The 68617-nt window shown below is 60.2% G+C and overlaps 2 protein-coding genes across 2 annotated transcripts in view; both read left to right on the top strand.

Moving 5' to 3' along the window:
• The first annotated feature begins 8131 nt into the window (after positions 1-8131).
• MAP2K2 (mitogen-activated protein kinase kinase 2) lies at positions 8132-32508 on the top strand. Its single transcript, XM_058537549.1, has 11 exons — positions 8132-8425; positions 13258-13468; positions 19118-19264; positions 24083-24160; positions 24816-24867; positions 24949-25073; positions 25687-25900; positions 27785-27849; positions 29214-29275; positions 30432-30477; positions 32345-32508. The coding sequence occupies exons 1-11, from the start codon at positions 8334-8336 to the stop codon at positions 32453-32455; spliced, it is 1203 nt and encodes a 400-aa protein (XP_058393532.1). The 5' UTR covers positions 8132-8333; the 3' UTR covers positions 32456-32508.
• Positions 32509-53535: 21027 nt separating this feature from the next.
• Positions 53536-68617, top strand: part of ZBTB7A (zinc finger and BTB domain containing 7A) — a 17217-nt gene continuing 2135 nt past the window's right edge. The window contains 5 exon segments of the mRNA XM_058537545.1: positions 53536-58809; positions 61470-62192; positions 62194-62753; positions 66146-66407; positions 66409-68617. The exon segment at positions 66409-68617 is cut by the window's right edge and continues 2135 nt beyond it. Coding sequence (XP_058393528.1) covers positions 58795-58809; positions 61470-62192; positions 62194-62753; positions 66146-66407; positions 66409-66630 — 1782 coding nt within the window. The 5' untranslated portion in view covers positions 53536-58794 and the 3' untranslated portion in view covers positions 66631-68617.

The following is a 68617-nucleotide window of genomic DNA, read 5'->3' as shown; positions in this document are numbered from 1 at the left end:
TCACCTGGGGGTACAGACCTTGGGAGAGAAGTCTGTGCACACCCATCAGATCTTGCCAAGCCCGGGAGATTTTTAATTGCCCCCGTAAAAAAAAAAAAAGTCGTAGATTTTTCTAGAAACCTTGAAATTGGGACTTTGATCGGAGTGTTACGACATGGCATCAAAACCCCACTTTGAGTTCTTCCCTTCTGGAGGCATTTCCCTGGCACAGTCAGAGATCGGTGGCAAAAGACACCCCTCATCCGTGGAGACAGAAAGCAGACTCGTGGTTGCCAGGGGCTGGGGGAGGAAGGGAATTGAGACTGAGCACTAATGGGGACGGGGCTTCTTTTTGGAACAATGGAAATGTTCTGGAATTAGATTGTGGGGATGGTTGAACAGCACAGTGAATATACTAGAAACCACAGAACTGTACACTTTAAAAGGGGAGAGTCTACCTTCCATAGGCCATGTCTCAAAAAAAAAAATAAATTTAAAAAGAAGACGCCCATCTGTTTATAACTAAATAATAGCACTATGAAATAAATAAATGATGAGAAGGCAAAAAAATAAATCTCATTTATTATCCTCCCCTCCTCTAGTCAAATTCCTTTTGTTTTCCCACGTTCCTTCCTGGTTCTGGTTCATGCATATAGATCCCTTTTGCAGAGCTATAAAATAGATATCACCTTAAGCATTCATCGGTCAGGACATGGCACAAAATTCTTTAAAAAAACTCTAGCGGTTGGAGGTGGGAGAAATGGGTGAAGAGTGCCAGAAGGCACAAACTTCCAGTTATAAAATAATAAGTCCTGGGGATGTAACGTGCAGCATGGTGACTATAGTTAATAACACTATAGTGCATATTTGAAAGTTGCTAAGAGAGTAGATCTTAAAAGTTCTCATCACAAGAAAAATAAATGTTTGTAACTGTGTGTGGTGATGGATGTTAACTAGACTTATTGTGGTCATTTTGCGATATACACATAAATTGAATTATTATGTTGTACACTTGAAACTAATATAATGCTGTAAGTCAATTATGCATCAATAAAAAATAATTTGTTAAAAAAAAAACTCTAGGACTGGCACCCCAGATGGAACTCTGTGCTCTCACACATTCTCTCCCCTGGCTGGTGCATTCTCCCCCACCCCATCCCTTTCTCTCTCTGACTAGCTAAGTACCTGGACCAATGATGATGTAGGGAAGGAGTGCAAGACGTTTTTGTTGAATCCAATAATTAGTGAATATCCATATCCCCTAGGATATGTCTCTCTTCCCGGCAGAGAGCAGACACAATAAATGTTAGTTGAATGAATGCATGCTCTGGAGGCAAAGGAATATCTCAACTCTTCAATGTTCAAAGGTAGTGGTGTGCTGGGCAATGTTAACAACCGGCTCTATGGGAGGGGCATTTATATGTCTCTATATCTCTGATATATCATAATACTGTACATATAATATATATGCATTGTATACTGTGTATATATATTTATTGTTAATGTTACTGACATAAAGGATGTATAGCATGCAATTCACAAATAATAATAAAATATTCAATACTCCATTGTAAATTCCATATAACCAATCGATTCTCAAAGAACGTTTTTGTTGATTTTGGCCAAACTCTTGTATCCGTAGCCAACTTGTGGTTGCAAGTAACAGAACAAGGCTAGCTCTGACATGAATGTCGGCAATGTTTTCATTTACATTAATAAGCAACGTGTAAGTAAAGGCATATGTTGGAATTTCACTTATTCATCAATAATGTGAATGTCTTCTTTGATGAATCAGATAATAGCTTTTGAATACTGGAAACATATTTCCTCTTTTTTGTGTGTGTGCTAGTCACAACCTGACAACTACAGACATGACACATTTTAAAGTTTAATTTACGCTATTCACTTTTCTCCATTACTTTTTTAAGCCTAAACCGGGGGTTGGCACCCTACGGCCCTCTGTTTGTTTTTGTAAATAAAGTTTTATTCGCACATGGCCACGCCCATTTAGCTAGTATTGTCTGTGGCTGCTTTCTCACTACAACCAGAGTTGAGTTGATGCAAGAGAACCTGGAAGGCCCACAAAGCAGAAAATATTTACCATCTGATCTTTTTTTTTTTTTTTTTGAGGAACATCAGCGCTGAGCTAACATCCATGCCTATCCTCCTCTTTTTTGCTGAGGAAGACTGGCCCTGAGCTAACATCCGTACCCATCTTCCTCCACTTTATGTGGGACGCGGCCTCAGCATGGTCTGACAATTGGTGCGTTGGTGTGCACCTGGGATCTGAACCCAGGCCACCAGCAGTGGAATGCGCACACTTAACCACTACACCACGGGGCCGGCCCCTACCATCTGATCTTTTACCAAATAAGTTTTCTGACCTTTGTTCTAGATTATCAAAACACAATAAATCAAGCCCTTACTTGCAGCATTTGCCAATTTCCAGAGTGTAAATACTCCCATCATGGCCCATTTTAAGCTGCCAATATGATGTTAATGGTGCAAAGTTGAAAAGATACACAGTAGTTCATCCTCATATACTGGTTCTGTGAAGAGATACAATAACAAAAATAGATGAAAATTTAAAAAAAAAGATGTATAACAGCAAAATGTACTATAATTAGGAAGTGATGTTTTGAGCATTTATTGTCTTTTTTAAAATTTGAGGTAAAATCCACGTACCGTAAAATTAACCATTTCAAAGTGAACAATTCAGTTGCGTTTAGGAAATTCACAATGTTTTGTGACCAGCAGCTCTGTCTCACTTCAAAACATTGTCATCATCCAAAAAGGAAACCCAGTATCCATTACCCGGTTGTTCCCCATCCCCCTCCCTCAGCCCCTGGCCCCACCGTCTACTTTCTGTCTCTGTGGCTGTGACTCCTCTAGGGACCTCCTGTGAGGGGATCACACAGTGTCTGTCCTTCTGTGTCTGGCTCATGTCACTGAGCATCATGTCCTCAAGGTCCATCCACGTTGTAGCAGGTGTCAGGATTTCCTTCCTTTTTAAGGCTGTGTAATATTCCATTGTCTGGATGGACCACATTGTGTTTACCCATTCATCCTTTGATGGACACTTGGGTTGCTTCCACCTTTGGCTACTGTGAATAATGCTGCTGTGAACACGCGTGTGTAAGTATCTGTTTGAATCCCTTCTTTCAATTCTCTTGGGTATATACCCAGAAGTGGAATTACTGGACCGTATGGTTCATATTTAATTTTTTGAGGAACCACCATATTGTCTTTTTTTTTTTTCACTTTTTATTTTGAAATAATTTTAGGCTCACAGAAAATTTGTAAAAAGTACTGAGAGTTTCCCTGAACCCTTTACCCAAATTCTCCCAAAGATAACATCCTATATAACCATAGAACAATATTGAAACCTGGGAATTCACATTGGTACAATAGACATTATTCTGATTTCAGCTGTTTCTACATGCACTCATTTTTTTGGGTATGTGCATAGCTCCATGAAAATTTGTCAAATGTTTAGACTCGTGTAACCACCACCATAATCAGAATACAGGACATCTCCATCACCACAAAAAAAAGCCCTCAGAGTCACAATCTTCCCCAAATCCTGACTCCTGGCAATCTCTGATCTGCTGACCATCACTATGATTTTGTCATTAAAAGAATGTCATATGAATGGAACCATGTTCCATGGAACTTTTTGAAACTTTTTCTTTCAGTCAACATAACACCTTTGAGATTTACCCAAGTTGGTGCATGTATCCATGTTTCATTCTTTTTTATTACTGAGTAGTATTCCACTGTGTGGAATTAATCCATGATTTTTTAAAATTCATTCAAGCCACAATTCATTTATCAATTCCTCCACTGAAGGACATTTGGGTTCTTTCCAGGTTTGGGTCTATTACAGATAAAGCTTTATGAACATTCGTGTTCAGGTTTTTGGGTGAACCTAAGAGCTCATTTCTCTTGGGTAAAGACCCAGGAGTGTGATGGCTGGGTCATATGGTAAGTGTACCTTTAACTTTCTAAGAAACTGCCAATTATTTTCCAGCTGGTATTCCTACCAGCAATGTACGAGAGTCCCAGTTGCTCTGCATCCTCGTCAACACTTGGTATTGTCAACTTTTTTAATTTTAGCCACTCTAATAGGTGTGTGGTAGTATCTCATTGTGGTTTTAATTTGCGTTTCCCCAATGGCTAATGATGCTGAGCCATTTTCATTTTATAAAAATAGTGTCACATGGGGCTGGCCCAGTGGCGTAGTGGTTAGGTTCACACACTCTGCTTCTGTGGCCCAGGGTTCGCAGGTTCAAATCCCTGGCCTACTCACCGCTCACCAAGCCGTGCTGTGGCAGTGTCCCACATACAAAATAGAGGAAGATGGGCAGAGATGTTAGCTCAGGGCCAATCTTCCTCAGCAAAAAAAAAAAAAAAAGGAAAATAAACTTAAAAAATATGGTGTCACAGACAGTCTTCTGTAATTTTACGTTTTTAAGACTTTTTTACGTGGTTGTCATTTGTGTGCCCAATATTTCTTTGTGGGACAATGCTAGAACATATTTTTCCATTCCTCCGTCAATGGATATTTACGTAGTTTCCAGATTTTTGCCATCGAGAACATAGCGTCGGTGTCTCCTGGTTATATGAGAGCAAGAGTTTCCTAGGTTGTATGCCTAGGAGCAGAATTCCTAGGTTGTAGGGTATTCAAGATAGTACTAATGCTTTCCAAAGGGGTCAGGTCAGCAATCCTTTTGGTTAATCCACTGCACAGGTGAGAGCGATCAAGTTCAGGGTGCGTTTCCAGATAGGAACAGTGAACACATGTGACATTAATACTAGATCATGCCTAATCAAGATAAATGTCACTTTGCATTGAATCTATCAACAAAGCTGTTAGAAATTTATTTCTCAGCGGGAGGGAAGTGATTTAGGAGACACCCAAGTCTCTGGAAGCAGGAAACTGATGTACGAAGAAAGTGGGGATTGCAACCAACGATAAGCAGGGAGATATGTTAACACGGAGAGGCTGCAGAGCAGACTGCGCTGGCCAGACAAGATAAAGGAGTGGAGGATGTGAGTCTGTACTGTAAGCTGGATAATAAAAGCTCATGTACTATCACAAGTTCTGAGAATCGGGTGATTAGTAGGAAATTTACGTCTCTGAGGACAGGAACGCCCGTTTCATTCATTCAAGTAGCATTAATGTATGAAGCATCAACTGTATCCGAGTGGCTGATCTGGGAGAGGAGACGAATTCAACCTCTTCCATGCCTTCAAAACGTTCGTAACTAGCAGGGAAGGCAAAACGAAAGAGCAGTGATGTGCATCAGAACGCGGTGAGAGCTGTAAACCAGAAATAAACAGGGTGCCCTGGGAATTGCAAGTAGGTAGCTGGCAGAAGCTGGGAGAAGCAGACTTGCTGGAAAACGTGGCATGTGAGCTGAGCCCCCAAATAGGAACCAAGAAGAACTGAAAACGCTGATCATCAGAAAAGATATGATCTCTTCACCCTCCTCAAGAAGGTAATCCCCAAAATATACACCATGGTATGTCATATGGCGTGGAAAAAGAACAAGTTAGTGTTATACGCAACCCCACGGGAGAATTGCAAAAACATTGTGCTGAGCAAAAGAAGTCAGACACAAAAAGAGTATGTACCGTACCATTCCATTTCTATGAGGCCCTAGAACATGCAAAATGAATCAGTGGGGATAGAAATCAGAATCTAGAGTGTCTCTGGGGCAGTGGTGTGCTGTGGCCAGCTCGTCTTGGCTCATAGGAGCCTCTTGTTACCATTCTTTCCAGCTTCGTGGTAGCTGGAAATCAGCCATGGTGGAAATATTTACACCGCAGAAATGGGCAAATGTTACAAATTATATATCAGCCTCTCTGTGCCCCCTCCCCCAGTTCCTTACTTCAAAAGCCCGCTGTTAAACATTTACCAGGACACCACTGCTGATTAGGGCGAGGGAGATTAACTGAATAGGGCACTGAGAAACTTTCCGGAGTGACAGAAATGTCCTACGCCTTGTTTCCGGGAATGGTTACATGGGTATATACAATTGTAAAAGTCGAATGTTCTCGAACATTCGAGAACTGTGCATTTATTATATGTAAGTTATAGCTCAATAAAAAAGACTCTATGGATATACACAGCCTAAAATGAAATAAAATGATGAAGAGATCACTTGGCAGAACAGAAAGAAAGAGGAAACGCCCAGAGCTGAGAAAGGTCACGGCATTATCTGAGGCCAGATGAACATTCCCCTGAATTTTGGGTGAGTGGGTGGGAGCAGCCAGAGACAAAACTGAAAACGCTCAGACTGTGGAAGTGGTGGTGCAGACGTGTCTGGGAACAGGTTTAATCAGGGGAGAGCTATGGTTACATCTTTGCATTTTTAGAACATGGTCACATTTTGCAATTATGTATATGTGTATTATGTATCTGTTTTTTAAACATTGTATCTCTGGTGTCCAGCACTGTAGCTTTCACATAAAGGGCGTTGCAAATCAATTGTTAAAAGAACGTCTGAAGGGCACCCGGAGAGGAAGTCGGCAGGACTGAGCCGGGGAGACCAGGGCACCTGGGCTGGATGGACCCTGGAAGAGACTGTTCACTGCGCCTGTGTCTTCCCATGTGGTTCCCAAAGGGGCACCCCACCATGAAATGTACACCCGTGCTCAGAGACGTGACAAAAAGAAAAGCAATGCGGGGAGTTTTTCATGAAGTCAACTTTTTCTCGTTTAAATGACTGTCGTTTATTCTGTGTCACGTACTTCCTTCTTTTCTTTTCTTTTTTTTTATTGGTGTTAAAATGACCTTTCTCATAAAATGGTGTCGCCGCTGTGGAAAACACTTTGGTGGTTCCTCAAAAAATTAAACATAGAATTACCATACGATCCAATGATTCCACTTTTGAGTAGATATCCAAAAGAATTGAAAGCAGGAATTTGGATAGATATTTGCACACTCATGTTCACAGCCAGATTATTCATAACAGTCAGAAGGTGGAAACAACCCAAATGTCCATCAATGAACAAATGGAGAAACACAATGTGGTCCATCCATACAATGGAATTTTTTTTCTCCCCAAAGCCCCAGTAGATAGTTGTATGTCATAGTTGTACATCCTTCTAGTTGCTGTATGTGGGACGCAGCCTCAGCATGGCCGGACAAGCAGTGCGTCGGTGCGCGCCCGGGATCCGAACCTGGCCTGCCAACATCAGAGCACACGCACTTAACCGTTAAGCCCCGGGGCCGGCCTGATACAATGGAATATTATTCAGCCTTAAAAAGGAAGGAGATTCTGACACCTGCTCCAACATGGATGGACCTTGAGGACATGACACGCAGTGACATGAGCCAGACCCAGAAGGACAGACACTGTGTGATCCCCTCACAGGAGGCCCCTAGAGGAGTCACAGCCACAGAGACAGAAAGTGGATGGTGGGGCCAGGGGCTGGGGGAGGGGAGGGGAGTCAGTGTTTCCTGGGGACAGAGTCTCAGCTTGGGAACATGGAAAGTTCTGGAGACGGATGGTGGGGATGGTTGCACAACAATGTGAGTGTGCTTCATTGCTACTGAGCTGTGCACTTAAAAATAGTCAAAATGGTAAGTTTTATGTTACGTATATTTACCACCACAACAAAAAAGTTTTACAACGACCTCTCTTTTTAAAAGAATGGGGATACTTGATATTATGAGGTGCTAGTGGGAAGGGGGGGGTTCCAGAATTGGCAAAAAGACTTAAAGTGACTCTGGGTCCACCTCTCACAATTTTGGGGGATTTCACTGGCTCATGTAGTCCCCGTCTGGCACCCACACGGCTGTGAGGGTCTGACCTCTCCCCTGCCCACCTGCCCACGCTCATCAACCCCACCGCCGCCTCCCTCCCGCCCTGCCTTTCCCGGTCCCCAGCGCATGCGCACTCGCACGGTGGGAGGCGAGAGCGCGCTGCTCCAGGCACCGCCTGGAGTCGGTCTCCGCCCCTTCCACCTTAGGGGAGGCGGCCTCGGCTGGTGCGCACGCGCCGCGGGGAGGGGCGGGGCCCGGCGCGGCGGCTGGCGGTGGTTCTCGCGAGAGGCCGGCTCGCGATCTCGTCGCTCCCCTCCCCTCCCTCGGCCTTCGGGGCTCTGGCTGCAGCGTCAGCCTGGCTCGGGCCTCGGCGGCGGCGGCGGCGGCAGCGGCGGCTCCTCGGCTTCAGCCCCGGCGCCCCCCGGCGCCCCTCGGCCCCGGTCGGCAGGCCGCCCGCCCTCGCCGCCCCGGCGCCGGCTAGGCCGCGGCCGCAGCCCCGGGCTCGCGTCGGCGCCGCCCGCTCCCGGCCCGCCCCCTATGGGCCCCGGCTGAGGCGCCGCCGCCGGCCCGCGGAGCCCCGATGCTGGCCCGGAGGAAGCCGGTGCTGCCGGCGCTCAACATCAGCCCCGCCATCGCCGAGGGCCCGTCCCCCACCAGCGAGGGCGCCTCCGAGTGAGTGGCCGGCCGGGGGCGCACGGGGGGAGGGGGCGGCGCGGGGGGTCTCGGGGGAGCAGGGGGAGGGGGCCCTGAGTGGCGAGGACAGAGGAGGGGGTCCTGAGTGGTGAGGACAGAGGAGGGGGTCCTGAGTGGTGAGGATGGGGGAGGGGGTCCTTGAGTGATGGAGGACGGAGGGAGGGGGTCCCCGAGAGGAAAAAACGGAGAGAGGGGGCCCTGGGTAATGAGGGAGGGGGAAGGGGGCCCTGAGTGATGGAGGAGGGGGTCCCCGAGAGGAAAGGATGGGGAGGGGGGGTCCCTGAGTGTTGAAGGACGAGGGGGGAGGGGGTTCCCGAGAGGAAAGGACGGGGAGGGGGGGCGTCCCTGAGAGGAAAGGACGGGGTGGTGGGGGGTCCCTGAATAGTGAGGTCAGGAGAGGGGGCCCTGATTAAAGAAGTCAGGGGGAGGGATCCCTGAGAGGAAGGGATGGGATGGAGGGTCCCCCCGAGAAGATGGGGAGAGCAGCCCTGGGTAGTGAGGGTGGGGGAGGGGGCCCTGAGCAGCGAGGATGGGGGAAGGGGGCCCTGAGTGGTGGAGGACGGGAGGAGGGGGTCCCCGAGAGGAAAAGACGGAGAGAGGGGGCCCTGGGTAATGAGGGATGGAGGGGGAGGTCCCCGAGAGGAAAGGATGGAGAGAGGGGCCTCTGGGTAATGAGGGGGGGGGGGTCCTGAGTGATGGAGGACGGGAGGAGGGGGTCCCCGAGAGGAAAAGACAGAGGGGGGGGCCCCTGGGTGATGAGGGAGGGGGGAGGGCATCCCCGAGAGGAAAGGATGGGGAGGGGGGCCGTGGGTAATGAGGGAGGGGAAAGGGGGGCCCTGGGTGATGAGGGAGGGGAGGGGGTCCCCAAGAGGAAAGGATGGGGAGGGGGGCCCTGGGTGATGAGGGATGGGGGAGGGGGGCCCTGAGTGTTGAAGGACGAGGGAGGAGGGGGTTCCCGAGAGGAAAGGCCGGGGGGGGGGGGGGCTGCGTCCCTGAGAGGAAAGGATGGGGTGGTGGGGGTTCCTGAATAGTGAGGTCAGGAGAGGGGGCCCTGATTAAAGAAGTCAGGGGGAGGGATCCCTGAGAGGAAGGGATGGGATGGAGGGTCCCCCCCAGAAGATGGAGAGAGGGGCCCTGGGTAGTGAGGGTGGGGGAGGGGGTCCTGAGTAGTGAGGATGGGGGAGGGGGCTCTGAGTATCGAGGTGGGGGGTCCTCAGTGATGGAGGATGGAGGAGGGTTCTTGAGAGGAGAGGATGAGATGAGGGGGCCCTGAGTAGCAAGGATGGAGGAAGGGGTCCTTGAGTGGTGACATCGGGTTGAGGGCAGGTTCTTGTGGGGAGAGGATGGGCTGAGGGGACTCTGAGTAGAGAATCAGGGCAAGGAGAGGTCCCTGAGGGGAAAGGATGGGGCGTGGGACCCTAAATAGTGAAATTGCAGTGAGGGGGGTGCCTGAGTTGTGAATTGGGGTGAAGGAGGTCCCTGCAGGGAAAGGATGGGCGTGGGGCCCCTGAGTACTGCGATCCGAGTTGGGGGGTCCCTGAGTCGTGAATCAGGGGTGATGGGGGGATTCCTGAGAGGAGAGGATGGGTCAGGGAGTCCCAGGCAGTGAGATAGGAGTAAGCGGGGAGTCCCTGAGTAGTGTGGTCAGAGTGCGGGATCCTGAGGGGAGGAGGAGGTGAGGAGGGTTCCTGAGTGGTGAGGACAGGTTGAGGGGTCTTGAGGGGGTCCCTATGGGGAGAGGACAGGGTGCGGGCGGTCCCTGAGTAATGAATCAGAGTAAGGGGCGACGGGAGGGTCCCTGGGAGTGAGGATGGGGTGAGGAGGTTCACAGAAGACCAGCAACAGGGAAGGGACGCCTGAGCGATGAGGATGGGGGACGGGTCCCTGAAGGGGTGTGGGGAGGAGGGGAGAGTCTCCGAGGGAATTGGGGGGAAAGGAGCCTGAGAGACTAAGGGCAGGATGAGAAGACCCTGCTGGTGGGGGAGAGGGAGCCCCTGGAAGTAGCAGAGAGGGGTGAGGAGGCTGGGGCAGCAGGGAGTGAGGGGGATGTGGAGGGGTGGGGTGTGGGGAGAAGTGGGAGGGGTGGGGGAAAGGAGCGGGGGCCCTGCTGGGACCCCTGAAGGCGCATAAGCAGAGCTTCTGAATCGAATGGACTGGCAGAGCCTCCGGGCTGGAGAAGTGCAGGCCGTGGAGGGAGACTGGAGGGCTTGGGGGCAGGGGACAGAGCAGGGAGCAGGGGGTGGCGGGGCTATGGGATGGCGGGATGGTAGTGTGTATGGTCACACCGGGGTGACCGCGTGGCCGCAAAAGTCCCCATGACCTCCCCACTCCCGCTCTCCATGCCGGTGGAGCGGAGTGGTCCAGAGGCCCGTGGCGGGGGGGTCCACTGGCTGTGCTTGTGGTGTGACGGGCAAAGGGCACATCTGGTCCCCTCGGGGACTTGGCCTCCTGCGTCCCGGGTGAAGGACGGTCTTCACGCACGTGTGTGTGTGAGCCGGCATCTTTCTCCATCTCCGACCGCACAGCTCAACGCGGGGACAGGCTCCTAATTTTCAGAAACCCGCTCCTTCTTCTTCCTCCGGGAGACCTCTTCCTTCCTCTGCCCTTCTCTTTCTTTGATGTGGTTTCTGATTTCCATCCCTTCAAGAATTCCCCCAGCAGAGGAGGCCAGCCATTGGAATTCCAGGGTTTTTTTTATAACCACAGTCGAGTTGCCATTAAATTTAAAATGGATTAATCAGCTGACTCCAGATTGCATTTTAGATGTCACAGGGCAGGGCTGGAGACCTTCCAGAGTCTGGCCTCCAACACGGCCCCTTCAGCCCTAGGGGGAAGGAGCCGGCTCACGTCCCTTCATGCCTTTGCCTCCCCTGCTGCGTCCGTCCGAGTCCTCATTTCTTCTTCATCAGCTCTTGGTCTCCCAGGCATTCAGTGAGCTCCTGCTAGGCCCCGGGTCCTGGCTCAGGGCACGCTGCGATGAGAACAGGCCCTGAACACAGGCTCTGCAATCAGGAAGGACACAGGTTCGCTCCAGTCTCTGCCACTGCCTTGCGTCGTGACCCTCGGGCAAGTTCCTCAACCTCTCTGAGCCTGTTCCCTCCTGCGTGGGCAGGAGGTGGGGCTGCAAGAGACCCACCCCCGGGAGGATCATGAGACCTCAACGAGATGGTGTTTGCAGAGCTCTGGTACCTGCTCAGGAAGTGGCACCTAGCCCCCTACCAGCTCAGGTGACATCACCCAGTGGCAGGTCATCTCGCCTCCCAGCCTCTCTGCCCTTTGCTGGCACCTCTTTAAGTTGCAGGCGAGTCGTGGCCAAACTCGGAAGTTGGAAGGTCCCTGAGAATTCCATTTTCCCTTCGTCCCTGCTTGAATCCCCCGTGAGGTCTCCCCCAGGCGGACAGTCAACCTCGGCCTAACCCCCCCAGGAATTGGTGGCTGAGGACCACCCGAGGGGGCCCGTTCTCCTGTATCCTTAGCTGCGCACACTGTCTGGTCCGCTAGCCCCGACCACAGCCGGCAGTGGCTTGTCCAGATTCAGGGGAGCTGTAGCTATAAGATGCATTCCCGATTTCAAAGACATAAAATACAAAAAAGTGAAAATAAATATTCATTCATTTGTTTATATCGATTACCCATTGAAAATTATATTTTTGATGGGTTAAAACAAATATATTAAAATTAATTTCACCTGATGCATATTTTTTTAGCATGGCTAGGAAATGTTAAATTGCACACGTGGCTTCCCTTCTATTTCTTTCGGACGACACTAGGTGGGTTCTTGTGTGCATTGAGCTGAAGTCTCCCCGCCTGTCACGGGGAGCTGCCTTTTCCTCCAGGATCTGCTTCAAAGTCAAGGCATCCGTGGGGCCAGCCTGATGGCATAGTGGTTAAGTTCATGCGCTCTGCTTCGGTGGCCCTGGGTTTGCAGGTTCAGATCCTGGGCGCAGACCTATGCCCCGCTTATCAAGTCATGCCTTGGCAGGCATCCCACGTATAAAGTAGAGGAAGATGGGCTCGGATATTAGCTCAGGGCTAATCTTCCTCACCAAAAAAAAACGTCAAAGCATTAGTGAAAATAGCTTATTGTCAAAATGTCCTTTGAAGATCCCTTGAGTCACCCACTAAAGTGCAATAGACGTGGTTGGTTTTTTTAATAGCCAGGTCCAGGAATCGGTGTGTGTGTGTATAAATGCCTAGTGTTTTCAGTAATGCTCAGGGTATGATAAGAGTGTGCAGGTTGGGCGGAATGCCCTGGAATTGTCTGCGCTACTGAAATTATGCCCCTCTCCTTGCCCCCCTCAAATGCCTGTGCGGAATTCGTGTAAATTAAAGGCGTGGACGCCGAGACTTCTGTCTGCCCATTGGTTCTGGTTCTCTGCTCTGAGGCCACTCACGACGAGTTTGCTCCTCTGTCCTCGTGAAAGACAGGCGTCCTGGCCTGGGCCTTCATGCGCCCGGCCCCCGGTCTTGTCTCCCCAGTTCCCTCGTCTCCTTCCACACGGTCTAGAGCCCTTGCTTCAGGAAGGCTCCTGGGTCTGATCCCAGAGCTGGTCCTCCAGGTCCTGGGGTCTGTCCTGAACTTTGTGAGCTGGGGGAGAGCCCGTGCCTGTGTGTCTGCGGGAGGTCTTGCCTTCCTGCTGGGTCGCAGGCCCCTGGAGCACGAGAGTCACGTCTGGTTCATCTCCGCGTCCTCCCAGCCGCCAACCCGGGGCCTAGCGCGCAGCGGCCGCACAGCAACCTCGGCTCAGGCTGCGTCGTCTCTCAGTAGCTCATATGCTCCTCACTGACCCTTGCCCTTGGGGTCTCTGCAGGGCGAACTTGGTGGACCTCCAGAAGAAGCTCGAGGAGCTAGAACTCGACGAGCAGCAGAAGAAGCGGCTGGAAGCCTTCCTCACCCAGAAGGCCAAGGTCGGGGAGCTCAAGGACGATGACTTCGAGAGGATCTCGGAGCTGGGAGCCGGGAACGGCGGGGTGGTCACCAAGGTCCAGCACAGACCTTCGGGCCTCATCATGGCCAGAAAGGTGAGAGGCAGCCGGCAGCGGGGTGGGCATTCTGTCCCCTGCTCCACGGTCCGTGTAGGGCGGTGATTTCTCCCTGGTAGATGGGACGGAGGTTTGGACAGTGTGGGCCTCTGCTTCCTCACTGGCTCCTGGGCTCAGAGGCCCTCCCCACAGTGTGGGTCCTGGTCCCGAGGAAGAGCCCGGGGTCTAGGTAGAATACGGCGATGCTGGCTTGCCTCACGAGGCTCTTCCCTTCCATCACGGACTTCTGCCCTTGGGGAGGGCTTAAATTCAGATTCCCAGGAATGTCCCAGCCTGTTTATGGACTGGCTTGAGAAACGTAGTGAGTGGAGTTTTGGGGAAGAAAGGAGGAGAATCAGGTCCCCTTAGAGCTGGCATCACCCTGACTTCACGACCAGGAGAAAGCACTGCAGACCCAGACGGGGCTCTGTTGCAATGGTCACATGAGGGGGTCCCTTGGCAATGGGGTAACCCAACTACTTGTATTAGTCAGAGTTCTCCAGAGAGACAGAACCACTAGGGCACACGTGTGTGTGTAGAGAAAGAGAGGTATTTAGGGAATCGGCTCATGCACTCCTGGGGGTCTGGCAAATCCAAAATCTGCAGGGCAGGCTGGCAGGCTGGAGATCCAAGAAAGCGTTGATGTTCCAGCTCGAGTCCAAGGGCAATCTAGGGGTAGAATTCCCTCCTCATTGGTGGGGACCTCTGTCTTTTCTTTTAAGGCCTTCAACTGATTAGATGCGGCCCACCCACTAATGGAGGGTCCTCTGCTTTTCTCAAAGTCTGATGATTTCCATGTTAAATCACACCTAAAAAATACCTTCACAGTGACATCTAGACTGGTGTTGGACCAACCACTGGGGACCATGGCCCAGCCAAGTGGGCACATGAAATCAACCATCACCCCACCCTTTGGTACAAACTCTGGCGCTGAGGAGTCCAGGCCTCCCTCGTCTGGGCCCCTGCGCCACAGCGCAGCCTCCCACTAAATGTGTGGGAGCACTCCCGGGGAGACGTGGGGAGTTGGAAGGAGAGGATGTGACCACTGGGGATAGTGGCTCTTAAATGCGTGAGTGGGGGACTTCGTGTTGACGTGGGGGTTAGCGCGTAGGAGCGAGTTCTTTCAGCCGCCTCTTTCTGGAAGCCCGTCATCCTGTAGTGCCCAAATCGTGTTCTTGGAGACCTGCCCACCCCAGGCCCGGGCGGGTCTGTGCGGCCCAGCGTCTCCTGAGGGTCCTGCCTTTCCCGGGAACGAGGTGCTTGCTTTCCACTAGGTGCAGCCCCGCGGCTCTTTCTCCCGCCTCTGGAGCCGCCCTCCCTCCTGAAGCCTTACCCCAGGCGGCCGCTTCAAGACCAGAACTGCCCTGGAAATCTCTGGTCCGCCGTCGCCCGAGCGCTGGTCGGGGTTTGCGTCCGGGACCGAGGGGTTCTCTCAGGCCACGAGGGATCTTCTGGGCCGACATGCCTTGTAGTAAAGGTGACTCTAGGGGTTTATCTGCAGCTGTATGAAACCCTGGGAAGTAATATTGAGGAGTTTAAGACCAGGGAGGCCAGACAGGTCCTGTGGTCCAGTGAGTGGTGCTGTCCCCTTTCAGTCTCCTGGTTTGACACAGTCTTTCAGTCGTAGACGTCACCGTTGGCTGGCTGCAGGGTCCACGGGATCCTCTCTGCTGTTTCTACAACTTCCCGTGCTTCTGTAATTCTTTCAAGACAAAAGGTTAAAAAAAAATAGGTCCAAGAAAACTAAAGGGAAAGGACCTCAGATTTTGTTCCCCGTAGATCATCACCTCCGGTGTGGGGACAGAGCGGGCGCCCACGTGCATCTGGTGACTACGTTGAACAAGAAGGCCGGCTCCGTGGCCATCGTGCGGTTGGGGCCATGACTCCCTGACGGCCCAGGGCCCTCGGCCCGTCTAGGGGAGTCTGGGGCTCCTGTTAATCCATCCGGAATGCCCGTGCACCCGAGAGGCCAGTCTGCCTTTGTTAAGCCGAGGGCACAGACGGGAAAATTGAAGTGACAACGTGGTTTTTAGGCATCAGTGGCCTCAGTCCTTCCTCTGCTGCCCTGGGTGGGATTCCCAATTCCCGGGAAGCCGCATACGAATTCGATGCATCCTGAGTGTCAGCTCGTCAGATCTCCACGTGCAGCCTCCTGCGGGGGTGAGGGGTGAGGGGTGAGGCTTCTGGAAGGCCTGTGGGGATCCCGCTCTGAGGGACGGCGTCCCCCTGGTCCCTTTGATTGGCAGAGGGTTATCCTAACCACCGTGACGTGCTGGGAAAGCAACAAGAGTGGTTCTGTAGGACCTGAGAAAAGCCGTCTTGATTTTTGCAGTCACCCTCGTTCGTGAATGTTTTCTTGACCCAGGCGTGGCCTTCTGACTCCTGCTTCCTTCTGAGAGGCCCAGAACAGAACCTCGGCGTCACTCGGGCCGGGGGAGCTCGGCGAGGAGTTCCACCTGTTAGTTACGCGTGCGGGGCTCCCGTCCCTCGCCTTCCCTGTACCCTCGGCCTTGCGTTTAGCTGCACCTGCTCGCTTCTAGAAGGAGGTTCTGTGCCCTGGCCAAGGCCCCATAATAACACGAGCTGCCATCTTTCAAGGGGCTGCCCGGGTCAGGGCCGGTGCGGAACCCTCAGCGGCCTCACTGTACAGATGAGAAAGCTCAGGCTGAGTCGCGTCGGTGTCTGAACTGGGTTTGACCCTCTTGGGTCTGCCCTTCACAGTTGACCTGACCTGGTGGAAGCTGTCAGGGCTTTGCCTCCAGAATCCACTTCCCTCTTTTCCTAGTGCGTCCCCCCACCCCCATTCCTAACTCAGATCCCCCATCCTGCAGAGAAACCCAGGGGGGTGTCCGTGAGCCCGGCCCCACCCTGACCTGCCCGCCCACCCGCCGTGCGCCCCGGGAACGGGACTTACCGTCTCGGGACCTCAGCTTGCCCATCAGTGCAGTGGGGCCAGCAACCCCGTCTCCCCCGCACAACCTCAGTGGGGGCTCCTAGTCCGTCTGGGTGAGTGCATCTCGCTTCACAAGATACAACAGACCCGTTAAACCGGGGATCAGGTGGCAGCAGCCCCTTCTCTCCACTGCACTTTCCCGAAAGCCTGACTCCCGCGATCTTATTTCACGTCAGGGCCCCGACCCCGGCTTCCGGGACCTGGGATTCCCTCCAGTTCTGTCCACCCCTTCCGCTTCTCTAAAGCTGAGTGGCTGGGCCGGCCTCGTGGCTTAGCAGTTAAGTGCACGCTCTGCTGCTGGCGGCCCAGGTTCGGATCCCGGGCGCGCACCGACGCACCACTTGTCCAGCCATGCTGAGGCCGCGTCCCACATGCAGCAACTAGAAGGATGTGCAGCTATGACATACAACTATCTACTGGGGCTTTGGGGGGCGGAAATAAATAAATAAAATCTTTAAAAAAAAAAAAAGAAAAGCTGAGTGGCTTCTCGCTCCCCAGCCGCTCGCTCATCTGTGGCTCCTCTGAAGTGCGATCACACGCGGCTGCTGAGCCCTGGAAACACAGGCAGTCCAAACGGACGCTGCCGTACGTGCGAGCTAACACACCAGGTTTCAAGGACTCCACGTGAAAAAATTCTCATTGATGTTTTTACACGGATCACTTGTCGAAACGGTGATGTTTTGATACATTGAGTTAAACAAAGTACATGAAAAATGCATTTGACTTCTCCTGTTTCGTGTTACTTTATTAACTCAGCAGCTAGAGGATTTAAAATTAAATATGCGCTCGAGTTGCATTTCTGTTGGGCAGCGCTGGTCTGCATTGCCCCTGACTGCCCGGCCATCGGCTTCGCTGTCCCCTTCTTTCTCAGCTTTCAGGGTAAACCTCCCACCCTCGACGCAGCTTCCCTCTCAGACCCAGCTTCTAGCGCCTTCAGAGCGTATCTGTGTGCGCGTTTCGGGCGTCACCTCACAGACGTGGTCCCACTGGGGGAAGGAGCATCCTGGGGTCCTGGTGTGACCCGCCATCCTGCTGGGGTGGCCCTGGGGGGTGCAGTGTCCCGTGCCTGTGGGCTGCACCGGGCGGAGAACCTTCAAGTGGAGGCCCCGGGCCCTGTGCTGCTGGAACCTGCTGCAGTTCTCAAGGTCGGGAAGGTCATTGGCATGGGCCTGTGAGCAGGTGGCACCCCCACACGTACCCTGTGCCCCCCAAACTCGGCACACACCCCTTCATGCCCGGCTGCCCTCGAACAGGCAGCCCTTTGTCCCTCCGCCTGGAGCACCTGCCCCCACCTTGTCTGTTTGGCCGACTCCTACCCGTCCTTCAAGGCTGCCCTGTGTCGCCTGAGCCCCGGACCAGCTTTGTGTGATTCCTGCGACGGGGCACCTCCACCTCCGAGGCGGTTCACCCGCTTCTCCTCCCCAGGCGGCCGTCTCTGCCTTCTCTCTCTCCTCGTCACTGGCTTTGTGCGTAATCGACTCTAACAAACATCTAGTGAATTGACGGTGATGGTTTTTAGACACCTGTGATCTGGCTCCGCCTCTCCGACAAAGGGTGCAAATCACACCCTTTTCTTGTCGTATTGCGATGGCTGGTGCAGCTAGGAGTCTAAGTGGCCGGCCCGGCTCTTTGCCGCCAGGCAGTGGCTCTCGGCTCACTTGGGGTCTGCAGTCGGGCGTTGTTCTTGGTGTTTCTCAGCTGTCTTCTCCGCCTCTCTCCAGATGGCCCTTTGGTTTCTCACCTTTTGAAGTGTTGTCATGGATTTGGTGACACCCCCTCTGCCGACCTGAACTCAAGTGGAAGGGGAGCTGGGGTCCTAGGCTGGCGGCTGGAGGCTCTTGGCATTGTCTCTGGCCTGGAGGTGGGAAGGGCTCTGGGGAAACCTGCCTAAGGGGGCGGGGGGAAGGAATCACCCCTCTGGTGGGGCATCCCCTGGCCCGCCTCTTGGGAAAGGCTGGCACATCATATGATTGGGTGGCAGAAAACTCCTCTTCACAGAGCTCACCCTGTAACTGAGGGAAACATAGTTGCTCCATTCATTTTTTTTTTTTAACAGATTTATCAAGATGTAATTCACATACTGTACAGTTTACCCATTTGGAGCATATATTTCACTGGTTTTTGGTATATTCACAGGATTGTGTACCCATCACTACCATCGATTTTAGAACATTTTCATCACTCCAAATAGAAACCCTTCTCCATTAGCAGTCACTCCCCACCACCTCCCCAGCCCCTGACAACCACGAACCCACTTCCTGTCTGTGGATGTGCCTGTTCTGGACATTTCAACATCAATGGAATCACACACCACATGTCCTTCTGTGTCTGGTTCTCTCACTGAGCATCATGTGTTCATGGTCCATCCACGGTGTGGCTGTGTCAGGGCTCCACTCCTTTTCATGGCTGCATCATATTCCCCTACGTGGATGGACACACTGTTTATCCATCATCCACTGATGGACACTTGGGTAGCTTCTGCCTTTTGGCTGTTGTGAATCACGTTGCTGTGGACACGCATGTACAGGTTTGTGTGTGGACGTGTGTTTTCGGTTCTCTTAGGTAGACGGACATCTAGGAGTGGATTGCAGGCTGGTCTTTGCTGTCCTGAGCACCCCCAGAGCACAGGAGCGAGGCCCCCTCTTTGCAGGCCCCTCAGTGGCCTGGTCTTGAACCTGCTGCCCGTTCCCTTGCAGCTGATCCACCTGGAGATCAAGCCGGCCATCCGGAACCAGATCATCCGCGAGCTGCAGGTGCTGCACGAGTGTAACTCGCCGTACATCGTGGGCTTCTACGGGGCCTTCTACAGCGACGGCGAGATCAGCATCTGCATGGAGCACATGGTGAGCACGGGGCCCTGGGGGCACCCCACGCCAGGGCCGCAGCCAGCATCCCCACAGCCGCCTAGGCTGCGAGCAGGTAGATGTGGCAGGACAGAGAGTTAGCAGAATGAGGGGGTGCCCGGTGAGAAGGAGGTCTGCCTGCCTGTGCCCCTCCGGGCCTGTCCTCAGAGGCCACAGCACAACTGTTTCCAAGGGCATCCTTCTGGAGGCAGCCGATGTCCGTGTGAGCATGTGTGTACGTGATTCCTTTGTTTTTAGACACCAGGCACCCTCTTCCCAGCTTGGCTTTTCCTCTTGACACGTGGTGGAAGTCATTCCCTGTTGGCAAATATGGAGCTGGCTCCGGCTTTTTCCCTGCCATCTAGTATTCCAGCATCCACATGTACCTGGGTGGTGATTTGCAGGTCCCCCGGTGGAATGGCTGGGCCCAAAGGTACCTGTGATTAAGCGATTGACAGATACTTCCTGAGCGCCCTCTGAAGAGAGAGCCACAGTCTGGGGAGCTGTTTGAAAGGCGGGCCCAGGTCTGCACCCCGGCTCAGATCTGTGGAATCAGAAGCTCTGGGGTGGAGCACAGCACCTGTCTTTTTTTAAACCGCCACGCTTGATTCTCATGTACCCCGTATTAAGAAATGCCGGTCTTGAGGCTCAGAGATGGGTGGGATTGGGCGTCACGAAAGCAGAAGTGGTCAGAGCTGCAGGCCTGGGAGGAAACGCTGCCGACCCTCTGCGAGCGAACTGGTCAGGTAGGAGACTGCCTGCTGCCGGCTGTCCGGCCCAGGCCCGGCGGGGCCCTTGCAAAACCAGGATGCGGCGTGCCTGTCGGCACAGCAGCTTCGGTTACGCCTCGCAAACGCGCTGTCCCCTCTGACGGTTTTGTAATGAAGGCAGGAAACGAATTTGAGCAAGCGCCCGCAAGGAAGGCGTCGTGAGTGGGCGGGTGGGGTGGTGTAACAGCTCCAGAGGGAGCACCCGAGAAGGTGCTCCCGCCCGCCCTGCCCCTGCCCAGCCGCATGGTCCCCGCCATCCCCGCCAGGCAGTCCCCTCAGAGCCCCTTTTCTCACCGGGGAGCGGGAGATCGTGTCTGCCAGCCCGCCTGGCCCAGGCACCGTCAGCCGAGAATCGGGCGAGAAGGGCGTGCAGTCGCTTTGTGGTCTGAGGGGAGCTCCTCTGTGCTGTCGCTCCCCTCCTCCCCTCTCTGCTTCCTCCTCCCCCCCTCCTCGGCCCTCCTGCCCCTCCCTTCTCCCCTCTTCTCCTCTCCCTCCTCCCCTGCCCCTGCCCCCTTCCCAGTCTCCTTCCCGCCCCCTCCTCTCCAGTGCTCTCTGCCACCCCTACCTGTTTTCCCCGGACATCGTTTGAAGGCCCCCGCTCCTGCAGTAAAGGGGGCGTCACCACCGCCCTCTCCCCTTCATTCTTGGTGACTGAAGCCTTGGTTTCGGCGGGAGGTGTCTGTGCCCTGCAGCTTGCAGAGGGCCCCCCAGGATGCAGGGGAGGCCTGGTGATTCCACTGCTTGGCTGTGCTCACCCTCCCGAGATTCCTGGGTGGGCTGTGTGGGGTGCTGGGCGTCGCGCGTGCGAGGGGGGTGGAGCACGATGTGACGCACAGGAGAACAGCCGCACGCTCCGCTGGGCCCGCGCTCCCCACCTTCCCCTGACCGCTTCTGATCCACGCCTGGGAGGCTGCGGATTTTCAGGTTTGGGACGAGCCTTCAGGAGGGGCACAGAGGATAGTAAGTCGAGGACGGGGGAGGTGGCCCTTCCCCTCGCCGCTCCCCACAGTGTCTGCACGTGCAGGAATCCCCTTGGAGCTGATCCACGGGCACGGAGGGCTCCCGTGTTTGCAGGACGTCTGCCTTGTTCACTCGCTCCTTCCTGTGCCCTGGGAGGCCCCGCATGGGCCCTGGAGTCGGGCCTTGGCGCACTGCTCGCCTCCCTCGGCCGACTTGGGTCCCGCACCTCTTGGCCTGTCACGCCCGGGGGTGTGATGCCTGCCTCGCAGGCCGGGGCGAGGAGTCTGGACGCGAGGAACATCGAGGGAGCATCAGTTGTCCCCATGTGTCACGTGACCTTCACCTCCGTTTCTCACAGTCGTGACATCTGCCCGGTCGATCTCCCGCTCTGTGGCTCTGCTCCCTGATCGAGGCCCGTCTGATCTCCCCTGGGTTCGTGTGTGAACCGGCTCTTGTCTCCAGTCAGGTGGATTCCAGCCCCAGCTTTGGAGAAAAGATCCCTCATTGACGACAAGCACCCCGAGTCGGCTCAGAAGTTGGCCCTCACCTGGCCGGCGCGCGGGGCCTCTGGGGCTTAGACACAGCAGGGCTGGTGGTTCCCCCGCGGCCTGACCCTGTTGCTGGGAGAACTCAGCGCACAGTGGGTGTCTCAGGGCCAGAGTGGCTGGGGCGCAGCTCCTGAGCACTCAGAGGCTCCTCTCTGTGTTTCTTGGGCTCCCGTGGGATCTCCTAAAGAGTGTGCTGCCCCGTCTTCGGTGATGAGAGATCCACCGGCCCCAGAGAGCCCAGGCTGCCATGCAGGGGACAGTGGAGTCAGCGTGTGTGCAGAGCGGGGGACCCGAGGAGGGAGATGCGCATCCACCGGCTCGTGTGGATGTGTGTTTAAGGCTCTGTGCGCCCTCTGCGTATGGGTGTGTATGCAAATGCACAGAAAGATCTGGAAGACTGTAAGTCGCACTTCAGAGGAGGCGAGTGGAATTGCTATGGCGTCAGAGTATTGTTTGTCTGCATTGGAAGTTTTACAAAAAAAGCACGTTCACGTATCACCTGCTTTAAAAAGGATGATTTCGAGAACATTGCGAGCGCACACGCAAAATGAAAGTGTGTGGCCACGCGTGAGGAGGGAGATTCGGGGTCAGAGAGACCTAGATGTGCCGTCTCCTGCACCACATCCTGCTCCCGTGACCTGAGGGCTCACTTACCCTGCCAGACCTCAGTCTCCCTGGCTGCAGACCAGGCGTCGCTCCTGGGGGTGGTCCTGCCCCCCCAGGGGACACTGGGCCATGTCTGGGGACATTGTGGTTGTCACATTGGGGGTGCTTCTGGTATCAAGTGGGCGGGGGCCAGGGATGCTACTCACCCCCACAGTGGCCAGGACGGCCACACAGAGATGACCCAGCCCCATGTCCTCAGTGCCGAGGGGGACCCTGCCGTCGAGAGAGCACGTCTGCGTCACGGGGGGGCTGCCTCCTGAGACCCACGTGGTGCCGGCCCGCCCTGGCCTCTCTGCAGGCGTTCTCCAGAATGTTCTCCGGCAGCACGCACATACCCACCTCTACGAGAAGTCAGTACTGAAAGGAGCCACGTTGGGGAGCAGGGATGACAATTTAAAAAGAAGTTATTTTTAATTTAAATTCTTTTAAGGTTGAATGATAAAACAAAAAACGAGAAGGACTTCCCATCTGGCCCTGCGTGCAGAGCGGGCCGGGCGGGCGCCCTGGCCAGACCAGGCTCGCCGGAACGCCCGGTCCCGTGGCTTCCTCGGCCACACCCTGCTCTGCGCACGGGTCCCTCGCCTCAGCGTGGGGCTAGTTGAGTCACGCCGGTTCTCAAAGTGTCAGAGTGCATTGGGTTTTCTAGAACTCCCCACCACGGCCATCCTCACTGAGCACGGCTGGGGCAGAGCCAGAGAGGGCAGACCCAGGCCTCCTCAAGACCGCGGGCTTCGCCCCGCCCCCCACTGAAGTGAAAGGGGTCCCCAGGAGGCCGGTGGCTTGGGGCGCAGACCCGGAGCAGCGCAGTGTAGAAAACACCGGCTCTGGGGCCGCCCACCTCATCCGTCCGAGCCTGGAAGCTGGTTTCCTTCCTGGGGAGTGCGGGGAGACCACGGCAGGCTCCGGCCGTTGGTCAGAACTCGGCCATGTCCACCCGGCGTCCTGGGCAGCCGGTGCACGTTTCCTCGGAGCCCACCTCTGAAGAGGCTCCTCGGGCCGGAGCCGGCGACACCCTGGGGTTTGGTCTCCAGGTTTGGTGCCGGGCGACCTTCTGCAAGACATTCGATATCTGTCGTCTCCTCCTCCTCAGGTGGATTTGGGGCCATGCCCGCGGTGGGGGACCGACTGGGATGACCCGTGTCAGGTCCTCTGTGGGACACTCCGTGCACAGCAGCCTCGAGCCCGTGACGAGACCTGAAGGAAAGGGGCGGAGCTGTCACCTCATCTAGGAGTCCTCCGTGCCCCTCATGCGCCGGGTCCCTTCCTAGCGAGGCCGGGGCTCGGAGAAGAGGGACAGCAGGGCTGAGGCAGGGGTGCAGGGGCGCAGTGCAGAGGGCGTGGGCTCAGCCGCGTCTCTCCTGTCCCACCTCTGCATCGCCTCTGCTCACCCCCTTCCCGCTAGGGCTGCAGCCGGCCCGCTGGGAGTGGACCCCGGGCCCCCAGAAGCAGGTCCGGCTCGGGCACACTCCCCGTCGCTCCAGTGGCCAGCCTGGCAGCCATGCAGCCCTCGCCTCCGGGGTCCGCTCCGCCCGCTGCTGCCGTGGCAACCCGGGAGGCTGAGTCACCGCTGGCCACGGGCCTGCGTCCCGGAAGGCCGGGCCGCCCGGGGAGCGCGGGCAGCCTCTCCGCTCCTCACGGGTGCGCGGCCCTGAGGCGGCAGGGGCTGAGGGAGCCCCGGCTGTTGCCGGCCGGTTGCGCTCAGCTGTGCTCCGGCATCTGTCTCCCGTGGAGGGCCTCGAGCTCCGGCTCCAGGGAGGGAGATGCCTGGTGTCAGACCTGCCGCTCGGCGTCCCCCTGGGAGGCCGTGTCCGCCCTGCCAGCCCACGGGGGCGCCGCCCGGCTGCCAACTGCTCAGAGCGGCCTTTCTCCCCCAGGATGGCGGCTCCCTGGACCAGGTGTTGAAAGAAGCCAGGAGAATCCCCGAGGAGATCCTAGGGAAGGTCAGCATCGCGGTGAGTGTGCAGCGCCGGCTGCCCCGGCCTTTGCGTCCCAGCCCCATGCCTGGCACGGCCTTGTTCTAACTGCGGCCCCCTTCAGCGTGGCCGGGGCGGAGGAGCCCTGGCAGCCAGTGGGGTGGTGGGGCGATGCCTTTCTGCCCATCAGGCGTTGCAGTCGCCCGAGACGCTGGTGGCGTGGCCCCAGGGATACGGTGTCCCACGTGCCACCATCCTTGAGTGTTCCCCCGCTGACTTGGTGGAATCGCCCACTGCGTGCTTCCCGCCGTGGATCGGGGGCCTCAGCACAGCCCCGGCGCTGAGGCGCTCAGCAGTGATTGCCCGTCGGGCTGGAGCGACCCCCGAGGCAGGGTGGCCAGGCCAGACTCACAGCCCTGCCGCTGAGCCCCGGGCCTTGTCTCCGCTTCCGTGGGCCTCAGCCCTACTCTAGGCCGGAGCGGGCAGAGGTGTCTGCCCGTGGCGGGGGTCCGTGCCCCCAGCGCAGGCCGTCGTGGCCACCACTTCACCACTGCCTGCTCGCCCTGCCGGCAAGCAGGTCCCCTGAGCTTGCGCCAGGCGCGGTGGCCCCTCGGGTCTGGCCCGTGGGCCTGTCCAGAGGAGCGTCCTCTCCCCACGGCGCGGCCCTGCTGATGGCCCCCGTGGCTCCCCGCAGGTTCTCCGGGGCTTGGCCTACCTCCGGGAGAAGCACCAGATCATGCACCGAGGTGAGACGGGAGCGCTTTCTGGGCCGGGGGCGGGGGGCGGGCAGGTCGCGAGCGCCCCTCACCCACAGGCTCTGCCCCCAGACGTGAAGCCGTCCAACATCCTCGTCAACTCCCGGGGCGAGATCAAGCTGTGCGACTTCGGGGTGAGCGGGCAGCTCATCGACTCCATGGCCAACTCCTTCGTGGGCACCCGCTCCTACATGTCTGTGAGTCCTGCCGGAGGCCCCCACCCCCCTCAGCTCTGCCCCGTTTTCCAGAAGCTTCTCCAGAAGCCTGCACTTCCCCGTGGTCCACTTTCTGTCTTGGCTGGATTTCTCCTTTCCGTTGAGCTTCTAGTTTCCGTCACCTCCTCGCACAGGTTTCTCTCTGGAAACGCCTGCTGCTTGCTTTCCACTGGCAGTAACAGTGCAGGCGGGGAGAGCAGTCAGTCAGATTCTGAGCCAAGGCACTAGCCCTCGAGTAGTCTAGGAAACGTCTGGGTGAGCTAGGAGCAGATTCTGGAAGTTAGTCTTGGGCTTGTGAGGAGAAGGAGGCATTCTGCTGTCTTCTCGGGCTCATCACCCTTTTCCAAAAGCGCTAACGACGGCGGGTCTTTGAGGAGCCGAGGTCACACGGCCAGGAAGCTTCTCTGTCCCCAGGCGGTAGAGAGAGGGCGCAGAACTGCTTTCTTGTCGCTTGGTCTCTAGGGGGCGGGGGCCGGGATGGGGCTGCAGGGGGAGCGTGGGAGACAGTGAGATGCCGCCTCGTCCGCGTGCGCTCCGGGCTCCCGCTCGCAGCCGTCCCCCTGGGCGCTCCTTCCCTCTCTGTCTCGCCCGACAGCCCGAGCGCCTGCAGGGCACCCACTACTCGGTGCAGTCGGACATCTGGAGTATGGGCCTGTCCCTGGTGGAGCTCTCCATCGGGAGGTACCCCATCCCCCCGCCGGACGCCAAGGAGCTGGAGGCCATCTTTGGCCGGCCCGTGGTCGATGGGGCAGAGGGAGATCCGCACAACGTCTCGCCGCGGCCCAGACCCCCCGGGCGCCCCATCAGCGGTACGTACGGCCTGCGCCTGGAGCTGCCGGTCCCCTCGGGCCCTCCGGCACCACCTGTCCCCCGGGTCGTGCCCGCTGCGGTCAACAGTCCTCAGATGGTCCTGAGACTTCTGGGGGCAGCGCGGGGAGCAGCCCCAAACCTGTCCCGTCTGGGCAGCTGCGCCTGTCGTCACCAGCTGCGGGGATCTAGACACTAGCTCCTCGGCCAAGCCTTCGGGTGGTTGGTTTTTCCAACGTTTTATCACAGAGACATTCAGACAAACGGAAAAGCTAGAAGGCTTGCCCAGCGGGCGCCCCGTGCCCACCGCTGAGACGCTGCAGCGCACGCTCTGTGTGTGGGCCGGGTCACTCGGGGAGCCCCCAGTGGAACCTGACTCAGAGTTTCCTCAGGTGGCTGGTGGATGCAGCCCCAACATGGCACAGCGTGGGAGGGTTGGGGGGACGGGGGGCGCCGGGGGTAGCCGGGTGCCCAGATGACTCTCGGTTCCCCGGGCGGCCACCTGGGCAGTGGGGCGCCCCGGTGCCAGCGAGGCTCAGGCTGACGCGTCGGCCGCTTTGGGCGGTGGCGAGGGGGAGGGGTCGTGGCCGAGGTGGCGTTAACTAGGAAGCAGCGCTCAGGGCTCTGTGTGTGGGTTTTAAAGTCAAGTGACAAGAAGAGAGTTGAGTTAAACGAGAGTCCGGGGGAATGTTCCGTGGACTGTAGTTGGTTTCTCTGTTTGGTGACAGGTTTACTGAGATGGAACCGACACCATAAGATTTACTCGTTTAAGGTGTACAATTCAGTGGATTTGGGTATTTTTACAAAGTTGTTCAACCATCACCTCTATCTAGTTCCAGAACATTCCATCACCCCAGAAAGAAGCCCCACCCAGTCAGCAGTCACTCCGCAGCCCCCAACAAACATGAACTCACTTCCTGTCTGTGGATGTGCCTGTTCTGGACATTTCACATCAATGGCATCACACACCATGTGTCCTTCTGTGTCTGGTTCTCTCATTGAGTGTCGTGTGTTCAGGGTCCATCCACGGTGTGGCTGTGTCAGGGCCTCACTCCTCTTCGTGGCTGCGTCATATTCCAGTGTGTGGATGGACCACATTTGTGTATCCATTTACTGTTGACAGACACTTGAGTTGTCAGCCAGTGATTTTCGTGGTATTTTTGAGCCCAGATGCTCCCCTTTCCTGGCACCACGCTCAGACTGCTGGGGTGTCTTGATTTTCTCCAGGGGAGAGCCCCTCCGCCCCCTCAGTCTGTGTCCTCAGGCCCCGGCTCCGCCCCTCCCAGCGCCACCTCCCAGATAGCACGGCAGGCGTTCCGCTGTGGCCCCTTCCCTGCAGGGAGGACGCTGGGCTGTGCCACGCGCCTCGGCCTGCCAGCACCTGCCCCGGCCCACGTGCCCACTTCAGGACAGAGGACAGAAGGCGAAAGTCCAGCTGCCAAACCCGGCCCTGGCCAGCTGGGTCTGGGACAGGGGTCAGCCGCCCCCGGCCGGCCGGCCGCCCTGAGCGGCATGTGGGGCTGCTGCCGTCTCCACGCAAGGTCACGCTGCGTCCTTGCTCCCGGGCAGCACCCCCATGCCCCGCCTGAGCGCCAGAAGCAGGGGGTGGTGACAGGCCCAGCCTGGGCGCAGCACGGTGCCCAGTGTGTGACTTCTCAGAAAACGCCCCCGTTCATTGTGGCGTCTGTTTCGTTAACTCACGCGAGGCTCAGGAGAGCAGTGACTTTGCCAGGAAGGCAGGTGCAGGGGCACAGCCGCGCGGCCAGCGGAGCCTCCCGGTTTGGACCGGCGTGGGGAGGAGGGTGCTGCTACGTTCACACTCAGACCCGACACCCGGCAGACCTGCGGCCGCCTGCCCCCTCACCGCTGTCTGTATCCCCCGGCAGGTCACGGGATGGACAGCCGGCCCGCAATGGCCATCTTCGAGTTGCTGGACTACATCGTGAACGAGGTGCGTACCCGAAGCCCCTTTGGCACTTCTTCACACCAGCGGAATGAAGCCCTTCCTGCTGGAAGACGTCCCTGAAAACAGAATTCCGCACGTGGGCTGTGGGTCTTGTTGGGGAGGGAGAGATGGAGACGTTCATGTCTCGGTAGGGGGTTGTCAGCTGTACAAATAGGTGACCGTCCTCGCTCCGTGCCGCACAGACCCACCCCTCCCCAAGGGGCCTTGTGTTGTTCGTTCTTATAACGACGAACCCGAAGTCCCCCGCAGCCCCCGCGCTCCGAGGCCAGGACCCAGGCCCTCCCTGGAGCTGTCACCCAGCATTGCTCCCTGAGCATCTCGCAGCCCTTGAGCAGGGGTCAGAAATAGTCCCACTTCCCGGGGAAAGTCCAGGCTCGCCGTCCTCTCGGGGAAGTAGGCACAGAGCTCCTGGAAGGGCCCCCGCCTCGTCCTCTCCAGCCGTGAGTGGGTGGCGTGAAGACTCCCATCGTGCAAACAGTAAATCACGGCGTAAAGATGGGAGCGGGACCCGACCCCAAAGCGCCCCCTTGCAGTGAGGTCGGCAGCCCCCGGGCCTTCTGTGGGCTGACCTGTGTTTCCCGTGGCCCTTTCAAGTGAGGGCAGAGAAATGGGGCGGCTGGGCTTGGCCCAGGGCTGGGTGTCGAGGTGAGTGGCTCCGAGCAGGGTCGGTGGCAACAGAACAGGGCGGGTGGCTGTGGTGACACAGCGCTTGCTGCGCCTGGTGGCCACGCCCCAGCCCAGGAGGCCGCCACCCCTCCCAGCCCTGAGCGCCAAGGTCGGGCCCCAGGACTCTGGGGGCAGAGAGCCAGCAGGGAGGCCCTGTGCGTTTCACCAGGACAGCCTCTGCCCCCCGCCTTCCCTGACAGGCCTGACCCTGCACCGGCTGTCTCCACCCCAGGACGTGTGCCGGGCCAGGCTCCTCGGGCCCCCCTGGCGTTAGGGCCCAGACCCCTGGAGCTAGCTGCCCACTCGGGCCCAGACCCGTGGCTCATTCCGAGACACACACGGAGGTGGGCGGCCCAACAGGACGAGTGTGGTTGAGAGTGACCGCCCTCGTCTCTAAGGCGAGGGTGAGGCCTGCCCTCCTTCCCTCCAGAACTGGTGCTCCCAAAACAAGCTTTCGAAAGAATACCCTGGAAGAGCCCGAGCCAGTCGGGGTGGCGGGCGCAGGGCCTGGGGGGAGGCCGCTGGGAGGGAGAGGGGACGGGTGTCCGCCTCCAGTGCGCCGAAGGGCCGGGGCAGGAGAGGCGCATCCCGAGGATCCCCGACAAGTGCCGTGCCGTGCTCTCTCCGTGATTCTGGAACCATCCTCCAGTGTGTGACCCCCACCCGTCTGTTCTCTCCCACAGCCTCCTCCCAAGCTGCCTCACGGCGCTTTCACACAGGACTTCCAGGAGTTTGTAAATAAATGGTAAGGTGCCGCGCCCCCAGCAGGGCTCGGGCGGCCGGGGCTGGGCCAGGCCACGGAGGCCCCACCTGCCCCCCAGACGGGCCGCCGCACCCCGGCCGTCTGCCCAGATGCACCTTCCCTCCCGGTCCCGGGCGGGCCCTGTGCTGAGCCTGCCGGGCGGGGAGTGCCGGGTTTAGGGCCGCGTCTGGGGACACCGTGGGCTCACCTGAAGACCCAGGCTCCGCTCCCGGGCTGCTGGGTCACGGGCCCGGCTGCCATCCCCCGCTCGTCCCAACCCAGGCGTGAACCAGGATTTCAGCCTCTCGCGAAAGCACGTTGCTCCCCGCCTTGCCCTCAGCCAGCGGGCCCCTCAGTGTCCCGGTCCCTCAGGCCCTGTGGCCCTCCAGCTTCCAAATAAGCCTTCGAGCCGGGCTCTGGGAGGAGGCCACCTGCTATGGGCGCCTCCGCTCTCTGAAGACTGAGAAATGTCTCGGGCGACAGGCTGCGGACCAGGAGGGAGGGCCGGGGCCGCCCCACTTTCCTCTGGGGCCTCCTGCCTGAGTGTCAGGGTGAGCAGGCGCGGCCACCCGGCTGCCGCCTGGGGGCTGTGTGACTCAGCCGCAAACGGGCTCCCTTCTGTGTGGGGAAGGAGCCACCGGCCCTTTGCACGACCTCTGGCCGGCACAGTGTGTTGCGAATCCAGTTACTGGTCATATAAACATTTTGATACTCGTGAAAGAGGCTTTTGTGAGGTTTGAAGAAGCACCACTCGGCCCCGAGCTGCTTCAAGCAGCTGCCTTCAGACAGTTCTGCTTTTTTGAAGGAAAAAGTTCAACTTTGACATTTGGACTCCCGAACTTGGGGTTTTTATTAGAAATGGAGCTGCGGTGGCTGCCGGGCCTCTGACTGGCAGCAGCGGGGGGTTTCCCACGCTGTTTCCCTTCCCTCGGGTCCCGGTCCCGGCGCCTCGCCCTCCCTCCCCGGGGCGGCCTCCTCACACCATGGGGACGAGGCGGCAGAGGGACAGCAGGACGGGTTCTGTGCCTGGCCGCCTCCGGGCACGGGCTGGCACAGGCTGCCCGGTCACGGCGCAGAACGCGCGTCCCCCGTGGCCACAACTAACTGCCCTGTCTTGTCTCCCCGTTCTGTCCTCCGTCCCCCCTCGCGGAACTGCCAGCCTCATTAAGAACCCAGCAGAGCGCGCGGACCTGAAGATGCTCATGGTGAGTGACGGGGCGCGGGGGCACGGGGCGCCCCCGGGCCTCTTCCTCCTCCTGGAGGAGGGGACCCTGCCAGGCTCTCTCGCCTGAGCCGGCCTGCTGTCCCGGGCGTGAGCCGAGGGGAGAGCGCTGTGGGGGTGATCCAGAGCAGCCGCCGTCCTCGGCTCGCGCCCGGGTCTGGGGGCGTCTCAGACTGAGCCCCGAGCTTCTGGCCGCTCCTGCCTTGGGCCTGTGGGCCCCGGGTCGGGGAGGCTGCAGGCTGTTCCCCTGTTTTACACCCACACTGCCCAGCGCCCTGAACGCCAGGGTGGCCGCAGGGACCCGCCCTCCCCTGGCGGGGGACGGGCCACGGAGCTGGCTGACGGCTGGCCTTAGAGGGGGCCGTCACAGCGCCCCCCGCGCCATGTCCACCGTTGGTGACGTTAGGTCTAATCACCTAGGACAGCCCGCTGTTTACGTGCCTCTAAGAGAAAACAGTGCCGGGTACAGTCCTAAGATGCTGACTCGCGGATGTCCCAACACGAGCGAACGGGCCTGCGATCACCGTCAGAAGGCGGTGTCGTAAATGACGGAGCCGAGCCCCTCGCTGGGTGCTGGTGCCCTGCCTGAGGCCGCCGGCCCAGGGACCGCCCCGCTGCCTCTCCACCTCCGCCCTCCCTACACTCCTCCCCTGTCCTCCAGCCTCTTTGCTGCTCTCCACCTCAGGGCCTTTGCACAGGACCAGGCCCTGCTCCCCGGCTGTGGGTCTCCACCGCAGCGCCCCAGCTGAGAAGGCCCCGGGCACCTTGTCTGATCCCGCCTCCCTCTGTTAGTTGTGGCGACAGCCGTGTGTCCCCGTTGTGTTGCCGTTTGCTCTGATCAGGATAGAAGGCCTGGCCTGGAGCCCCCTGTGGAGGGGTCTGCGTCCGCCTGATTCTCTCTAGAAACTCCTTATTGTGTCTCACACAGAAACGTGTGTTAAGAGAACACGTGACGTAATAAACACGGGTTCGCTGTAAAATATACACATGTGGGAAATAGAGAAACGCCTTCACGTTGAAACCCCTGTGGCGCCCCCAGCTCCCCGCAGTTCACGTTGTGCAGGAGAACCTTCCAGATCTCTCTGCCTCAGTAGAACTGCTGCTGTCTGGGCTAGCTTAGTGACTGCTCCTCCTGGTGCCTGAGACCCCAGGAGCCCTGTGCCCCTCGTGTGGATTTTCAGCTGTGCTTGCGCCCCCCATTAGGAAGACGAGAACTGGCCCGCCCGCCCCCGAGCCAGAGCCAGGCCTCGATGTCGTGTGGGGAGGCTGGACCCTCCCCTGGACTCTGAGGCCCCCTCTCCCCAGCACAGCCCCCCACGAGGACCCTCTAGTGCTCTGCTGTCCCCTACGCACAGGAACTGCCAGCCACGTGTGGCTGTTGAAGCTGCTTTAAGCGACATGGATTGCACACGTCTGTTCCTCGGCCCGTGTCTGTTCCTCAGCCACACGGGCCGTATTTCAGGGGCCCGGGAGCCGCACGTGGCCGGCGGCTGCCACGCCCAACGGGACGTGTAGACAACTTGTCACCACAGAGAGTTCTGTGTTCCAGATCCCTGTTCTCACCATGGGGGACACGGGGCCGTGTCTGGGGACATCTGTGGCTGTCACACAGGGGAGCTCCCGGCATCGCGTGGGTGGGGGCCGGGGTGCTGCTCCACCCCCACAGCACCCAGGCCGCCCCCCAGAGAGAGTGGCCGGCCCCGTGTCCGCAGAGCCGGGGACTGGGCTCCGGGGGGCTCGGAGCCGCCCCGTGTCCTCCTGGGCCGGGCGCCCGTTCTCGCCCGGTGTGGGCCTTCTGTCTCTGCGGCGGGCGGCAGGGCGTCTGCTCAGGCGCTCCTCTTCCCTTCCAGAACCACGCCTTCATCAAGCGCGCCGAGGTGGAAGAGGTGGATTTCGCCGGCTGGTTGTGTAAAACGCTGCGGCTGCGGCAGCCCAGCACGCCCACGCGCACCGCCGTGTGACGCGGCCCTGTCCCCGCCCTCCCGCCGCCTCCCCACGGCGAGCCTCGCGCTTCCTCCCCACCTGCCGCAGCCGCGGGCCGGCCTCCGGACCCGCTTCCTTAGGTTGAAAAGCAGCGCAGCAGGGAAAGCGAGAGCGGAGCGAGCCCGCTGTCCGTGTGGCCCCGTCTGTCCCGGGGGTCGGCGCTGGGCAGCCAGGAGAGCCGCCGGGCGCAGAGACGCGGGCTCGGGAAGTGGCTTCGCTCTTCCTCCAAGGGCGACGCCGCGGAGGGACCCCCAGACGCTGGCGTCCTTCACCAGAAGAGGGGACACGCCGCTGCCTCGTTTCTCGGTCACCCCTCGCCTGACCTCTGCCCCTTGGGGGGCTCCCCCGCAGGCCCCGCAGAGCCGTCATGGGGTCCACTCCCTGCCCCTGCCCCCGGCCCGGCCTCTTGTTACGGCCCGCGTGGCCTCGGTGGAGCGCGGCCTGCCCCTGGGAGGGACTGCCCCTCTCTCCTGAGCCGGAGCAGACCGGCTCCGCCGCAGCCGCCGCGCTGACGCTCGCCTCGGCGGGAAGGAAGTGTTGGTTTCCAAGCCGTCGTGCGGTTGAAACCCCAGCAGATCCCCAGATAAGGCCGTGCTCCCCCGCGTCTGCAGGCCCACAGACGTGGGCGGGCGGCTCGCTGTCACCTCCACGCGCCCCGCGAATCAGACGTGACGCCCCGGGCACGTCACTCGCAAGCCTTGGAACCGTTGAGCTGCAGCCGGTTGGAAACGCAACGGCAGGAGAGAGGTCGTCCTGGCGGCCGTGGCTGTTGGGCTGTCCAGCCAGGCCTCTGCACTGTGGCCTGCACCTGGCCTCTCCGCCTTCTGGCCTGTGCCACCGCAGACGGAGAAGGCCGCCCCTGGGCCACTGGGCAGTAGGCAGTGGCGGAGGGTAGGGCTGCATCTAAGGCAGCCCCTCCTCCCTGCCCTCTGAAGATGCTGAAGCTGTGAGCTGCCCCCCTCAATACTTCCTGAAGGCCTGAAACTAGCTGATCCTTATCTGTGGCAAATTGCAGGGGAAGGGCTCTCAGGGAGGGATGGGCCTGTGCAGGCCCCACTGGCCCTGTGTTTCAGGAGGCGGCGCAGTGGACGGCAGGGGCTTGTGGTCCTCTGGGAACTGCTGGATCCTTTTTTTCTTAGGGAGACCTTTCTAGTCTCCTGTGTTGTTTTTCTGTGGACACCAAAGAGGAGACGAGGTGGTGGCTTCTTCAGCCAGCTTTCCGGGTTTCTGCCTCTTCATAGTTTACCCCCCAAGTCTCATCTGGTCTAGAAAAGAATAAAAAAGATAACTGAAAGTTATGAAGGTGTCGCTCTGTGGGTCCCTGACTCCCTCCGGAGCTTCCTCACGGGGGTAAGGGGGCCTGACGTGTGAACCATGATTCAGCGTCTTGGTCCCAGGGTGCCTGGCGCCGGTGGTCACAGCCGGGCCGCATCTTTGGGCCTCTCCTGAACACAGCAGGGCTCAGGGCCGGGCTGACTCCAGTTGACAGAGCTGGGGTGAAACCACGAGGACCGGGCCCTAGGGGAGCGGGAGAATTTGGGGGTGGGCGCAGTACGGCCCCCAGGGTATGAGGGACAGGGAGATGGCTCGGAAACGGGGTGCCTCAACGAGCAGCCATGGAAGAGGGCAGCCCAGCATGGGCCACTGTTGGCTGGACCGTTCTGTTGCTTGGGAACCGTGGCGAGAGCACGTCTGACTGCTGACAGTTTCTGGCTGTCCAGCCGTCGCCCCCACTCCTGCAGACACCTACACTTGGAGCCTCTGATCCAGGTTCCCAGCTGCCCGGGCCTGGCTGCTCCCAAGCATCTGGCCGAAGGCAGCTGCAGACAGGCCTGGGGACACTGCTCCCCGAGCGGGGACGTGCTCACAGGGTCTCTTGCGTGGGGGCAGGCCTCTCTGCGAGAGCCACGCAACAGCCGTGGGCTTGGGGTCTCCTGACCCCTGGGGTCCAGGCAGCGGTGGGGCCGGGCCGCCGGGCGCTCCCGGGCCCTCCCTGGGGTTCTGAGCCCGAGGGCCCTGCACCACGGTGTCTGGGAGTCTCGTGACTGTTCAGGGCCACCTGTGGACAGGCCCACACCATGACCCCCAGCACCCCCTGTCTGACCTCTGTCCCAAAAAAGAGAAACCAATCAGGAAACGAATCGGGGCCGCGGACTCGCGCTCGCCGGCGGCTCTTTTGTCTGTGCCCTGTGTTCACTCTCGTGCGCTGGGTTTGGAAGAAGACACCAAGTGTCATGTCGGTGCGGGTTTTCTTTCAGGTCAACATTGTCATCATCATAAACAGCACTTTACGTGACCACGTGCGCCGTCTCCTGTGTCCTCGGAGAGCGAGCTCTGTCCCCGCCTGGTCCCCTCCATGGCGTTGGTGCCCGGAGCCCGGAGCCGGTCGCTCGCCAGCCCACGGGCGGCCCTCGGAGTCACCCGGCTCCGCAGCCGGCGGTGACCTCTGACGAGGCGGGCTCCACCCAAACAGTCGATGTCCTCAGACCCCGGGCAGGCCGGCCCTGCCCTTCATCCTGAGGAACTCCCGTCCCCTGGGACGGGTCGCCTTCCCTTCTCCGGGGCGGGGCAGGCAGAGAAACGGAAAGGAAAAGGGCCCGCAGAACCAGCGGCACATCCCAGCTGACTTTTAGGCCCCTGGGTCTCATGGGGGCAGTTCTGCCCCCTCAACTCGGGGACACTGGGCGGTGTCGGGGACATCTGTGGCTGTCACACTGGGGGTGCTCCTGGCATCGGGGGGGTGGGGGCCAAGGATGCTGCTCACCCCCACAGAGCCCAGGACGGCCCCACAGAGAGTGACCTGGCCCCCATGTCCGCAGTGCCGAGGGGGGACCCTGATTTGGCCCAAACCCCTCCCCAAGTTGACGGTGTAGGAGGCCACAGTCTCCCCGCAGCAGACGTCAGACCCTGCAGCCACCCGGTCTCCTGTGTCCAGAGCCTGGTGTGGCAGGGGGTGTGGGCCCAGAACTTTCTAGAAGGTAGGGAGTTGGGAGCTGTGTGCTCGGTGGCCTCGGGGGGACGGAGGGAGGTGTGTGCAGGGCAGGAAGCCTCCGGTCCGGGAGGCGGAACTTGCCCCCCGCTCGGGGCCGTGGAGTCCGGGTTAACCGAGTTCAGAGGAAGCTGAGACAGGCTTTCCCAGAACTCGGGGGTCCGCGGGGAGTGGGGTGAGGAAGGGGAGGGGCCGCGCTCAAAACGAAACCAGCAGGGCCCTCGGCTCCTATGACCAGGTGTGCGCGCCCCAGGCCGCACCTGGAGCCGCCAGCCAGTGGCTGGAGGACCTGCCCGTCCTGCGGTCCCCGTGGCAACGACAGGGTGGCTCTGGGGAGGAAGGTGGGGGGAGAGGCCTGGGCGCCGGGGCAGCCTCAACCGAGGCCAAGTGTCGGGTTTCTGCCCAGGCTTCCCGGGGGACAGAGGGAGGCTGCCCGCAGAGCCACCTGGAGAAGCGGGCCTCAGGTGAGGGGGGGACCCCCTTCGCCATCGCCCACCCCCACCCGGGGCAGCAGGACCCCCATGTGCATATCAGGCCCAGAGCTCAGAGAGGTTAGGAGACCTGTCCAAGGGGACAGGAGGCCCGTCCAGAGACACCGACCTCCCTGGGGACAGACCCCCATCTCCGCACGCAGCTCCCCCAGCCCAGCTCTCTCCTCCACCTCCATCGGTGTCTGCGGTTCCCAGAGAGCCGGGCTCTTGTGCCGTTCCCTGTGGGGGGCCTGAGAGACAGAGGAGCAGCCCCCCGACTCTTCCGGGAGCCCGGAGCCCGGCCTCGGTGCTGGAGAGAGCTCACCGCGCCCTGGAGCCAATGCAAGGCGGCCCCCTGGGGACTGGGTGTCCCTGCCGAGGGCCCTGGGGGCACAGAGGCATGGGGGGGGCGGGGGGGGGACCACATATCACGGGCCCCTGACCTGAAGGAGACCAGCCTGGCTGGGGGCGTGGGCTGGGGTCAAGGTTCAAATATTTAACAACCGTCCAACAGAGCTGTGAGCGCTCGGAATGGGCGTGGGAAGGGGCCTCGGCTCAGAAAGGGGTCAGGGAGGCCCCCGCGGTGCCTGGTGGGGACCCTTTGGTTTCTGGGGGCGGGGCAGGGAACAAGGGGTCAGGGCATTGGCTGCCCACCAGGTGGAACAGAAGCTCATCGTTTCAACCCCCACCAGCCTTGGGCGCAGGAGAGGCGGTGGCCCTCACATGGACCTGCCTCTTGGGGAGGTCATGAACGCTCAGTGACCCCTGTCAATATTCACCCCGGTCCCAGGCACTCACCAAACTCCGTACAAGTCCACTATTCACCTTCGAGGAGTTAACCGTGGAGTTACCCGGTGACCCAGCAATTCCCTCCTAGGTGTCCGCACAGACACGTATTCATGAATGTTCCCAGCAGCACAATTCACAAGAGCTAAAGAGTGGAAACATCCCCAGTGTCCATCCACGGAAGAATGGATACACAAATGTTGTCCATCCATGGAGTATTACACAGCCGTGAAGAGGAGTGAGGCCCTGACACAGCCACACTGTGGACGGACCCTGAACACACGACGCTCAGTGAGAGAACCAGACACAGAAGGCCACACGGTGTGTGATCCCCTTGATGTGAAATGTCCAGAACAGGCACATCCACAGACAGAAAGTGGGTTCATGGTTGCCAAGGGATGGGGAATGACTAGTGATGGGGATGGGGTTTCCTTTTGGGGTGATGGAATGTTCTGGAATTAGATTGTGGTGATGGTAGCACAACTTTGGGAATGGACTAAAAAGCCCTAAGTTGTACCCTTGAAATGTTTTAAATGGTGGGTTTTATCTTAATAAACAAGTAAGCTGCTGGCAGGACCATCTCCCTCCTTCTCTCCAGCATCGGGTCCTGCACTGTCTCTTGCCCTCAGCACGAGGACACCGCTGTCTCCCGGCCCTGCCCCGGCCCCCGGCCTCCTTCCAGGGTGAGCCCAGATGCAACCAGAACTTCAGGGCATGGAGGGTGGTGGTCAGTTTACCACCGCCCAGGCCACGCAGCTAAGAGACCCCTTCCTCCCTCCAAGCAGGAAGGGGAGGCAGGTTTGGATGCCCCCGAGAGCTCCTGAGTTGTGAGACTGCTGGACAGGGACACTGAAGGGGTGTGGGGCCCCCTCGATGTGGCCAATGGCTCTTGGGGGCTGATGTTTCTACAATGCCCACTTCCCTGAGAACCAGCGAGGCTGAAGCTGCCTCCTCCGGTATCCTGACAGCTTCAACAGCAAACTAGAACTATAGAACTTTCTAGAACTTTCTAGCACTATCTGTCACTCTATGAATATCCTTGTCCAAGAATCCCGGGTCACTGCTCACCGGCTGAGAGCTGTGCCTTGTATGGAGGCCCCTGAGAAGCTGTCCCTGTATCCCTCCTTCCTCCCAGAAGACCAAGCCCACCCGTCCCCAGGCCCCGGGGCACCACTGTCCATTCCCTACACTGCCCCCCTCCACACCCGCCTGGCTCCTCCTCCTTCATTCCTGGGGCATCTGCTCAGAAGTCACCTCTCTCTCGAGGAGGCCTCCCACCTTCTCTGAGCCCCCAGAACCCTCCCGGTGGCTGTGATCCCCCCCCCTCACCTGCGAGCTCACTTACGGGGTCACCGCCGTCCCCCCTGCCCTGGCACCCATTTCCTTCCTTCTAGTCACCTTGGATTTTGTGGTGGGGATAGGGAAGGTTTGACTTGATCTAAATTAGAAACTTGGGTGCATCAAAGGGCGCCATCAAGAGAGTGAGGGGACAGCCCACAGGGAGGGAGACGGGCACGGGTCTAGGGCCCCGAATATAAAACGTGTCGTTACCACTCAGCAACCCCACAGACAAGCGCCCCAGAGTAGAGAGCGGGCAGAGAGCGGACGCCTCCCCCGAGACGAGGTGCTAGCCGCCCAGTGAGCGCACATGCGTGCACCTGGGCTCCCCGAGGGGCGCACCTGGGGTTGGGCTGGGGGAGGGGGCGGGGCGGCTGGGATCGGAATTCCTGGGTCTGGGGTCCGCGGAGGGGTGGGGTCTCCGCAGGGATGCCCAGCGCCCCGGAGCAGGGAGCTGAGTGAGCAAGGACGAGGCCCCTGGCTCCAGGGACGGGGGTGGGGGAGCTCAGCGGGGGGCTGCGGGTGGGGCCAGGGCGGCCCCCCTCCCACGGGCGGGGGATGCGTGAACCCCAAGGTGCGCTGTCTCCTGTCTTCGCCCCACATTAAAGAGCAGGAAGTGGCTCTGGGGTGACAGGAGTCGGATCCTGCGTGACTCCTCCTCCTCCGCCCCTGCCCGGGGGCTCCCCGCCCAAGGTGGGAGGGACGCCGGGCACAGGTGCGGGGGTGGGGGTGGGGGGAGCCACCGCCCACCTGGCATAGGAGGAAGCCCCTCCCCTGTCCTCCTCTCCCCTCCTCCAGCCCCTTCCCCCTCCTCCCCTCCCCTCCCCCAGCCCCTCCCCTCCCCTCCTCCCTCCTCCCCTCCACTCCCCCTCCAAGCCCCTTCCCTCCCCCTCCTCTCCCCTCCCCCAGTCCCTCCCCTCCCCTCCTCCCTCCTCCCCTCCATTCCCCCAGCCCCTCCTCTCCCCGCCTCCCTCACCCCTCCCCTCCCCCAGCCCCTCCCCTCCCCTTCCATCCCCTCCTCTTCCCTCCTCCCTCCTCTCCCCTCCCCAGCCCCTCCCCTCTGCCCTCCCCTCCCCTCCCTTTGACCTGCCCACCCCCAGCCCAGCTCTCCTCCTCATTAAAGTGAAGCCACCATTCTTCTGGGACCTGTGTTCCTCACTTTCCTGGCCCTGCTGCTCTCTGGGCCTGCCCCTGAGGTTCTGGAAGCCTCTCAGAGTCTCGTGTTTGGAAGTCCCAGGTTCACACTGGGGCCAACCTGGATGGGGGCGGGGAAGGTGCCCGGCAGCCTGTGCTGGGTGCTGCTTTTCTCTGTACATTTTAGGGTCTGCTTCTTACCCCGGAAAACACAGGGTCCCCATGCGTCATTTACTGCAGGTGGACAGACGCTGGTAGAGACCTGCTCTGGTTACCTGAACACCTGCCCTCATTCACAGCAGCATGATTCACCCTGGAAACAACTGAAATGTCCACCAGCTGAAGAATGGATACACACAATGTGGTCCATCCGCATAGTGGAATATTACTCAGCCAGGAAAAGGAATGAAGCCCTGACACAGCCACACCATGGATGGACCTTGAACACACAATGCTCAGTGACAACCAGACACAGAAGGACACACGGTCTGTGATTCCATTGATGTGAAGTGTCCAGAACAGGCACATCCACAGACAGAAAGTGGGTTCATGGTTGCCAGGGGCTGGGGGAGGGAATGGGGGCAACTGCTGATGGGGACGGGGTTTCCTTTTGGGGTGATGGAATGTTCTACGATTAGATAGTGGTGATGATTGCACAACTCTGTGAAAGTACTAAAAACCAGTGAAATGTACACTTTGAGTGGGTGAACCGTGTGGCATGGGGCTTACATCTCAATAAAGCTGTTATAGAAAGACAAACCACCCTATCTGGCCCGGCTGTAGCTGACACTCCCAGGGTGACTCCCCCGTCCCATCTGGCTGAGTGCTTTACCAGGCCCTGAGCGGGTGCCGGGGGGAGAGGTGAATGGGCCCAGGTCCCGCCCTAAGTGGCTCTCAGCCAGGCTTGACCACGCCGTGGACCCCCAGCCTGCAGGGCCCTGTGGGGGGGGCATGGAACAAGGCCACCCCCATTTCACAGATGAAAACACTGAGTCCCAGAGACAGGCAGCTGGGCTTCCAGCTCGTATCTGCCGGACCACGGAGCCCCAGGCCACGGCCGGTGATCTCAGGGGACTGTCTCCCCTCCCCACCCGGGCCCCAGACTCAGGCCACATGGATCTTCCTTCCTGGTGGTTTCTGGGCCAAGGGTGCCTCGAGGGGTGAAGGCAGCCAACATCCTGTTCTGCCTTGGACCTTGCCCCGCCCCCTCCCACTGGGGACATGGCGGGACAGTCCTTGGCCCGGGTCAGTGGCCAGCAGGGCTTTGATCTTTCCAGCACCCCGTGGGGTGGACGCGATTCCCAGCCCCGCGGGGAAAAGAGCCCAGAGGGAGGAGCTGGCTTGTCCTGCCCAAGGTCACGCAGAGAGGGCTTGACCTTGACCCCTTGACCTTCCCCAGGAAAGGGAGCTGCAGGGGGTGGTCCCTCAGGATGGGGGCAGAGGCTGCTCCTGCACCTGACACAGCCCCCTCCCCGTCTCTGTCCCTCTCTCTCTCTGTCTCTCTCTGTCTCTGTCTCTCTGTCTCTCTCTGTCCCTCTCTCTCTCTCTCTCTGTTTCTCTCTGTCTCTGTCTCTCTGTCTCTCTCTGTCCCTCTCTCTCTCTCTCTCTCTGTCTCTCTCTGTCCCTCTCTCTCTCTCTGTCTCTGTCTCTCTCTGTCTCTGTCTCTCTCTCTGTCTCTCTGTCTCTCTCTGTCTCTGTCTCTCTCTCTGTCTCTCTGTCTCTCTCTGTCTCTGTCTCTCTCTCTGTCTCTCTGTCTCTCTCTGTCTCTGTCTCTGTCTCTCTCTGTCTCTGTCTCTCTGTCTCTCTGTCTCTGTCCCTCTCTCTCTCTGTCTCTCTGTCTTTGTCTCTCTCCCTCTCTCCCTCTCTCTGTCTCTCTCTGTCTCTCTCTCTGTGTCTCTGTCTCTCCCTCTCTCCATCTCTCTCTGTCTCTCTCTCTCCCTCGATCTCTCTCTCCCTCTCTCCCTCCCTTCCTCTCTCTCTCTCTCCCTCTCCCTCTCTCTCTCTCTCCGTCTCTCTCTCTCTCTGTCTCTCTCTCCGTCTCTCCATTTCTCTCTCTCTCCCCCTCTATCTCTCTCTCCCTCCCTTCCTCCCCTCCTCTCTCTCTCCCTCTCTCCCTCTCTGTCTCTCTCTGTCTCCCTCTCTCTCTGTCTCCCTCTCTCTGTCTCTATCTCTCTGTCTCTCTGTCTCTCTCTCGTCTCTCTCTCTCTCCCCGGCTCTGAAAGTGAAACCAGTGACACCAAAGTGAAACTGAAGCCAGGCCCGGCGCCTGGCCCGGCGGGGAGCGGGGCGAGGGGGGGCCTCCTGGGGCCGGCCCACGTGGCAGGAGGCAGGATGAAGGGAGGAGCGGCTTTTTAATTGCGGTGATTTTAAAAAAAGAAGACCGAGGGGCGGTCTGGCCGGCCAGCACTGCTGCCACGTTCTCCCTCCCTCTCGCCCGCCGCCTGCCCCCACGGCGGGTCTCCCCGCGCTGCCTCTCTCCCGGGATGCCATCTCGTGGGTGGCCGTGGAGGGGCCGGGCCGGGACCCGCCTTGTTCACTCGGGGGCCCTCGGGGTGACGCTGACCCCCGGGAACCATCTCCGGGGCTCGGCGGATTACCCGGCTGCAGGCCCGTGGCGCAGATGGAAAGCGAGGCCCCCCCACAGTGGAGACGGGCCGCCTCGGGCGGTGGGGGCAGGAGGGTCTGCTGGGGAGCTGGGATTGGAGGGCAGCGGGTCTCAAGGGCTTGGCTGTCCGGAGGCCACCGGGCAGCGGTTCCCCGTCACTGCAGAGTACAGAGAGGGAGGAGCCAGCGGGCAGGATGGAAGTTAGACCCAGGCCAGAGCTTGTCGCCCTCGCCATTGGGGACATTTGGGGCCCAATCACTCTCTGTGTGGGGGGCCATCCTGGGCGCTGTGGGGGGCTGAGCGGCATCCCTGGCCCCCACCCACTCGATGTCAGGAGCACCCCCAGTGTGACAGCCACAGATGTCCCCCAGTGTCTCCTGGGGACGGAGAATCACCCGCTGGTATGACCCACTGCCCTAAGCCAATTCCCGTGGTGTGGGAGCGCGGCAGAGCTCTGAGCCGGACCCCAAAGGCAGGCAGGCTGGCGCCCCGCTTTGGAGCCCTCTCCAGGGTTCTGGGGGGCGGTGGTCGAGCCTGGAAGTGAGGGTGCATCCAGGAGCCCAGCGCACAGGTGGGAGCGGGCAGAGCCGGGTGGAAACCCAGAGGGCGCGTTGCGCAGACGGGAAGGCTGGGCTGGGGAGCAGGGTGAGGACGGCGCAGCGCCAGCCAGAGCGGCTCCCCTTCTTCTGCGCTCCGAGGCCTCTCCAGGGAGGTGCACCAGCCCCCAGTTGCAAATAGACCAGACGTCGACCCAACCGCTATGAATCCAGGGGCTGGAGGAGGGTCTGCTGCTCCCAGGATGCTCGGGGGTGGCCCAGGGGAGGGCTGGGGGGGCAGGGGTCCCCGGGGGCTCCGGGCCACAGTGATTTCCATACTTGCACACCTGGTTTGGCCACCCCGGGCTGTGCCGGTTAAATGTTAGCTCTGCCCCGAGCGCGTTTTGGGAGGGGCCCCGGGGCCATGGGAGGAGCCTGAATGGGAGGAGGCTTCTGGAAGCCCGCCTGGCCTTCTCTGGAGCCGCGCAATGAGTTCCGGGTACCCTGGGCACCAAATGCAGAGGCCCTGCCCACAGCATCGGCCATGTGCCTGCGAGTGGTCACGGCTGTGTCAAGAGGGTCAGAGCCGGTGGCCACTTGTCTCTATAGTTGTGGGGGGTAGTTTGAGGGCTCTTTTCTCTCTAATGTCTTCATCTGACAAATAGAAAAGCCTGGCCTCTGTTACACTGGACCCCAATATCGTTTCTTTTCTTTTTTTTAGCAATCAGAACCTTGATTTTTTATTGTGGTAAAATATACGTAAAAGTCACCATTGTAACCATTTTAAGTGCACAGCTCAGTGGTATGAAGCACATTCACATGTTGCGCAACCATCCCCACCATCCGTCTCCAGAACTTTCCATCTCCCCAAACTGAGACTCTGTCCCCATGAAACACTGACTCCCCCTCCCCTCCCCCAGCCCCTGGCCCCACCATCTACTTTCTGTGTCTGTGGGTGTGACTCCCTCTAGGGGCCTCCTGTGAGGGGATCACACAGTGTCTGTCCTTCTGTGTCTGCCTCATGTCACTGAGCATCACGTCCTCCAGGTCCATTCACGTTGGAGCAGGTGTCAGGATCTCCTTCCTTTTCACGGCTGCATAATATTGCAGTGTGTGGATGGACACACTGTGGTTTATCCATCATCCCTCCATGGACATTTAGGCTATTTCCACCTCTTGGCTACTGTGAATCACGCTGCTGTGAACACGGGTGTGCAAACACTAGTATAGTTTTAGGAACTAGACTTTGCTCTAGATTCTCTGATTTAGGCCTCTGCAGCCTTGTTAGCAGTTTGGAGCTAGACCAAATGAGTTTGGTGGAAGGGCTCCCCACAAGGCTTCCAGAAGGTTCTCCTGATAGAGTGCCGATCCACCCTCCTGGCAGTAGAGTACACGATGCACTGACTGAACCCAGTACAGTAGGCCAGGCAGTGGGCGGAGACTCAGACAGCACCAAGACCAGGTCTGACATCCCTTCCTCGGGAAACCCCCAGAATCAATTCCATCTTCTACACATCAACCACAAAGAAGACTCCTTCGAACCAGGCCTGGCTGACAGTCTGTCTTTCGTTGTGGGACATGGCTCCCTGTCTCCCTTCACTATCCTGGTCTGCTCCCTCTAAATGGTTTGGCAAGACCACCACCTCCCATGAGCTGAGCACTAGACCTCTAATAATGTGGCAGGGAATCACACTGGCTTTTTCAGAAGCCTGGTTGCCCTACTAATTGCCTGGTTTGTCCATTCAAACCTGTACTGGGCAGAATAATGGTCTCCTGGAGATATCCATGTCCTAATCCCTGGAAGCTGTGAATATGCTCCCTTATGTGGTAAAAGGAACTTTGCAGATGGATTAAGTCTCCTGGGATGGGGACGACCCTGGATTCCCCGGGGCCCAGTGTCACCACAGGCTCCTCATCAGAGGGAGGAGGAGGGTGAGAGGCAGAGAGAGACGGGAGACGCTGCGCTGCGGGCTGTGCAGACGGAGGAAGGGGCCCCAAGCCCAGGACGCGGCGCCTCTAGAAGCTGGAAAAGGCAGGAGAAGGTTCTCCACAGAGCCTCCGGAGGACAGCCCTGCCCACACCTGGATTGTAGCCTGTAAGACTCATTTTTTGACCTCTAGAAATATAAGAAAATAAATTTGTGTTTCAATTCACTAAGTTTATGATAATTTGTTACAAAACCCTCATAAGTTATTTTCTTTCTATCTAGTGCAATTAGCTGGGTTTTTTTTCTTTTCATTTTAAGACAGCAATATATATTTATTGAAGAAAAATTCAAATATTCAGAGAAGCAACAAATTCACCCTTGGGCCGGCCCCGTGGCTTAGCGGTTAAGTGCGTGCACTCCGCTGCTGGCGGCCCGGGTTCGGATCCCCGGCGCGCACCGACGCACCGCTTCTCCGGCCATGCTGAGGCCGCGTCCCACATACAGCAACTAGAAGGATGTGCAACTATGACGTACAACTATCTACTGGGGCCTTGGCGGGGGGGGAATTCACCCTTATCACACGACATACAGATGACCACTGTTGATACCTCCGTGTATGTACTGGGATATACTGTGTGTATATTTTTAAGAATAATGGGGACTTTTTTTTTTTTTTTTTTTTTTTTTTTTTTTGTGAGGAGATCAGCCCTGAGCTAACATCCGCCAATCCTCCTCTTTTTTTGCTGAGGAAGACGGCCCTGGGCTAACATCCGTACCCATCTTCCTCCACTTTATATGGGACGCCGCCACAGCATGGCTTACCAAGCAGTGCGTCGGTGCGCGCCCGGGATCCGAACCAGCGAACCCCGGGCCGCCGCAGCGGAGCGTGCGCACTTAACCGCTTGCGCCACCGGGCCGGCCCCAATGGGGACTTTTTAACTGTACTGGTTTGTAACCCACTTTTCCCGTTCCTATAGCTGGACCATCTCCCCATTTCAAGATATATTCATCTTCAGGACCATTTTTCGCAGCTGCATAGTATTCCATCGTGTGGACGTGAGCCAGGATCGAATTGAGCCAGTTCACGTGAGAACAGTCCTGTCCACAGCTTCAGTCTTTCCTTCGGATTGGCCCACTTGTCATCCCAACTGGTCAGTGCCCGGGCTTAATTGGCTGGTTAAACATTTTGAATATCACACCCATTTAATCACCAAAACTCGATTACAGAACATTTGCATCCCTTTCCAGGATTTCGATTTTATAAACCGGGCTAGATGCAGCATCCTTGCAGCTGAAGCACACCCCAAATTCTTTCCTTTGGATAAACTTCTAGATACAGAATCTCTGGGCCAAAGGTTAAGCATAGTTTTATATATAAGTCAAGTGAGTTTTTTCTGGTGTTTTTATTTCTGTTTTTTTTTTTTAATTAATGTATAGGCTACAGACAGTAAAAACACACAGATATTAAGTATACAGTTTGATGGGTTTGAAAAATGTATACAATCCTGTAGCCTCGATATTTGCTTCTTTTCGCTGTGAAATAAATTTTTTATTTTGGAAAATTTTTTAATTTACAGAAAAGTTGCAAAGATCTTAAAGAGATTTCCCATATACCCCTCCCCCTGCTTTTCCCCTAATGCTGGCACTGTGCCGCACCGCGTGTTGGTCACGGCTGAGGACCAGCTCACAAATCACCATTAACGAAAGCCCACGGTGTATTCAGATGACACAAGTTTTTTCACTAATGCCCTTTTTCTGTTAGTCAACTGACTTTCCCCGCCTTTAAAAAAAAATAATTGTGGTAAAATATATATACCAGAACATTTACCATTTCAACCCTTTTTAAGCATACAGTTCAGTAGTTAAAATACATTCCCATTGTTGCATAGCCCATCCCCACCATCCGTCTCCAGAACTTTCCGTCTTCCCAAACTGACTCTGTCCCCATGAAACACTGACTCCCCTCCCCTCCCCGAGCCCCTGGCCCCACCATCCACTTTCTGTCTCTGTGGCTGTGACTCCTCTAGGGGCCTCCTGTGAGGGGATCACACAGTGTCTGTCCTTCTGTGTCTGCCTCATGTCACTGAGTGTCATGTCCTCAAGGTCCATCCACGTTGGAGCAGGTGTCAGAATCTCCTTCCTTTTCAAGGCTGAGTAATATTCCAGTGGATGGAATATTCAATGTGGATGGACCACATTGTGCTCATCCATCACCCATCCATGGACACTGGGGTTGTTTCCACGTTTTAGCTGTTGTGAATCCTGCTTCTGTGAACATGGATGTTGCTTTGCTTTAAAAAAAAATCAAGATGTAATTCACATACCGGAATATTCACTCTTTAAAGTGTACAATTCAGTGGTTTTCAAAATATACATAAAGTTGTGCAACCATCACCACCATCTAATTTTAGAACATTTCCGTCACCCCAAAAAGATACCCTGTACCCGTTAACGCTCATCCGCTCATCCCTCCTCCCCAGCCCATCACAAACTTAGTCCCACCTCTGGGCCTTTACCCTGCTGTTCCTTCCACCTGGGAGTCTGTCCCCAGATCCTCACGCAGATTTCCGCTCACGAAAGAAGTGTCCCAATGACCGTTAAAAAAACCTCACCCCTAGACAAAACTAGATGTTGTCTGATTCCACGGGGTCTCTGTGCCTTTCGCTGTCTTTGAGCTATTTTCCAACCGTGTATGTTGCAGAAAACTGATAATAACGGCAGGGATTCTAGTCCATAGAAATACAAATTAATTGTGCACAGCCACGTTTTGCTTCTGTTTGTAAATTCATTCTAGCCTTTCTGATTGGCTCACATATGGATGTTTGAATTTTCCTTGGAACCTGCTGTAACCTCTTACTGGTTTCCTCATTAATGAATGAGTGAAATAAAATCTTTTGACACATGTTCATTTAAAAAAAAAAAATAGTCCCCGGGCCTGGATCACTGTCTCTCCAGTTCCTCTGGTTAACTGTCTCCATTGTACTGATAATTGTCTGAAATTCTTTTATTTATTTGTCTCTTTGCTTATTATCTTTAGTCTCCACTAGAATGTGAGCCGGAGATCAGGGACCTGGCCCATGGGTGGCGCCCGGGCCTGGCTCTGTGGGCTTCCAGGCAGACTAACTGCTGAATAGAATGTTCTAGAATCATCATGGGGTCCCCATCAAACTCAGTGACCCTGGGTTCTGGAACCTACCTGTGTCCCTTCCTTTTTCAAAACTGGAACACCTACCCCCAGCTCCCTTTGCCAGATCTTTCTCCAGGAATGTCGCTTAGGGTGCCCAAGGCCCGTGTGCAAACTCTGTTAACACATTGAGCCTTGAGCCCCCTGAACCTGCAGCCCTGAATTCACCCACAGCAGCTGGGGGAGGCCCCTCATCCCCTCCCCTCTCGGGTCATGGTTGAGAGAACAGTCAATAACCGTGAAAAACCTAAAGACTTTGGAAGCCAGTGCCCAATGGCCCCGTGCCCTTGTTTTGTGGCTGCATGTGAGAGAGATACGGCGCTCGCCACTACTGGTAAACTGAGGCAAACCTGTGTGGCCTTTTGTACTGAGACACATTCTCTTAAAATATCTCATGCATTTTGAAGATTAAATGAGATAAGGAAGGCATAAGAGTTTTGTAGGCTGCAAAGTGTTCCTTAATCAAAAAAGAATGATGTTTATATACCTAAATAATTTTTTATTGAGATATAATTCACATGCCATACAGTTCACCCTTTTGAAGTCTATAATTCAGTGGTTTCTAGTGTATTCACAGAGTTGTGCAGCCACCACTATCTAATTCCAGAACATTCCATCACCCTAAAAAGAAACTTCCTGTCCGCTAGCAGTCACTCCCCAATCCCCCCAACACCTCCCAGCTCCAGGCATCTGCTGACCCACATTCTGTCTGTGGATGTGCCTGTTCTGGACATTTCACATCAGTGGAATCACACACCGTGTGGCCTTTTGTGTCTGGCTTCTCTCACTGAGCATCGTGTGTTCAAGGTCTGTCCTCAGTGTGGCTGTGTCAGGGCCTCACTCCTTTTTACGGCTGCGTAATATTCCACTACATGGATGGACCACATTGTGTGTATCCATTCACCTGTTGATGGACGTTTGGGTTTTTTCCACTTTTGGGGGTATCGTGAATGATGCTGCTGTGAATATTCGTGTACAAGTTTTCGTGTGGACATGTGTTTTCATTTCTCTTGAGTATATACCTAAGAGTGGAATTGCTGGGTCAGATGGTAATTCTATGTTTCACCTTTTGAGAAACTGCCAGAAGGTTTCCCACAGCAGCTGCACCACTTCTGTTCCCACCAGCCATGTAGGAGGTTCCAGCATCTCTGCATCCTCGATAACTCTTGCTACTGTCTGTCTTCTTGACTCTAGCCGTCCTGGCAGAGGTGAAGTGACATCTCACGGTGGTTTTGATTTGCATTTCCCTTATGACTAATGATGTTGGGCAACTTTTCATGAGCCTTATTCGCCATCGTTGATCTCTTTCAGAGTAATGTCTGTGCAACTCCTTTGCCCATTTAAAAAATTTGGTTATTTCTGTTTTTATTGCCGAGTTTAAGATTTCTTTCTGTATTCTGGGTAGACCCTTATCAGATCTACGGTTTGCAAATATTTTCTCACACTCTGTGGGTTTTTCTTTCACTTTCTTGCTGATGTCCCTTGAGGCACAAAAGTTAAGGAAAGTTACTTTAAAAAATATTTTTTATTTTATTATAAGTAATGCATGCATCCTACAAAATTCAAAAGATCAAAGAATAGAGTGAACACGAGCTCTGTCACCCTGCTCCCCATCACCCCTACTTCCCCATCCCAAAAGCAACCCGCATTTATGGTGACAAGAATGATCTGCTTAAAATATTATAACTTTGCAGTTTAGCCAACATAACTCGAATTCAAGTCCCCCTACTTGCTCGCTGTGTGTCTTTGGTAAGTTACTTACCCTCTCTGGGTCTCTGTGTCTTCATCATGTACATTGGGGATAATAACCCCCACTGCATAGACGGACTAAAACAACACGGAAAGGTGGAACTCAGAAAAGAGAGGTGGTGTTACCACCCGCCGTGGAACAAATCTGTTTTGAGACAAGTGGCGATTCTTTATCAATTTTTATATTATTCTATTGCTGAGATGGAGCTGGTCCCCGTACATTCCAAGACCCCTTTTGCCAAGCATCTTATGGGGGGCTGCCGATGAGGTCCAAAATGCCTTGAGTGTGTGTGAGTTTTTCACCTTTGGAAATGTGGATTTCATCTCTGCCCAAATAATAATAGCAACAACACAATGACATCTACGGTGTACTGGGGACTTCCCTGGTGCAGGCACTGTGCTAAGTACGTTACCTGTACCATCTTGTTTCTCCCTTGTCACAACCCTAGGAAGTCTCTACCGTTATTCTCTCCAAGAGACTCTAAGGATCAGAGAGGTTGAGCAATCTGCCCAAGGCCACACAGTAACTCAATCTTTTATACTTTATTAGGTTTTAAAATAGTATAACTTTATTAGGTTTAAAAATAGTATCTACTTGGCTATTTTTTTGGGGGGAGGGACTGAGGAGGGGAGTCAGCACACATCTTTGCCTCGCTCCCTCATTGTATCTTCACTGCAGGGGCAGGAGCGGGCACGGGGTCAGGGTCTGCCAGGCTGGAATTTCCTGCAGGACCCACCCCCAGCCCCTCTAGCAGGGTCCAGAGTGAGGGGGAAGGCTGGATTCAACATTTTTCCTCCTTGTCCCTGTCTGGGGCTCAGTTTCCTCACATGTCAGGTGAAAACCGTGTCACCCTTGCCTTTTCCCAGGGCGTGATGAGGATGAGATTCAAGACCAATGTCACACAGGAGTCCCTGCGCCCTCTGACTCAGGTTATTAACTGTGGAGAGCCCATGCAAGATATCTGAGGCTGGGCAGTACAGGGGGGGAAACTGAGTCACGCCTGCTCTGGCTGAACCAGCCTAGCTTGGGGTGGGGGGAAGTAAGACCATTTGGGACTAAGGCCTGAGCTTCAGTCACCTGCAGGTCTCCATGCACAATCCTGAGACCTGCAAACAGGGTTTCTGGTTGTCCCTTCTTGTCCCCAGGCTGGTGGCAGGCTAGTTTAAGGAAGGAAGCCCGGCTTATATGCCAGGCGGGGTCGTTAGAACAAAGTCCCCGGGTTCCACCCTTGCCCTGGACCCACTGGCCCCTCCCTCAGTCCCTTCCCATCTCCTCAGCGCTGGTTTCAGGCTGCAAGTCCCAGGGCTGTCACTTCCCCTCTGGGGGCCTCCCGGGTTTCCCCTCGGAGCCAAATTATTATTACAAAAGTCAATTCACCCCGTTTGGGAGCTGAAAGGTGCTTATAAGATGTTGTGCGAAGAAGCCGTCAAGTGCAGGGGGTGGGGGGAAGGAAAGCTTTGAAGTCAGCGGAGGACAGACGGGGTCCCTGTCGCCCGTGGCAGTGGAAGTTTCCTGCCTGTAAGGTGGTGGTGGTAATAGGGACGAGAACAATAAATAATAATATGACAAGGCGATGAGATGTTGGGATGGAGGTAGACAGGACCCCGGACAGAGCCAGCCACTCCAGAAGCGCTCGGGAAAGCGCTCAGCGAAAGCAGGTGCGGGCCCTCTCCGTCCCAGGGAATGCGGGAGGGGAAACTGAGGCCGGGAGCCCCCCTCGCCAGGGGGCTGAGCGCACCCGCCAGCGCGCCCCGGGCGCCTACTGTGTGCAGCGCGCGGCCGGCCGGGCCGGGTCAGGCTGTCCTCGCGCTCGTCCCCTCCTCCCCCGCCCTCGTCCCCCGCCGGACCTCTCCCACGACCGGGGAGGAAGTGGGAGAAACGGACAGGGAAAAAAGTTGGGCCCGGCCACCGCCTCCCCACTCCCCACCTCCGGCCCTCCCGGGCCACGCAGACCCTGGCGGGAGCGGCCCGCAGGACCCAGGCGTCCGGGGCCGGGTCCCCGTCCCGCCCAGCGGCCCGCGGTTGGGTGGGGGAACTCGGAGAGCCGGGAAAACAACCGCCCCGCCCGCCCCTCGCCAACCCCTTCCCCCGCTACGCCCCTGGCGCAGCGGGCGGAGGCGACTCCTTTATATAATCGCGGCCGGGCAGGTTGGCTGTCTCATTCGGGCACCCGGGCGCCCAGCGCGCCCGAGCCGGCATCCCCAAGCCCGCCCCCGGGTCCCTAACGCGCCTGGGCCAACTGAGGCCCGGGGAGGCCCGGGGTCCCCACTCCCCGGCCCCCCACCCAGCCCCCGCGGCCCGGGCAGCCGCGACCCACGCCCGCGTCGGTCCTCGCGGTGCGCACAGCCCTCCCCGCCCCCGCTGCCATCCTGCCACGCCCCGGGCGTCGGGGGCACAGCCGCGCCCCCCCGCACCCGCCCCTGCGCGGAGGCTGGGGGCCTGTTTATCTGGAGGCCCCCACCCCCCCTCCGCCCCGGGGGGGCCCGCTCCCCCCGCGCCCCGGGGAGCTCTGGGGCCAGATAAGCTGGCAAGCTGGCACGGCGCCGCGCAGCGGGGCGGAGAGGTCAGAGGAGGGGGGGCGCGCCGGGGGCGGGCTGGACCCCCCCCCAACTTGACAAAACCTAATAACAGCCCGGTCTCCCCGGCGCAGCGGGCGAAGCCCCACGGGAGGGCAGAGACGTGGCAAGAGGGGACCTGCCGAGCCTGTTCTGGCCTCCGAGGCCGGGGTGGGGGGGCGGGCCGGGCGTGGGGGGGGCCGGCGGCTGCGGCACCTTTAAGACAAGGGAGGACCCCTCTTGCCCTCGGAGAAACCAGGAAGGGAGTCGCGAGCATCATACGGGGCTTTGGCTGTACTGTACAGTTACTGTAGGGGCAGTGACGCCGCCGCCGCCGGAGCGAGGGAGCGACGAGGGGAGAGCCAGCGAGGGGGAGAGCGAGCCGCGGACCCCGGAGGCGAGCGGCCGAGGAGCCCAGTCCCAGCTCCGGGCCCCGGCCCCGCGCGCCCCGGCCCGGCCCGGCCCCGGCCCGGCCCCGCGAGGTAAGTCAGCGCCCGGCGCGGCCCCCGGCGCGGGGTGCAGGGCGGGGACGGGCCGGGGGCGCTGCGCCCACCCCTGCCCTCTCGGGAAGGGGCGATCCGGGGCCGTTCCGCAAGTTTCGGAGGAGGGGGTGGTTGGCAGCTGCCCGGAGGCTGGAGGCGCCCTGGATCCCGAGCGCGGGGAGGGGGCGCCGCCCGGGAGGGGGGAACTGGGGGCGAAGTGCATGAGCTGGTGCGCCAGCCCCCCCCCCACCCGGTGCATGGCTTTTTCGGGGCTCCCGGGCGCGCGGGGAGCGGGGGAGGGGAAGCGGGGCTGCATTGAGGTGGGGGGAGCTGGCGTGGGGAGATAGGGGGGCGCGTCGCGTGCTAAGTTTGCAGCTGGGTACGGGGGGCGCTCTCGCCCCCCGGGGGCCTATTCGGTGCTGCGTGCATACGTTGGAGTTGGCCAGGATCGGGCTCCATGGGGGATGGGGGGGAGGGGGCTGAAAAAACAGGGAGGGGGGCTTTGCAAAGGAGGGGGAAGGGGTGGGGTGTCCGGGTGGGCGGGCGCGGCCGCGGGGCCCTCTGGGCGTCGTAGTCCCCCCGCCGCTTGCGACTGGCAGGTGGCAGGAGGCTCGGACTACAAGTCCCAGGGTGCCCCGCGCCGGCGGCCCGCCGCGGCCCGCGGGTAGGGGCGGTGCGGAGGAGGGGCGGTGAGCGGCGGGCCGGCGAGCCAATGGGCGCGTGCCGATCGCGCGGCGCGGTGCGGGGGCGGGCCCAGCCGGCCCGGGGGCGGGGCCTGGAGTCGGGCTCCCCTCGCCGGGGGCCGGTGGCGGTCCCCGGCTTCCGGCTGCGCGGCCCGCGGGCCGGCCCCCTCCCCGCCCCGGGGCCCCTCCCCGCCTGGTTGTGTAACCGTCCCAGCCCCCCTCCCCTCGGCCCCCCGCCCCGGGGGGGGTCACCCGCCCGGCGCTCCCCGGGGAGGGCGGCGGCCGGGGCGGCCGCGCGGCGCAGGCGAGCCCGGGGATGCGCGGCCTAGTGCAGGCCGGGCCCGGGCGTGGGGGAGGCGGGCGGGCGGACCCAGATCCGGGGTAATTTGCATCGCCCTCCCCCCAGCCCGGGTGGGGATTGGCCGCCGGCGGCGGGGGGTGGCGCGGGGCCAGGCTCACTGCCGCCTCCCGGCCCCTCGGAGGGAGCCAGCCCAGCCGCAGCCGCCGCCACCGCCGCCGCCGGGGCCGGGCCCCCTCGCCGCTGCCCGGGAAGGAGGTAGGAGCCCCCCGCGCGGGCGGCGCGGCGGGGGCCGGCGGGCCGGGCGGGGGCCGCGCGCTGCGGCCGGGGCGGGGGAGGGGGCCGCTTCCTGCCCCCGCCCGGGCCTGACTCAGCCCCGGGTGGGGGGACCGGCCTGGCCCCTCGGCCTGCCCGCGCGGCCGCCCGGCCCGGCCCGCGGGGAGGGGGCGCCGAGCACCCGGGGCCCCCGCCCGCGCCCCCGGAGCGCGTGACCCCGTCTCCTCTGGCCCGGACCCCCTCCTTCCCCTTGACGCCGCCACCACGTGCGAACGCTGAGCCCGGGCAGAGGAGGGGGTGAGCTGGGGGGATCCGGCCCCCTCCCTCGCGCGCCCGGCCCGGGCACCGGCCCCCTCCCCCAGCCCGGGCCTGGGAACCAGGCGGGGGCCTGGGCCGGCCCTGGGGCCGTGCACCCCCCGGGCCCAGGCCTCTGCGGGCTCCGGGAGGCGCTGGCCGGCTGGCCGGCGGCGGAGTCCGGTGGACCGCAGCGGGAGACTGCTGTCCAGCCAGGCCCGGGCACCCACTAAATGTTTGGGGAACGCAGCCAGCACTTGGCCGAGTGGCAGGGGGAGGCGGGCACCTCCTCTCCCCCCAGCCAGCCGGCGGAAGTGAGAGAGGTGTCGGTGCCCCTTCCCCGGGCGTGCCCACCTGGCTCACCCATGGGTGGCGGGCTTGCTTTGCACCCCCCCACCGCTGCCAGCTGCCTCCGGGAGCGGGCCGGCCGGAGAGGGCGTCCGGGATCCATGTCAGCACCCCCCCAGCGGGGCCAGGGCGTAACCCTCCGTGTGCCGCTCCCCCTCTGGGGGGGCCCTCCCCAGGACCAGCCGATCACTTCCTATTGGCAGAGTTGGTCTGGGGAGAGGTCGGAGGAGTCCAGCCTGGGCCCTGCTGCCGTTCCCCGGGCCGGAGGGCTCCAGGCCGGGGGCATGCTCCCCCCAGGGCCACCCCCAGAGCTCCCGGGGCCTGGCACTTCTCGGCCGGGCTCGGGGCTGTGTTTACCGCCAGCCATCGCTGTGGAGACGGGAGCCTGAGGGGGGGGGGTGGGAGCGGTGGCTGGAAGAGACAGCGAAGCCCTGGGATCCGCATGTCTGATGAAGGAAAGAGGAGCCAACGGGGACACTGAAATTTTAATTCGTGGGTCACTTTGGGGGGGGGTATTGATCATTCGGTTCTGATTGGCTGCGTGGCGGCCAGTCAGCACCCTGGCCCGAGCCGGGAGCCACGCAGCTCACAGCAGAGGCCGCGCAGGAGCAGCCACGGGTGGCTGCTGGAGGCCCTGCGCCCTTTGCTCTGTGCAGGAGACTGAGGCCTGGCTGCTCAGCCCTCGCCCGGTGGGGAAGGTCCCCGGGGCAGGAGAGAGGCCTTGTGTTTGCTTTTTTCCTTCCCTTCTTTTCCTGGGGGCCCTCTGACCCGGAGCTGGCCGGGCTGGTGGCAGTGTCCGTTGCCACATGAGGAAACGGAGGCCCATCTCGAGTGTGGGAGCTTAGAGGAAGCCTCAGAGCGGCTGTGGGCTGGCAGGGGAGACTGAGGCCAGGGGGAAGCAGAGAGCAGCCCAAGGTCACCCAGCAGAGCTGGGGCAGGCCCTGGAGGTCCTGCCACGTCCAAAGTCCTCCCTGTGTCACAGTGAGGGGCGCCTGCCCACCTGTCTGCCAGGGGGCCCAGAGGTTGATAGCAGGACCTGACAGCCCAGAGCAGCCTGCCCGGGCCTTAGGAAGCCCTTTGCCCAAAGAGGACAGAGAGGCTCAGAGAGGGCCAGCAAGGCGCCCACGGTCACACAGCGTGAGCCCCGTCCTCCCGCCTCCCAGCGTCCCGTGGCCGGCACTGTTACAGTGCGCAAGGCCCTTTCCCGCCCCCTCTGAGCCACAGTCCTGCACCTTGGCATCTTGGCCCCTGTTGATGGGCAGGGCTGTGGGCTTTACCACCCATTATTCCCAAGCAGCCTGAGGTCACCTCTCAAGAGCCAAGACTCAGGGCCAGCCCCTCCGAAGCAGGGCCGCCCCAGGAGGGTGTCCGCTGGGTTGGGAATGCCGACCCGTTGCTCTGTGGCCTTGGCCGAGCCCCTCAGCCTCTGGGAGCGCACGTGTCCCCCTCTGTAGAATGGGGTGTCGGGGGGTCCCCCCGGATGGTGCGTGCGGGTCTCCCTGTGTTGTGTCCTCCCCTCCCTCGTGGAGGAAGCGCCCAGGTCCCGCCGGCATGCGTCTCGCGGCCTGAGACACTGGGCACCCCCACCTGTCACCTTGCGCTCCAGGCCCTGCAGCGATGGTAAACCGCCCTGCAACAGCCCTGGGCGGCAGGGACCAGAGGAACAGGCTTGGGTGGGGGCCGGCGCGCTCCAATCCCAGCCCGGCCCTCGCCTCCACCTGAGGTCCGCCCAGGAGGTCACGTCCCCGCTGCCGGCCTCGGTGTTGCCGACAGTACAGTGGGGACATTACTTTCAGCCAAAAGCGTCACCCGAGGATTTACTCGGATTCCTCAGGGATGTTTGTTGAGCGACTGCTGTGCGGGGTGGGGGCCTGGGGGGCTCCTCCTGCATCCCTGTCCTGATGACCAAGGGATCAGGCCCCTGCCCTGAGTTCGCAGATGTGGCTGGACTCCAGCCCCCCAGGGTGGGGAGATGTAGGCCCCTGCTGGTCCCTGGGGGCAGTGTGGTGGAGGGAGGAAGGAGTCAGATGGCCTGGGTTCAAACCCCCCTCTGCTGTGTGACCCTGGGCACGTCGCTTCGCCTCTCTGAGCCTCAGCGTCCTGACTGTAAAGTGGGGCAGTGGGTACAGACGCTGCCTTCCCAGAGCTGTGGGGATGGACGTTGAGATGCTCAAGACCAGGCCCCCAGGCTGAGGAGCAGCCCCGGCCCCCCGGGCCCGAGTCCCGAATTTGGCGCACCGGAGGGCGGAAGGTGCCCTGCGGAGGATCTGGCGCCCGTGAGGAGCGGGGCCAGATGACCGGCCCCTCCATCTGTCCCCCCAGCAGGCTGTGGACGGCCACTGGGTGGAAGCGTCCCCACCCACGCCTTTCTGGTCTGACTGGAAAACAAGGCCGGGTCCCACGTCCTATCAGGATGTGTGACGGGAGGGGACGGGTCTGTGGGCACGGGCCCCAGGGGGCTGTTGGCCCCTTTGTCTGAGGCTCCCAGGCTCAGCCCTCCACCTGCTCGGGCTGGGAGTGGGGGTGGCACAGGTGCCTCCAGGTGACAGGCAGGCCTCGGGGGAGGGCGAGAGGTCTGGAGGTAGAAGGGAGGAGCCGTCTCCTAGAGGTCACCTGGGTCTCCCCTGGGCATCTCGGATAAGCAGGTGCAGCCTGAGCGAGGGCGGGGTACCCGGTGACAGGATTCTGCGAAGCCTGGCTTTGCTTACTCCCGGTGACGGGAAGCTCATTCCTTCCACCTCACCGGGAATGGCTCTGTCTTCCCAGAGCTTCCTCTTGGAGCCCGCTGTCGGTGTCGGGGTGGACTTCCTGACCCAGGACAACACTCAGAGCGTGGGAACAGGGTGGGCCTCGGCCCCGCCCGCGAGTCCAGGGTCAGATGGGGTCCCTATGACCTCCTCATCCCCTGCATCTGCCCCACACGCACACTTCCCACCGGGCCCGCGGCCTTCCTGCCTCTGGCCCTTTAAGGCCCGGGCAGGAAGCCCCTCCCCATTTAGGGCAATAAATGGACACAGAAAATGGCCGAGGGCCTGTTTGCTGGTGTCTGGCCCGGAGGGAGGCCTGTGAGGGCGAGGACGGGCGGGCAGGGGGCGGGCCGGCAGCTGGCAGCCGGCAGCCGCCCTGGGCCGTGGGTGCCCCCCGCCCCCCGATCGGGACGCTGCATTCCTGTCCCATGAAACCCGGGGCCGGGGACCGGGCCAGGCAGGGATTGGCACCAGGTCAGGGCGGGGTAACCAGTCAGGACCAACCTTGCAACACAGGCCGCCAGGCTGGGAGGGGGCAGGGGCGGCCGGGCGAGGGCCTGGCAGCTGCACCTGGGCGCTCCACTTGCTGTGTGACCTTGGGCCGGCCGCCCACCCTCTCTGGGCCTGGTTTTCCCCTCCAGACGACGGCTGCGCTCCCCCGGCTTCCTCCCGGGCCCCCCGCACGCTTCCTCGGCACATAGTAGGTGGGAGGGGGGCTGGATTCCTGGAATTCTGCTCAGAGGTGAAGTTCGAGACCCCCCATCCACCAGCCGGGGCGGTGACCAGCCTTTGGGGACAGGTGCTGGCACACAGTAGGTCCTTAGGCAAAGATTGGTAAGTGGATGAGAGTGGGCCCCTGGGCCTAGCGCAGCCCCAGCCTGTTGCCGCTCCCATGACCCCTGAGGAAACTGAGGCCCAGAGAGGTGCTGCGTCTTGCCCGAGGTCACACAGCCTGGAAGTAGAAGAGCCAGGGTTTGGGCCCGGGCTGCCGTGCGCGGCGCACAGTAGGTGTTAGAGTCCCTTCTTGGGTCTGGTCTGTGGGTGGGGGTGGAGGGGCCTGAACCCCGCGTTAAGCTGCTCCCCACCCCCGGACACTCCTCCAGGAAGGCGGCGGGTGGCAATTACCCCCCCACCCCGGCGGGCCGCCCCTCTCCCTCCTACAGAGTGTGGGTGGGAGTAGAAGGCCCCAGCCCTCACCTTGCCCCTGACCTTGGGAAGCCTCCTGGTGACTCGGCCTCCTCCTCCTCTGGGTCCCCTCTCTCGGGTGCCCACTGCCAGGCCTTTGCCTCTGCTGTTCCCCGTGCTCGGGACACCCTTCCCACGGTCCTGGGGTCCTTCCTGGGTGACACGTGCTGCTCCCTGACCTCACCTCGGGTCCCCAGCCATTGAGGGCCGGCAGCTCAGGCCTGCCCAGGTCAGAGAGTCCGAGTCCCGACCTGGCCGCAGGTCTGCTGTGTGACCTTGCCCGGGTCTCGTCCCCTCTCTGCGCCTCTCCCCAGGCTTTACCGTGGGGAGGATGAAACAAAGGTGCCCAGGCAGTTCCTGAAAGTTCCGGGGCACAGAGGAGGCCCTGGGGAGGGCCGAAAACAGGCCTGGGTCCTGGGAAAGAAGCAGCAGTAAGTGACCCTAGGTTAGATCGGAGGTGGGACCGGCATGAACCGGGTGTGCCGCTCGCCGGGTGGGCAGGGCAGGGCGTGGGCTCTCCCCAGTGCATAGCTCTCTGGTCCTTGGTTCATCTGGCCATGTGCTGCGTCCCTACTGTGCGCTGCCCGGGGGAGGCCTGGGAGCAGCCCGGAGGGACAAGGGCGCCCCTGCTCCGGCCCAGGAGGAGCCTGCCGAGGCTTGCCCCTCGGCCGCCGAGTCAGCACCCCAGCGCCCCGGAAATCCACGGCAGGAGCGTGGGGGCGGAGCTGTGATGAAAGACGCCAGGGTGGGTGTGGGCTGCGCCCAGGGGACCCTGGCCGTTGAGGGTGGGGACCTGGCCGGTGGGGGGCGGGGCTTCCTGGAGGAGAGAAGTTTCGTTGGATCCTCATGACCCAGGAAGCCGCCACGTGTGGCATCAGGTGCCAGCGGGCCTTGTAGGTGGGAGTAGATGGGAGGAGATGCCATGCGCACAGTGGGTGTGCAGGAAATGGGTGCTTCCCACTGCCGGGACCCCTTCTGAGCCACCAAGGGGGCTTGGCCGTCCTCCTCTCCCATCGCAGAGGGAGGGCCCTGAGAGGCCCGGGTGGGGGCAGTGGCCCCAGGTGTGGCAGGCAGGTGGCATGTGTTCCTGGAGAGAGAGTGGGTCAGGTGTCTGCAGAGCCAGTTCAGTTTGCAGGGCGAGGGAAGAGGTGGGGGGTTGGGGGACGGGGGCCAGCCTCTGGCCTCCGTCAGCTACCGGATCCCAGGCCTTGCTGGGTGCCCTCAGCCAGACGGTAGCCGTCTCTGGGCCTTAATTTTGTCATCTGTAAAGTGGGGGAGCATGCTACTCTCGGGGGGGGTTTTCTCGGCTGGCGCCTCCCCACGCCCGGCCCTTTTTGGAGAAGAGTCTCCAATGGTTATCTGGGGAAACAGAGGCCCCCGCAGGGCGAGGACAGGCACATGGGCCCCAGGCCCACGGGCTGCCCCACACCGCAGGCCTTTGCACGTGGCCCTGCTCCCCCAGTCACTGGAGTGCCAGACCCAGGGCTTGGTGCGGTGCCCCAGGCCGCGTTCAAGGCCCGAGCTTGCTCCTTCCCGGCCTGGTGGCTCCCGGCAAATAGGGCTGTGCCAGCCCCTGGCCCGGTGGGCTCAGTGCCGGTGGGAAGGGGGGTGGCATGGTGATGGGGAGGGCTGAGTCTCTTGGACTATTTCAAGTCCCCACCTAGAGGCCCCCGAGACGCCTCGAGGCCCGAGGGGACCCCGGGGCACCTGGGGGGACGACGGCAAGCAGGGCCAGGGTGGCCATCTTGAGGCCTCGGTGGCCCGGCTCAGAGGGGGCGCGAGGAGGGGCTGAGGCTGGGCTGATCCGGAGCCCATCTGCCCACTCGCTCCCGGGGCCCCGGCCAGACGGCAGATGGTGCCAGGGGGTGGGGGCGCCTCCAGTGGGGTCGCCCCCCCACCCCATCCTGCGCCAGCAGCCACATCTGAGCCCCCCCCACCTCGGGCGGGCCGAGCAGGGGAGCGAGCAGCTGGGGCGGTCGAGGGAAGGAGGGCGGGCCCGAGAGAGGCGGCCCGGGGAGCGTTGTGCCCGCCGAGTGGGGCACAGAGGCCTCTGTGTCAGCCCCGCGGCCTGGACCCCGTGCCTGGGGCGGCCCTGGGTCCAGCCGGACCGACCCCGATCCCTGGCCGGGCCGGCCGCCTGCGTCCCACTCGAGGGGCTGCCGGAGGTCCCGGGCTCCTTAGGCGGTCTCTCCCTGGAGATGTCGGGGGCTCTGGCCTGAGAGCCGGCCGAGCGGACGGGCCCGGAGGAAGGAGCGTTGTGCTGGGTGCTTGGGGCAGCAGGGGCTCCCCAGAGAGGGTGTCGGGGCGGAGACAGGAGCCAGAGGTTGCACAAGCGCCCGAGTGGGTGGATGAGTCACGGCCCCAGGGCAGGCGGAAAAAGGGAGGGGGAGAGGGGCGGGACAGAGAGACAGACAGACAGAGTCCCAGCACTGCACGGCTCTTCCAAAGGCCCATTTGACAGATGGGGAGACTGAGGCCCAGAGAGTGGCAGGGGCTTGTTCTGGGCTGAACAGCACAGGCAGGGTGGCCGAGAGTCAGAGGGGCTGGACAGGCAGGATGTGGACAGGAGGCCCCCGGCCCCCCGCTCCTCCGTGGGGGGCTTGGCCCAGGCGGGCTGGGAGAAGGCACGTCCGGCGGTGGCCCGGTTTTCCCCCTTACTCACTGTGAGGGCCCAGCCACATCCTGGGGGCTCCGAGGGGCAGGAAGGGGTTTATCCTGCAGTGTCGCCACCCCACCAGGCCACGCCCATGGCCCCAGTGACCCCGGCCCGGTCCCCGGGGCTGGGCCTCGCCCCTTCCTGCTGACTCAGAGCCCCCCAGGAGACCAGGCCTCACCAGGAGGCAGAAGTGAGGGTCGGAGAGGCCGAGGGGCCAGGCGGGGACAGACGGCCAGGCTGGCTCGACATTGGCTCTGCTGGGGTCAGCCACCCCGGGTTTGAATTCGGGCTCATGGCCTCCCCTCCCTGCGCCCCCTCTGCTCGCTCTGTGGGGGGGTCAGGCATCACAGCGCATAGTGGGTGCCTTATGAGGGGCACCACCGTGGCCTCCTAAAGAGGTATGGGCAGAAGCCTGCGCTCAGATTCTTCAGGAAACAACTCATGTCAGAGCATATGTTGAGCACCTACTGTGTGCTCCCGCCCCACCTCACATCCCCCCTGGGGCGGGCGCTCCTGGGGCCCTCCAGTGCAGGGGAGGGTGCCTGAGGTCGTCTCTCGAGCACCCGGTGTGGGTCTTAACAGCATCACCTCATGTAGATAATGCAGACCTGGACATCGCCGCCCCGATGCTCAGCTGGGGAAACTGAGGCTGGGCGGGGGGCAGAGTGGGGCGCTGCTTTCAGAGTGTTTCGAAACGCTCCGGTGGGCCGCCCAACCCTCACACCTGCCCTTCCTCCCCGGCCCTGCAGGTCTCGGCGCGGAAGATGGCCGGCGGCGTGGACGGCCCCATCGGGATCCCGTTCCCCGACCACAGCAGCGACATCCTGAGTGGCCTCAACGAGCAGCGGACGCAGGGCCTGCTGTGTGACGTGGTGATCCTGGTGGAGGGCCGCGAGTTCCCCACGCACCGCTCGGTGCTGGCGGCCTGCAGTCAGTACTTCAAGAAGCTCTTCACGTCGGGGGCCGTGGTGGACCAGCAGAACGTGTACGAGATCGACTTCGTGAGTGCCGAGGCCCTCACGGCGCTCATGGACTTCGCCTACACGGCCACGCTCACCGTCAGCACGGCCAACGTGGGCGACATCCTCAGCGCCGCCCGCCTGCTGGAGATCCCCGCCGTGAGCCACGTGTGCGCCGACCTGCTGGACCGGCAGATCCTGGCGGCCGACGCGGGCGCCGACGCCGGGCAGCTGGACCTCGTAGACCAAATCGATCAGCGCAACCTCCTCCGGGCCAAGGAGTACCTCGAGTTCTTCCAGAGCAACCCCATGAACAGTCTGCCCCCCGCGGCTGCTGCCGCCGCCGCCTCCTTCCCGTGGTCCGCCTTCGGGGCCTCTGATGATGACCTGGAGGCCACCAAGGAGGCCGTGGCTGCTGCCGTGGCCGCCGTCGCCGCTGGCGACTGCAACGGCTTGGACTTCTACGGGCCAGGCCCCCCGACAGAGCGGCCCCCGGCCGGGGACGGGGACGAGGGGTGACAGCAACCCGGGGCTGTGGCCGGAGCGGGACGAGGACGCCCCCACCGGTGGCCTCTTCCCGCCGCCCGGGGCCCCGCCAGCCACGGCCACGCAGAACGGCCACTACAGCCGGGGCGGGGAGGAGGAGGCGGCCTCGCTGTCGGAGGCGGCCCCCGAGCCGGGTGACTCCCCGGGCTTCCTGTCGGGCGCGGCGGAGGGCGAGGACGGGGACGGGGCCGACGCCGACGGACTGGCGGCCAGCACGCTGTTGCAGCAAATGATGTCGTCGGTGGGCCGGGCAGGGGCGGCAGCGGCGGGCGACAGCGACGAGGAGTCGCGGGCAGACGACAAGGGGGTCGTGGACTACTACCTGAAGTACTTCAGTGGCGCCCACGACGGCGACGTCTACCCGGCCTGGTCGCAGAAGGTAGAGAAGAAGATCCGGGCCAAGGCCTTCCAGAAGTGCCCCATCTGCGAGAAGGTCATCCAGGGCGCCGGCAAGCTGCCGCGGCACATCCGGACCCACACAGGCGAGAAGCCCTACGAGTGCAGCATCTGCAAGGTCCGATTCACCAGGTGAGCCGGCACCGCCGCGGCAGGGGGCGGGGGGCGGCAGGGGCCGCCTGGGCCCTTGGTACAAACCGCGGCCACACACAGAGCCCCCCTTCCTCCACGCACGCGCACACACACACCTGTCTCTGAGTGCAGCTTCACGCCGCCTGCCCTGGAATGGTGCCTTCTCCTTTTGGGGTACCCCCCCATGTGCCTGTTGAGAGCGGCCGGTGGGTGAGGGGAGTGCAGGCCCCACCAGAGGACCCCCTAGAATATAAGGCTTGCCTGGCGGTGCAGAACCGCGGGAGGCTGGGAAGAAGGGCGCTGGAGTCGCTCGTCTTCTTTTCCCAGAGGTGGTTCTTCTTTTCGGCGGGGCTGGAGGGGAGTTTTGCCCCGGGAGCAGGTGACAGCCTCGTGGGGAGCGGAGGGCTCTGCTGGTGGTGTCCCCTGAAGTCTCCCGTGAGCCCAGGGAGCTTGCTCCATTCAGCCTGCATTTATGGAGTGCCTGCTGGGTGCCAGGCCCCGTTCTAGGTGCCAGGGACGCAGAAGTGGAGACGGGCCAAAATCCCCTTGGGGGCGACAGCATGTGCGGAGAGAACCACAGAACTGATAACGCTAGTTGGTGGAAAGTGCTAGAGAGAAAGAAAGGGCAGAGAATGGGCGGGGCGGGGGGGAGCGGCCGTGGGCGCTGCTTTCAACAGAGAGCAAGCCCTGAGGGAGGTGAGGGAGGAAGCCTTGGAAAGGCAGTGCAAAGGCCCTGAGGCCAGCTCAGCCCCGGGATCGCAGAGCAGTGGAGGAAAAGCACGAAGTCACTGGGCTTGGTCCCTGGACAGGAAGAGTTTGAGGCCAGGCTGGGGGGAATTTGTGATTCCATCTTAAGAGTCCAGAGGTGGCTGGCGGGGCCTTGTGGGCCAGCCTGGTGGGGGCGGGGGGCTGGCGTGCAGGGGCCTGGCCAAGCCCGGTGACTCAGCATCGCCCCTAACCCCCGCCTGCCCTGGGGTTCCCCCAGCCACGCCCACCCAGGCTGAAGAAAGAGGCCATTGTCCCAGCTTCCCGGCCCCGCCCCACGGGGACAGGATCTGGGGGCCGACCCCCAGCCCCCTCCCCAGCAGGCCAGGAGAGGCGGGTGTGGCCCGGACTTCGGGGCCCAGGAGTGCCAGGCGAGGGGCAAAGGGCGCCGGCTGGAGGCGGGCAGTCTGGTTGGCAGCCTGCCCCCCCACTTTGGTGAGACTGGGGTGCCGGAAGCCTTGGGGGCCCCCTCTTCCTCCAGACCGGGGTCCTGAGATGGCTGGGGGCCCGCCCTCCGGGGTCTCTGGGTGGAGGCCCAGTGAGCCTGGGTCTGGAGGGGTGACCGGGCCAAGCAGAGGCCCGGGGCCCCCCAGCCCTCTAACCACGGGCCTGTGGCTCAGTTACGTTCTGGCCTGGAATTCTGGCCGCCCCACCCACAACCCGGGGCTGAGCCCGTTCGCCAGGCGGGGAAACTGAGCTGTAGAAAGGGGCACTAGGCCCACCTCTGCCCGCCGCGTGCCCACCTGGCTCCTCTCTGCCCCCCGCCCAGGGCCTCAGCCCCCACCCCTCCCTCCAGGCTGGGGAGCCAGGGGCCCCTCTGAGTCACACTAGAGAGTTGAGTAAGCAGGGCCTGTGGTGGCCGGGCTATAATTACCCGGGCCGGGGCTCGGGGTGACGAAACTGGGGTGGCCTCCACCCCCACCCCACCTGGTCGCAGCCCCTGCCCCGCTGTGCAGCTCAGGGCAGGTCACTTCCCCTCTCTGAGCCTCCGAGCCTCAGCCGGGGAAACCTCTGCCCAGCGCTAGAACTGTCGGAGTCCCTGCTGTCCCCTCCGTGACCCAGCCCCGCGCCGGCCTCCGGGCAGGGCCTCTGGGAGGCCATGTCAGCGGGCTTTCAGGGAGGTGAGGGGAGGGGAGCTCTGGCAGTTTTGTCCCCTCCCTGGTGACAGACCCAGTTAGTCCAGGAAGCAACGAGTCCATTGTGGCCCGAGTTCTCTTGGCTCACGGAGGGGGAGCAAAGCCAGAACGCAGGCAAGGGTCGGGTTGCACAGGGCCAGGCTTTGACCCTCAGGGCAACAGGGCGCCATGGAAGGGTTACAGCAAGTAAGGATGCCAGCTCTGTGGGCGGTGCCAGAGGGAGGGACCTGGGGCTGGAAGAGCATAGGGAGAGCCCAGGGAAAGGCTTCCTGGAGGAGGAGGGGCATTCGAGGTGGGGCTTTGAAGGATGAGTAGGAGTTTGTCAGTCCTTGTCTTGAAGAAGCTCTCATTCTGGTGGGTGTGAGAAGGAAGAGAGCTAGAGTAGCTTAGACGTGGGCACAGGAGCTGCAGCAAGGAGCAGATCAGATGCTCTGGAGACCCAGGTCCCCGCCCCTGCCCTGTGGATTCCAGGCAGGAATCCACTCCCGAGAGTATGGACCAGCACAGTGATAGAAGTATCACGTGAGCCACTTCCTTGACTGTACGTTTTCTGGTGGCCACTTATTTGAAAAGTAAAAGGAACCCGGGAAAGTCATTTTAATTGTATTTCCCGTAACCCGTTAGCTCCGTTTCAACACGGAATCAACGTGCCCAGTTATAAATGAGCTGTTTTACGCTATAGCGAGGAAATGAGGTCCTTGGGATCTGGGGGGCCTTTTGCACTTCTGGCCACATTTCAAGGTCTCAGGAGCCACGTGTGAGCAGAGCAGTCGCCCCAGGGCTGACTCGGTGACCAGCTCTGTGGGCCGAGGGCCCCAGGCTGAGCTGGGTCCACTCTGTGCCCTGTGGGGCGAGATGGACAGAGGGGCCTGGAATCACACCAGTCCCTGCTGGCTCGAGGCTCACAGTCCAGTCGAGGAGACAGATGAGAAACAACGAAGCCAGAACACAAATAAGACAGATGGTGGTGGCACGAGGGATGGGGGTGGGGGACAGAAGAGCCAAAATTCAGTTGTGAAGACCTGGGAGAAAAAAAGTGCTCCAGGAGCAGGAACAGCACGTGCAAAGGCCCTGTGGTAGGCTCGCACTTAGCACATTGGGGTGCCAGCCAGGACCTCGCCGGCGGGCGGAGCAGAGAGAGGCAGAGGACTGGGGGCCCTGGGTGGGGACTCAGTTACGATGACGACCAACCAGGGACCGAGGGGTTTCCTGGGACGCAGGACGGCTGGTCACCCTCTGTGTTAGCACCCCCCTGGCATCGTCCCTTGTTCCCTGTAATAATTTCAGCACCTGGAACAGGGCCTGGTGCTCAGCAGGCGCTCAGGAATGGACACACCTGCCACTTGGCGGAACCCCGGGTGGGGGGGAGCCCGTTCCCGTCCTCCTGCTCTGGCCAAGAGGGGAGCTCAGAGAGGTCGAGTCACGGGCCCGAGGCGGCACCGCCGGGTCCAGGCCCGGCCCTGACGCGCGCGCCCGCCCGCCCGCCCGCAGGCAGGACAAGCTGAAGGTGCACATGCGGAAGCACACGGGCGAGAAGCCGTACCTGTGCCAGCAGTGCGGCGCGGCCTTCGCGCACAACTACGACCTGAAGAACCACATGCGCGTGCACACGGGGCTGCGGCCCTACCAGTGCGAGAGCTGCTGCAAGACCTTCGTGCGCTCCGACCACCTGCACCGGCACCTCAAGAAGGACGGCTGCAACGGGGTGCCCTCGCGCCGCGGCCGCAAGCCGCGCGTCCGCGCCGGGCCGCTGGGGGGCCCCGACGCCCCCGCGGGCGCCCCCCGCGCCCCCCGGCGCCCCCGCCGCGCCCGGCTCCCCCGACGGCCGGCGCGACCGGGAGAAGCACTTTAAGGACGAGGAGGAGGAGGAGGACGCGGCCAGCCCCGAGGGCGCGGGCGCGGGCGGCGCGGGGGGCGCGGGGGGCGCGGGCGACGGGGCCCCCGCCGACGGCAGCTTGGCGGCCGGACTCGCCTGAACGCCAAAGAGCAGACGGGACCTCCGAGCGGGCAGGCCCCCCGCGCCCCAGACCGCACGCCCGGGAGCCGCTCCGTGTCCAGACCCCGCATCTCGAGACGCATATTCAGACCCACACACGCGGCGCGCCGCCGAATCTAGATAGTGCTTTCTCGGGGGCCCCCCACCCCGCCCGAGGGGCTCGGGGCTCGGCGTGGGCCCGATCGGGGGGCCCCGGGTGGCTGTCCGTTTCCTCCCTCGCTGGTTTCTCCGAGTCTTCGAGACAAGACCTTAAATGATGGCTGTCCGCTGAGAGCGGACGTTAAAATGCACCCCCCCCCGTCCCCCAGCCTCCTTCCTCAGGGCACTTACTAAGTGGGGGTGTCCCCGCTTGATCCCCCCCACGGCCTCCCCGCCTCCCCTCCCCTCCCCTCCCCGCTGTGGCCTCCGTATCTCCCGGCCGCTGGGACGCCAGTCTATTTATTTCCAGGCGCAGAGAAAGGGGACAAGACGGGGGACACGGGGGCGCCCCCTCGATGGCACTTACACCCCAGCGGGGCCCCCTCGTGGGGCGCCCCCGCCACCCCCGTCTGCGTCCCCCGACCCAGGCTGCCCGGACCCCCGAGAGATGTTTGGAGATTGAAAACTTTGTCTTCCCCCCTCCCCGCCCCCTGAGCCCCCTCCCGTTTTTAAAGCACTTTTTAGATTTTTTTTTTTCCTCCTTTAAAAACAAAATTTATATATAGATATATATATATATATATTAAAAAAATATACTTTTCCTCAGAGGAGCAGGCAACAGCGTGGGGTGAACTAGCCAACAGCAGAGGGAACCCAGGGTCCCCCGGTGGCAGGGATGAGGGGAGAGTGTCCAGAAGTTCCAATGTCACAAAAGCAATAAAAACCCAGATTTTACAAAATGAAAGGAAAAACAGAAAAAAACAACAAAAAAAAAAGACCACCAACCACCAATAGAAGTCTTGGCACTTTGAAACAGAACGGGTACTACACTTTATCTTAATTCTTAATTTAAAAACGTGTTTACAAGTTGCAACCAACTTCTATGAAAAGTCGAAAAGACAAAAAAAAAATAAAAGAGCGAGCGAGAGAGAGAGAGTGAGAGAGAGAGCTAAAAGAAATTCCTGAAAGCTGATTTATTTTTGTACAAAATAATAAAAAAAAAAACCCACCGCAGACGGAGAATCCACTTCTGTTCCCTGAGGCGAGGAGGGGCCAGGAAGGCTGGGCAGGGTCTTCGGAGGTCCGGGGTGAACCGGGGGGCTCGCCTCGCAGACAGGCCTCTGGGGTTTTTGTGTTTCTGCCGTGTCCCCCCACTTCCCCCCCATCCTGTCCCTTTTTTGGTTCTGATTTGGAGATGCTTGTCGCTCACTAGCCATACCGTGGCCCCCCATGTCCGTGGAGACCCTCCTTACCGACTCCCCAGCTCAGGGATGGGCCCGAGAGAGGGCTGGCCTTCCAACCAGCCAGAGCACCCAGTCCCCCACCTGTCCCCGACCCTTGCTGTCCCCTCGCCCACCTCGGGGCTTCCCACCCTCCAACATGGTGGCCCTTCCTTGTAGCCGCCAAGGAGCCACCATCTTGGATATGCCATCCCCATCGAGGTGGGTGACGGGGGCCCCACCTCCAGGGCCTTACACCCCCCCCAGGCACCCCTCTTTTTACTCAAAGGCACTGACTGTAATCTGGGGGCTGGCACTGCCTCCCCCCAGCCCCTGGCTCCCCAAAGGCCCGGCGTTGGCCGAGCCACAGGCCACGGACAGGGGCCAGGGGCGGGGGGGACCACGATGCCGGAGGCCAGGGCACCCTCACCCGACCCCCTCTCGCATATGCAACGCCTAGCGTGGGACCCTGTAAATAGATGCTCCGCTGAGCTGAGGCCCTTCCTCGTCAGAGCCCGAGGTGGGGGTGCCCCTATCCCCCCTCCAGCCGCTGGCCCGTCTCCCCGGGACCCCCTTGCTCTGTGACAAACCCTGTCTTCTTGTCTTTTC

Source organism: Diceros bicornis, unplaced genomic scaffold, assembly GCF_020826845.1.
Source record: "Diceros bicornis minor isolate mBicDic1 unplaced genomic scaffold, mDicBic1.mat.cur scaffold_67_ctg1, whole genome shotgun sequence".
Taxonomy (NCBI): domain Eukaryota; kingdom Metazoa; phylum Chordata; class Mammalia; order Perissodactyla; family Rhinocerotidae; genus Diceros; species Diceros bicornis.
The sequence above is the reverse complement of the archived record's forward strand: the minus strand, read 5'-3'. Positions and strand labels throughout refer to the sequence as shown.

Excerpts from the sequence above, each read along its gene's own strand:
- MAP2K2 (XM_058537549.1), top strand. The coding sequence starts at position 8,334 with ATGCTGGCCCGGAGGAAGCCGGTGCTGCCGGCGCTCAACATCAGCCCC. Across the intron at positions 25,901-27,784 it reads CCCCGGGCGCCCCATCAGCG|GTCACGGGATGGACAGCCGG; the intron begins GTACGTACGGCC and ends ATCCCCCGGCAG. Across the intron at positions 30,478-32,344 it reads CGGACCTGAAGATGCTCATG|AACCACGCCTTCATCAAGCG; the intron begins GTGAGTGACGGG and ends CTTCCCTTCCAG.